This window comes from Schistocerca cancellata, chromosome 4, assembly GCF_023864275.1.
Source record: "Schistocerca cancellata isolate TAMUIC-IGC-003103 chromosome 4, iqSchCanc2.1, whole genome shotgun sequence".
Lineage (NCBI taxonomy): Eukaryota > Metazoa > Arthropoda > Insecta > Orthoptera > Acrididae > Schistocerca > Schistocerca cancellata.
The window spans coordinates 565,152,724-565,213,671 of record NC_064629.1 but is presented as its reverse complement, the minus strand read 5'-3'; the positions used below and the strand labels follow the sequence as shown (position 1 = coordinate 565,213,671).

Genomic DNA, 60,948 nt, shown 5'->3' with positions numbered 1-60,948 from the left:
CACATACGGTTCACGTCCACGCTGTCGCGGCATGCTACCAGTGTTAAAGACTGCGATGGAGCTCCGTATGCCACGGCAAACTGGCTGACACTGACGGCGGCGGTGCACAAATGCTGCGCAGCTAGCGCCATTCGACGGCCAACACCGCGTTTCCTGGTGTGTCCGCTGTGCCGTGCGTGTGATCATTGCTTGTACAGCCCTCTCGCAGTGTCCGGAGCAAGTATGGTGGGTCTGACACACCGGTGTCAATGTGTTCTTTTTTCCATTTCCAGGAGTGTATATTTTTGAATGAATACCTAAGAGACAACTTTCTCTAAGTTTCTTCAGAATAAGTCAATATTTCTTGCTGACAGAAGCAGCTGCAGAGGCAGGATTTCAGAAAGAAGTTCCAAACTTCCTAAACATTTACCGACATTGAAATCCTTATAGCCATTACAGCGTTGGCTGCACTTCTCAGATCATCTCCACTCCAGAAGCTCGATTCATTACCACATTACAGGTATCCGGCATGATGTGTTTGACCTGCAAGCACAATACAGGTGATTTAGACAACTTACACTACAATATAAGAGTGAAATTTCACACAACGAATTTATACCCCTTTAAGGTTTGCATTTCCAGTGCTTGACTAGCAGTAAACACTCCACACGCCATAATCATTAACCTAGCTATCGCTTGCATCATTCGATTTTTCGTTAATTCCTTTGCACGCCCATTGCATAACAGTACTGCACTCTGTTCGTGAAATTGTCCTCCCGGATACCTAAATGGTCAGCGTGACTGACTTCCGTCCTAAGGGGTCCGAGTTCGATTTCCGGTTGGGTCGGGGTATTCTCCGCTAAGGGATTGGGTGTTGTGTTATCTTCATCATCATTTCATCCCCATCCGGCGCGCAGGTCGTCCAATGTGGCGTCGAATGTAATAAGGCCTGCTCCGAGGCCACCGGACCTGCCCCATAAGGGGCCTCCCGGCCAATGACGCCAAACGCTCATCTTTTTTCGTGAAATTTCAGACACTTTTCTGTGCCAGTCAATGAGAAAATTCCCCACTAAAACTTGCGGATCTGCTCACGATTTCTACAGAAATTGCAGCACGCCTATCCTCTGCAACTACCAACTCGGTACGAACAAACTGGTGCCCCATTCGGGAGGACGACGGTTCAATCCCGCTTCCGGCCATCATCATTTAGGTTTCCCGTTATTTCCCTAAATTGCTCCAGGCAAATTCCGGGATGGTTCCTTTGAAACGGCACGGCCGATTTCCTTCCCCGTCCTTCCCTAATCCGATGAGATCAATGACCTCGCTGTTTGGTCTCCTTCCCAAAAAACAACCCAACCCAGCAAACTGGTGCTGTCACAACCGTCAAGTATGAAAATGGGAAGTGCGTCTTATTTCTTACCCACGTCAATTCTACTAGCTTTATCATATGGTATCGATACCAGTAACTCTCGCCAGAGAGCCGGCCGGTGTGGCCAAGCGGTTAACGGCGCTACAGACTGGGACCGCGTGACAGCTACGGTCGCAGGTTCGAATCCTGCCTCGCGCATGGATGTGTGTGATGTCCTTAGGTTAGTTAGGTTTAAGTAGTTCTAAGTTCTAGGGGACTGATGACCTTAGAAGTTAAGTCCCATAGTGCTCAGAGCCATTTGAACAATTTTTTTTTCTCGCCAGAGAAGTCTAGTAACTTGAGTGCTGCCGACTTTTCCGCAAGGGCATTTTGGGATGTCCAGCACCTCTGCCCCTCCACGTTAAATAAAGTGCTCTCTGAAGTACACCTCCTCCACTCGCCATTTTAAAATCGGATTCGGGTCCCAGACACTGCATTAGTAAGACTTGCTGTTCCTTCAGAACAGCCGTGCGGGGTAGCCGTGCGGTCTTAGGCGTCTTATCACGGTCCGTGCGGCTTCCCCCGTCGGAGTTTCGAGTTCTCCCTCGGGTGTGGGTGTGTGTGTGTGTGTCGTCATTAGCGTAAGTTAGTTTAAGTTAGATTAAGTAGTGTGTAAGCTTAGGGACCGATGACCTCAGCAGTTTGGTCCCATAAGACCCTACCACAAATTTCCAATTTTCCTTCAGAAGACAGCGTAAGGTACCTTTCTTTCGGTCAGATCGGTCAGATGTTGATTAAGTATGAGGCAATCACTTCACTCGGGTCTTAGTACATTCGGGAATGGTTTTCTTTCATTTTATTGAATTTGTTTTACTTAATTTCATGAGAAATGTGTGGTCAGGCAACTTGGCTTTCTTCATGTCAGAACTGAGCATTTGCCGTCAGCAATGGCCTCTCTTGTAATTAACTATATTCCGTGATTTTCTTGGTGATGGTGTACTACATCACATTTACCAAAGTTTTGTTGCGATCTGAATAACTTCCCACGTTACAATCAGTTTTAGGTTTTTTCATATGATGAGCTACGTGTGGAATAGTAACAATCAGCTTGCTTTATTCGTACGAGTTTATTTCCTTCTGAAATCACTTGCATACTAGTAACATTATTAAGCGAATCAGTTCACGCAGCTCTGGAGTTTATTTTCAGAGTCTGAGGCATGACATTCTGTGCAGAGTCATATCCATGTGTAACAGACTTTGAGATTACAAGTGCAAGATATTCCATTATGCAGGACATTTAATGTGATGCAAAATAAACCCGATTTTGAGTGGATTTTCTTGGAATTTATCAACTTCAGTGGGAAAGCTCTGATTCTGTCCTTGAGACCTCTTCCACTCACTCATTAACGTTGTCACAGTGATGGTGGAATGTAAAGTTTCATTCATGTATTTAATTATGTGTGGGTTTTATAAATTAATTGATGCACGATTACCTTCCTTTTCACTTAACTGCCAATCCTTATCTTGTCCCCACTTTAAAGTTCATACGCAAGTTCCTCTCCGTGGTTAGTCATTCCAAAAAAATGGTTCTGAGCAGTATGGGACTTAACATCTGAGTCATCAGTCCCCTAGACTTAGAGCTACTTAAATCTAACTAACTTAAGGACATCACACACATCCAAGCCCGAGGCAGGATTCGAACCTGCGACCGTAGCGGTCACGCGGTTCCAGACTGAAGCGCCTAGAATCGCACGGCCACACCGCCCGGCCTAGTCATTCCACATGCAGTCATTATGTTTAAGGGGTTGTAATGTCATTTATGTTTCAGAATTACCTTGTGTATTTGAATTAATAAAAAAAGTTGCTCAGATGCAATGTGTAGTCCAACTGGATCGTAGTGAACGTTACCATTGTGCCCAAAGGTGTTCTATAGGATTCAGGTCAGGACACTGTGCAGGTCAGTCCTTTACACGGATGTTAATGCCGTGTAACCACTCCGCAACAGGACGTGTATTATGAACAGGTGGTCGATTGTGTGGAAGAATGTAATCGCCATCCCCGAATTGCTCTTCAACAAAATGGGTCAAATGGCTTTGAGCACTATGGGACTTAACATCTATGGTCATCAGTCCCCTAGAACTTAGAACTATTTAAACCTAACCAACCTAAGGACATCACACAACACCCAGTCATCACGAGGCAGAGAAAATCCATGACCCCGCCGGGAATCGATCCCAGTAACCCGGGCGCGGGAAGCGAGAACGCTACCGCACGACCACGAGCTGCGGACGCTCTTCAACAGTGGGAAGCAAGATGGTGTTTGAAACATCAATGTAAGTCTCTGTTGTGATAGTGCCACGTAAAACAACAAGGTGTGAAAGCCCCTCCATGAAAAACACGACCACACCATGAGACCACCGCCTCCGAATTTTACTTTTTGCACTACACACGCTGGCAGATGTCCACCGGTCATCCGGCATATCCACGCCCTCCCATCGGATCGCCACATTGTGTACCGTGATTCGTCACTCCACTCAACGTTTTTCCACTGTTCACTCGTCCAATGTTTACGCTCCTTACACCAAGCGAGGCGTCGTTTGGCATTTACCGGTGTGATGTGTGGCTTATGAGCAGCCGCTCGATCATGAAATCCAAGTTTTCTCACCTCACGCCGAACTGTGGATCCTGATGCAGTTTGGAATTCCTATGTGATGGTCTGGATAGATGTCTGCCTATTACACATTACGACCCTCTTCAACTGTCGGCGGTTTCTGTCAGTCAACAAACGAGGTCGGCCTGTACAGTTTTGTCTTGTACGTGTCCCTTCATGTTTACACTTCCCTATCACATCGGAAACAGTGGACCTAGGGATGTTTAGGAGGGTGGAAATCTCGCGTACAGACGTATGACACTAGTGACACCCAATCACTTCACCACGTACGAAGTCCCTTAGTTCCGCGGAGCGCCCCATTCTGCGCTCTCACAATATCTAATGACTCCTCAGGTCGCTGATATGCAGTACTGGCAGTAGGTGACAGCACAATGCACCTAATATGAAAAACTTATGTTTTTGGTGGTGTTCGGATATTTTTGATCACATGATGATGAAGATGATGAGGTCCCATACCCCGCGGAGAGAAGGGAAGATGCGGAGACCCGCACCGCCGACTAGGCAAGGTCCTAGCGGAGGTGGTTTTTGATCACAGTGTAGCTATGAAATTCCCCCAGTCCACTGCACTACTATTTTCTGCTCACAGAATTAACTTTGGGGCTGAATTTAGAAAATAACGCATGCGCAAAGCAGCAATTACCATACAGGTTTAATAAAATATTTAAGAGAAAAAACCACAACTCAAACATGCATTAAAAAGATTATTAATAATCGGAAACTAATTTGTAAAGGGTGAATCACCTAAAACTGCACCGCAGATATTGAGGAGATGGAAAGAGCTACTGATTGGATTGAATGGATTGGTTGTTAGGCGCTTGTATTTTTAGCCAGTCAACAGATTGTGCTTTTCTGCAAGCACACCGTTTTTTTTTAAATGGAAAAATGCGTACTGGCATTAAAAAACTAAAAGTAGGGCAGATTAGAATATCGTTGGTGTGTGTTGCAGGATTCTCGTGCGAGTCCTTTACGACATATCGTATTTCAAAAAGTGTTCTCACCGATACTTGTCTGTGCCATTCGACCTGCATAGTTGCTCATAGGCCCATGTCTTACATAAGGAACACTAAACGCTGGCAAGTATCGCAGCCTCCGAACAGACGATCTTCCACGGATGCTAGAAGACGTTCGTCTGCAGACTAGGAGGAACCTGTGGTACCAGCACGATGGCTGTCCAGCCTATAGTGAACGGAGTACTACAGCATGTCTTCACGAATTGTTTCCAAAACGTTGGATTGAACGCAGAGGACCTGTACCTTGTACAGCCAGTTCTCCGGATTTGACGCCTGTAGACTTTACTCTGTGTGGAAATCTGAAAGACGCTGTCTACAAGGACATACCAATTGCACCCCATGATATGCAACGACGCATTACTGCAGCCTGTTAGGACATCTCCGCTCAAATGCTAGCACGTGTGCAGCAGTAGTTCCTTACCAGACTGGAAGCTCCATTTAAAAAAGTGTATGTTTGCATTAAAATGTACACTTTCTAACTTTTATTACAATCTGTTGATTGGCCAATAATACAAACCCCTGACTGCCAATTATTCCTGTGAAAGCCGTATATGAATAGCGCTTTCCATTTCCGCAGTGTTTGAGGTGCAAAATGGCTCTGAGCACTATGGGACTTAACTACTGAGGTCATCAGTCCCCTAGAACTTAGAACTACTTAAACCTAACTAACCTAAGGACATCACACACATCCATGCCCGAGGCAGGATTCGAACCTGCGACCGTAGCGGCCACGCGGTTCCAAACTGACGCGCTTAGAACCGCACGGCCACACCGGCCGGCGTTTGAGGTGCAAGTTTCAGGTAATTCACCGTATGTAACTGAAATTGAGATAATATGGAGTTCCGTACACTGGCTTCATCCTCTTTCAAATAAACCTTGTAATCACCTAATACTCTCAATCTTTGGCAGACAGCTGCGTGAGTGTTAATCATCTCTTAAGAGTAGCAGCCATTGCAGCAACAGACAGAGCACAACGGGGCACTCTTACCTTTGCTCCATTGCCCTTTTTAACAGTTCAGTAGATGTAGATGGAATAGAGTACATCATCCTCTTTCTTCACGTGGTATTGGAGACTGTAAGACCACGCCAGATGGAAGGTTGTGATGTAACTGTGTCGAATTCGGTGAATATGGGTCTCCACCAACACACAGAGTTTCATCGCTAGCCTCACCTGTTAGTTTTGTAGTTCTGTATCATTGCTGTACTCTTTTTAATCAGTTTCCGAAACTGGTGACACCCTGCGCACTTTGAATTTGCAATCTGAAAGAACAACAAATGGCTTTAAGTTTATTCACAGATCTGTACACATGCACATTTAAAGACAAGAGGAGATGAAACTTCCTGGCAGATTAAAACTGTGTGCCGGACCGAGACTCTAACTCGGGACCTTTGCCTTTCGCGGGCAAGTGCTCTACCAACTGAGCTACCCAAGCACGGTAGAGCACTTGCCCGCGAAAGGCAAAGGTCCCGAGTTCCAGTCTCGGTCCGGCACACAGTTTTAATCTGCCAGTAAGTTTCATATCAGCGCACACTCCGCTGCAGAGTGAAAATCTCATTCTGGAAACAAGAGGAAATGTTGTATAACTACAGAATGTTTCTGATTACAGATTAACAAAGATGTACTGCTTTTAGACCAGTGGTTCCTGTAAAAACGTGAAATAACAAGACGACTGATAATTTTAAATATTAGCTACAGTATTATTTGTATGCGTACAATATAAGAAAGGCTAAAATACTTTTCAAAATTACAATGTGTCACGTGACAATAAAACACATCCAAAACAATACAGGTCAGAAAACTGTTCCATTTTCAACATAGACATTGTATCTCTAAATATGTATTGCTGACGTGCAGGGAAAACAGTCAACACGACACGGTATACACGCGGGAGTACCCCAGGGAAGCATCCTAGGGCCCCTACTGTTTAACCTCTACATAAACGATCTCCCAACCACACACAACACAATGATGGCAATCTACGCGGATGACACAGCCATCCTTGCGCGAGATTGGAAACTATCAAACATTACGTCACGCCTACAGACTGCACTCAGAGTGGCCGAGCCTTGGTTGGAGAAATGGCGTGTTAGAGTAAACGTCGACAAGTGCGAAGCCGTTCTGTTCACGAGAAGACCGAAGCAATTGCGCAAACACCGCTACTGCAGACCAATAATCCTACATGCACGTCCAATACGTTTACGCGAGAAAGTCAAATACCTCGGTGTCTGGCTGGACCGGAAATTACTCTGGGGGGACCACATACAACACATGACCAACCGAGCTAGCGCGAGGCTCAAACAGCTCTATCCTATGCTCAACAGGCGTAGCACACTGAACAGAAGGGTGTCGAGGTCCATGTACATGACACTTATCCGACCCCTGATGACGTACGCAGCTCCTGTCTGGGGATACGCTGCGCCTACACGCCTGCGCCGTCTGCAGCTCATACAAAACAAAGTACTCAAAATCATAAGCAATGCTCCACGATACACACGCATCGCGGACCTTCACCGGGAATACCGACTTGAGACTCTCACGGAGGTAATCCACAAACTCACCACAAGACTATACAGAAACTCCAGACATTCGCAGAACCCGTTTATTCTGAATCTGGGGAACTACGACCACAACCATAGATGGAAACATAAAAGACCAAAAGACATACTTGTAAGGGCATAACATCTATGGCCAATCATACGCAAACATAACGGCACAGGCGAGCCCCTGTTAATCAGACGCCATTACTGGATATCCAGCTGAAACACACTGCCGAATAACTGGCACCACACAGGGAAGCCGTACCGTACACTGCATGCAAACAAGCTCCACACATCCCCCACACAGTGAGACGATCTATGGCCGATCTCCCACTATTGTATAACGATCTTGATTGTTCCAGGAATGTAGCAGCTGCAGCCACTGGGACACATCGCCATCGCTTGTCACGGTAATGATGCATGATACCCATACTAACAAATCCAACCTTGCATGAGCTATCGCAGCTAGTAAGCCACTACTGCTCTTACTACCCATCCCACTGTCGCAGAGGTTTTTTTTCCCACGGCACGAGCCATGGCACTTTTTTCCCTCTGCTCTTCAAATCGCTACCCTCACTCGCGTTTCGTCCATTATCTATCACCTGATGGACCGTGTTAATGCGTAGTCTTACCCAGACGCACGGACAACATCACAGCCCAGCATCCTGTGATCCACTTACTAGATAACTAACATGTTTTACGGAGGTGACAGTAGAACTTTTGGTTTGGTCACCACGTTGGTGCGGGCGTGGAGGGGCCCCATCTCTAACTGCAAGTCGTGACGTTTATAACACCACTTCTTGAAATTTGCTAGTGCCCTGCAACCTGTGATTGATAGCAAACTACTTACTACTTTCAGTTTCCACCTTGGTCACTACCTGCTGCGCAACTGTGAAAGAAGTTTCGGAGACTATAACTGAAGGTATGATGTCTGTTGTAACATTTTCTTTACCTCAGGACTAGACGCGAATTTCAAAAGATGATTCAATTTTATAACACACAGAATTTTCGAATGTGCTGATTCGATTGGGAGTTTCACTGCTGTGGACATTGGATACACCGCAGAAAGAGTGGCAGAGGGATCAATGCAAGCCCCAAATTAGGCCAAAGTACTGTAAGCAGATAACCTGAAAAGTGCCAAAGAGAAGAATCTATCAATCACACCACGTGTATTTATTTGGGCCGAGGCTTTCACGTTAAAAATTTATCTGCTGCGTCTGTATCCCAAATCCCAAACAACACTGTAAAACAAATTTTCATTGCTCTGCAGGACAAGAAGTGTTTCTGTATATGCCTCCGGACAAATGATAAAAAAAAATTAGATTATTACATTATTACTCTGTAGAATGCATGTTATGCAAGAAAACTTAGAATTAAAGTAAGAAAATATATTTTTCATCATTTACACAAAGGACGATGCAGTAAATAATTGAGATCAAATCAAAAGTATACAGATTTTTCCAACGCAGAATCTACGTGGGCCTGCATGGTTCATATCAACAAGTTTTTGTAAGAATTGGCATTTTAAATGCAATTTAAAATTTTGTATTTTTTTCTTGTCAGAGCATCCAGTTTCTTCTTATTTTATTACATAACGCCACTATCCTCCTTACAGTTCAATAGCTACTGTTCCTCATACCATATACCTTGTCTTAACACTTCAGTCAGCAATTAGTCGCTCATAGTTTGATATACGTGGTGAACGTTCATAAAACCGACAGCCTGCGGGGACGAACTACTGACTGGAAATGGAGGAAGAAAGGTCATATAGACATTTGTCCGAAAATGCATCGTTGCTACGGTAGATGGCACTGACGAATAAATGTACCTCTGACCACGTGTCGGGTGTTCCTTGTGTGTTGCAGGCTGTGTGATTGACGCAGCGTACTGCAAGCACCGGAATCGTTCGGTATTGGTATCGGAAATAAACCGAGATGATGATTGTGCACTGCTAAACAGATGGAAATGGTCGAGAGGCCGAACGGCTGTACCAAGACAAGTACCTCCACAGACACCTACCACATCACAACATTTCTTGCCCTTTTTGGGCGTTTGTAAGATCACGGCTCTTTTCAGATAGACGACACTGCAGGGAGGAAGCGGACTGTGCGTGCACCAGATTTATAGGACCGGGTTCTGCCTGGCGATAGTTTCCATCTGCTTGACCGTACACAAACTCCATCTCGGCCTGTACCCGACATGAATACAGGACCATTCTGCTGCTTACAGAACGCTGCGTCAATCACACAACCTGCAACACACGGCACGTGGTTTGTTGCTGTCCCAAGCTATTTATCGTTAGCGTGTCATCAGACAGCAATGAATCTCTTCGCTTACCTATCCCCGTACGTTACATTTTCTCATATTTACGATTAGAAAGAACTGTCAGCATCTGTTGTTGCCACCTTCCTATAGGTAGCAGCATCGTCCGAGAACAGCCTTAAGCTGTTGCGTCATTCTCATCCTCCTCATCCTCCAGTCCAAAGACAGTTTCGATGCAGCTCTCTTCGCTAGTTTATCCTGTGCAAGCCTCTTCATCTCTGCATAAAAACTGCAATCTCTGTCCATTCGAGCATACATCTAACTTCATACCTCACACTTCCCTTCATTAGCAATTTGTTGTCCCTCCGAATGTGTCCCATCAATCAATCCATCCCTTTTTTAGTTAAGCTGTACTATAAATTTCCTTCCTCCTCAATTCGATTTGATTCAGTGCCTCTACATTAGTTGTCAGATTCACGCACCTAATCCTCAGTATTCTTCTGCAGCACAGCATTTCAAACATTTGGAGTCTCTTGTGGCCTCTACTGCTCATCGTTCACGATTCTCTTCCTACAAGGCTACACTCCAAACAACTATCTTCAGAAAAGACTTACTAACGCCTAAATTTATATTCAATGTTAAACATTTCTTTTCAGAAACTCTTTTGGTTGTCACTGCCTGTCCGCATTCTATCTCTTCTTTACTTCTTCCATCGTAGGCTATTTTGGTGTCTAAATACAAAAATTGTCCTTTTATTTGTGTCTTTGCACTCCCTCCTGGGCTGCTCCCTCCCCACTCTCCCTCTCTCCTACCCCTTGGTGTGCTACATGCTGCCCCTTGCTGCCCTTCTAATTTCACTACAGTTACTTCGTTGTGTTTTGGTGCTCACCATGTCTGTAACATAAGTGCAGTGTGTGTTCAGTGCCATCGTCCCGTCCAACTCTCATTACTGTGAACGCCGTTTCTTATTGTGCTATTTGTGTCATCAGTATTTATGTGATACATCTTCATCGAGTGTCATTTTAATTATATGTGGATTTTATGTAAGCATGCCTTGTGTAACTACCCATTTTTTGAATCTTTTAACTCCTATTGTTTCCCCTTCTCGTCTATAAACATCTTTTATCCCCGTATATTATGTATGTACCATTTTCCCGTGTTGTTTTATTTAGTATCTTGGCTGAAGAGCGGCGAATTTTGCTGCTTCCTGCCCACATGGGGCAGGGGTGTGAAATAACAATAAAGGAAAAATAAACAGATGCAGTAGGACAGAGGGTTGCTGTTCTAAAATTATTTTCATCTAGCTTTCTGTTCCTCCCAGCAGCAGCTATTCACGTGTAGATTGACAGGAGGCTACCCCTGTACTCCAGTGATTGCTTGTTTCCTTTCATTTTCTATATAGGACTGTTAGCTCGACTGGCTAGAGCAACTCTACAGTGCTAGACTAATAGCGAAAATATCCATCAGTTATTAACGAAACTGGATTGAGCTACTGTTTAGTACTCAACTGCAGCTCAAATTTTTTAAATAAACAATGCATACAAAATAAGGACTTACGTCTGCTCTGTCTGGCAGCCCAGCACAACCGGAGTCCTTTTCCTGCCGATTTCCAGATGGGAAAGGGGATCAATGTGTACAAAATAAAAACTTTTGTCCATCCTGTCTGGCTGTCCAGCTCAGACTGAGTCTGTGTCTCGCCAGTTTCCAGATGGGGGAGGCGAGAGGAGGGTGGTCAGGTTAGTAGAGGTAGCCCAATTGACTTATTTTCCCGCCAAAATTTGAACTTCCCACGATGACATCACTGCAATGTTGCCATATCTATGGGCGCCAATTTGAATAAATTAGGCAACAATGCAGAGTAGGGCCGCACCCCTTTGTCCCATCACTGACAAGATGACGGAAATATATAAAAGATTAAGAAGAATGTACAAAAGGAAGGCACACTGCATGTTTCGCAATGTCTGTTAAAGGCTTCTAGGGGTTGTAGAAGAGATTTAATAGATATAGTTTAGGCAAGGAACTCACTACGGAAATGCATCATTTGGATGTAGAAGTAGCTTGTAGAACAAATAATTTTTAAATCTCCCACTTCACAGTACGCACATAAACTGAGAAGAGGGCACCGTAATCTCTCCTTGTGATCATTATGACATCACACAACGTTTTCGCTGAGTACAAAACTGATATGAAAAACTAGTACGTTGATAACTCGGAGAGTTGACTGGTGCTCCACGGACGCGCTGCACACATTGAGTGACAACGTCCTTCACCACGCGGGAGAGAACCCCACGACGGCTATTCATAACACTGCCCATACTGTGGGCTCCTGTAAAACACACACGTCAGAGCTTATTGTTTCCGCTGGGTGCATACCGTGAAGCTAGAGATTTCACGTCGGGTTTTCAAATTTATTTTACAAGTAAATAGTACATTTCCGAACATGGTTTCCTTATCAGAACTTTTATCTACTAAGTCCTCTCTACAACTCCTAGAAGCCTGTAATAGAAACTGTGAAAAACGCTGTGTAGGTGCGATATTATACACTCCGTACACAGGCTAGTCACTAACAAGCACAAGAATAAGGAGCACACTGATTAGAGATGAAATTTGGAAATTTGTGGTAAGTTCTATGGGACCAAACTGCTGAGGTCATCGGTCCCTAGGCTTACACAGCACTTAATCTACTTAATCTAACTTAAACTAACTTACGCTAATGACAACACACACACACACACACACACACACACACACACACACACACACACACACACACACACACACACACACACACAAGGGAGGGCTCGAACCTCCGACGAGGGAGCCACGCGAACCGTGTCAAGGCGCCTGAGACCGCACGGCTACCCCGTGAGGCGATTAGAGATGAAAACGATTGTAGAAGCAGGAAGCAAAATTAAAATATGGAAACATTACTTCCGGAAACTTTATAGTTTCCGAGAAGAAAAGAATCCAGTTGACACTGGGGACAGAGAGCAAGAATGGGAGACGGGTATTCAATCTCTATCTCTGAGTTTCAAAAAGCTCTGCACAGACTCCAAAGAAGCAAGTAATCTGCAGAATAAGAATTATACAAGCCTGTGAACGGAATTTACGTAAAAGGAAAGTTTCACTAGATTTTTACTTTATCAAAGGATGAAAAGAAAAATTGAAAGTACATTAGGAGAGGACCAGTTTGGTTTTAAGGGATGTAGGAGCACTGGAGAAGCAATCTCAGCACTGCCGTTGCTAATAACGGGAAAACTGGAGACACATAAGGAAAAGTACGTTATATTCTTAGATTTAGAGAAGGCGAGTAATAATGTGGAACTGAATAAAATAGTTTTATCCTTAGGCTATCCACTAGATACAAGCGCAATAAATTACTTTTATACCAAGCAGTATCGACAAGTCAGAATGAGTGGAGCAAAACAGGAGGCTAAAATTACGCATGAGCCACAGCTGCTCATTGTCACTATCGTTCTTTCATTTGTATTTTGATGGCCCAATAAGTGAAGTGGAAGGCTACATCGATAGGAAAGCTTTTTTCACGGACAGAGAATCTGCATGATAGCCACCGCTGATTACATAGTAGCCGTTAAAGAAAGGAAACAGGAATTCAGATGGGCTCTTCATGAAGTGGAGCACGTGCTAGCTGATGGCTGCAATGCACACAACAACAACAACAACAACAACAACAACAACGACGCAGAGGTAGTGTAGTGTGCTATAGGTGGATAAACTGGATAGCTAAAAGAGAAACTTTAAGAGATTGATGGATTTAACTATCCTCTAATTAGGGTAGTCAAAGAAGATATAGTATCAAGAACTGCACGTAGCAAAGAGGTTCTGTAAAAAGAAATAGCTGTTAACAACCAAAAGTAAAAACCTAGGAACCACAAAGAGATTCCTGAAAAGCTCAGTTTTGTACGAATGAGACCTACATACAGAGTGGAAGATAGAAATGACGATTTTTAAATGTGGTATCACAGGAGACTGTTGATGATCAGAGGAACTGATCAAGTGAGGAGGATAGATGTCTTGCAATGAGACAACGATAAAAAATGCCTGATGGGGAGCATAATGAATCAAAGAGAGAATTATTGGCAACATAGAGTAGTTGCTAAAAACCGTAGATATAGGCATAGCAGAAAAGAGTACTACGGAGCCAGACCTAAATGTGAGTACCTGAAGGTCGGGTGGTATAGGACAGGATTTCATCGACCAAGAGCTGTATCTAACCGCTAGCTACGCAATTTTGAATCAAAGCAGCAGTGAGATTCTGAGTGGCAAAAGTTATGCTTCTAGTGAGTTTCTCGGTGCACGAACGTAACTGCAGAGTAACCAATTTTGATTCCATAGGAACAGTTGTGCGCATAGACTGCAGAATATTTCAAAAAAAGTAATTCAGCAATCACTCGCAAATCCAATCTCTATTTTTATTGCAGATCTAGATTTCAGCTATTGAATAGCTATCTCCAGTGCGTCTAAATCGAGTTACATAGACTAGTTAAGCTTTTGGCCACCCACTTCAAAATACGACTAAGACGTCCATGACCAGATTCCAAGTTAGAACGATAACTGAATTCCTTTTTCGTAACTTCAGAGTTTTGTGTTTCGTTTGCAAATATTACATTTTATTCTAACCTTAAAAAATATTGATATTATTCTATACATTGTAAGCCGTGGAAATTTTTCTTTCTCTGGTAAATACGGAGACTCAGGCCTTAAATGAGATTAAAATAACACGAACAGGGTCGTAGAAAATGTACTACTTCTTGAAATGACCATCAAGGAAGTGCTTGAGAAATATTCAGTTCTAAGAACTACATTACGTAATAGACTTAAACCTTTATGGGAAACCGAAATGTACCCTTGTGTTTAGGATACGACGTTTTTAACGAGTACATTCAGTGATCAATAGGAAACAATATTGTATGATTACATTAAAAATTTAGATATCCAGCGTATGCTTTTGAGTAAAGATGATATTTGAAATGTAGTGGACAAATATAGGGGGAACGGTATTGGAAGAAGTGCGCAAAAACAAAAAAACAACTAATTAGCACGACTAATACGGTGTAGAAAACAGGTTGCAGCTTTCAGTCGTCTCGGAATGGTTTTCAAGGGAACCTTATACCAATCTTCCTGCAAAATAGTGGCAAGTTCAGACAACGATGAATGAAATGAATAGCGATCACGCACGCTCTTTATTTAATAATATTGAGATTTGGGGGACTGTAGTGGTCAGGGAGATACGATAATTCATTCTCGTGCTCAGGAAACGGGTGCTGGACGGTGCGAGCTGTGTGAACAGGGCCGGCCTTGGTGGCCGAGGGGTTCTAGGCGCTTCAGTCTGGAACCGCGCGACCGCTACGGTCGCAGGTTCGAATCCTGCCTCGGGCATGGATGTGTGTGATGTCGTTAGGTTTAACTAGTTCTAAGTTCTAGAGGACTGATGATCTCAGAAGTTAAGTCCTATAGTGCTCAGAGCCATTTTTTTGTGTGAACAGGGCCTCAGAACACAGCATCACAATTGGGAAACAAACGCTGTACCATCCAATGGACCTGATCAGCCGATATGGTCACATGATCATTGACAGTAATGCGACCTAGCAGAGTAACCATGAGTCCCATGGAATACCATGAGATGGTTGTCCAAATTACCACACCATTTTTCACCCCTGGGGTGTAAATTCGACTAGATGGCAACAGTGTGAAACAAGCATCATCCCACCAAACGACTTTCTTTCATTGCTCCATAGTGCAGGTTTTATGGCTTAGGCATGACTTTTCCTTTTATGGACATTTGCATCACTGGTCACTGGTTTTGTCTTTCTAGCTCACCCTGCAGTTCCTTCCGTATGAAGATCCCTTCGCGTTGTTTTGGTACTGACAAGTTTCTAGAGTGCGACCTTCTGTTCTGTAGTGATTTTTACTGCAATTGTCCTCTCATTTTTCGTCACAATCTTCTTCAACGACCGTCTGTCACGATCATTCAACATACATTTTCGTCCGTGTCGTGACTTAGCAGACGATGTTTTTCAGCTTTCCGAGTAAATGGTATAAATATTCGATATGGTGCCTGTTGAAACAGCAAACACTTTGGCTCCCTTCATTATGGAAGCATCCAAAACACGGGTACCAATAATCTGCCCACGTTCTAATTCACTTCGCTCCAACATAATGCACTCACAACTACACAGAATCCTGGTCTGACCTAACTAACACTTGCAACGAATTGAGGACATTGCGGAGGTGAGTATGGTGCTCAAATACAACAGAGCAACCAGCAGGCTTGACTAGCATCTGCACTTATGTTCAAGCATGCATTTCTTGCTGTGTTTCCATGTTTTTGTCCAACCCCTGCTTGCAAAGCAACTACCCCTGTATGCAAAGCAACAGAAAATGTGGCATCGGTCCTGTAAGACACAAATGAAGGCGGTTAAAGAGTTTTACTATGATTTATGAAAGGATGTTAAGACTTAAGGCTGAGGAAAGGTGACCCATGAGCAGCAAGTTCCAGTAAGGAACAGCTTGGCAGATTCCTTTATACTTTATAATCTAGAGGATCTGATGGACTATTTGAAATTTATAACCAGCGGTCGTTGCTGTGTAACAGCACAAGAGCACGTGAACACCCTAACTTTCAACACCTTGCCGATTTATTGGTTATTTTTCTTTGATGCTACAATCTGAAAGATACGGCACTTGAATCTACCACGGTACTGCTCCTCTAGACTCCGTAAAACTTGGCGTCAGAATTGCTAGCACACCTTCAGTGGTGCACGTTTTAACGGGCTTCTGCGCATGCGCAACTCGCTTGGCGTAATTGCCTTGCGTAAGGCTCCTATGAGTGGGAGATGGTGCATCCGATTTTTTGTTTCCCAGAGCTCTGAAGTGTAAACGTTCTGCGGTGCTATAGGATTTGCGTCACAGCACGTTACCACGAAATCATGGGCAGTTGTACTGCCATAAACTGTTCTAACCATTCTAGAAGTGGATTTAGAATGGTTCGTTTCCCAGAAGATTCGGAGAGAAGAAAAAAATAGACTTAACTGTCGTCGCGATAACTTTGAACCCGGACGGAGCGCACAGTTATGTATTGTAAGTAAATAATATTTGTTATGACCTGAAGCAATATTTAATAGTAAAAATCGTATGTGATATTTATACGTAGGTTTTCCTACTGAAATTAGGAAAACAATAAATTCACTCAAAAGTAAAAGCTCACATGGAATTGATGGCATTCCCAACAGAGTACTAAAAGTTTGGCCGTCCGGTGTGGCGAAACGGTTCTACGCGCTTCAGTCTGGAACCGCGCGACCGCTACGGTCGCAGGTTCGAATCCTGCCTCGGGCATGGATGTGTGTGATGTCCTTAGGTAAGTTACGTTTAAGTAGTTCTAAGTCTAGGGAACTGATGACCTTAGATGTTAAGTTCCATAGTGCTCAGAGCCATTTGAACCATTTGAACTAAAAGTTTGTTCCTAAGAGATAAGTAGGATTCTCAGCCACATATGTAGTAGATAACTCAAACAGGACATTTTTCCAGACAGACTGGAATATGCTATTGTTAAATCATTGCGTGAAAAGGGGGTATGTCTGATGCTAACAACTACCGCCCAATCTCACTTCTGACAACTTTACTCAAAATTATTGAAAAACTAATGTGTTCGAGAGTATTTGTAAAAATGAAGTGCTAACAAAATGTCAATTTGGTTCTCAAAAAGGCTTCTCAACAGAAAATGCTATATATGCTTTCACTGATCAAATATTAAATTCTCGGAATATCCGAACATCACCCTTTGGGAATTTTTGTGCCCTCTCAAAGGTTTTTAACTATGGGAATCATGAAATTCTTCTAGATAAGCTTAAGTATTGTGGTATTAGTGAGACAGTGCACAAGTAGTTTACTCCATATTTAACTGGAAGAATGCAGAAGTTTGAAGTTAACAGTACAGATAGTCGACCCTTTGTCAACTTTAACCATTTTCCATATTTACACATAACTTGTGGTTTACCTTAGAGAAGTAATTTTGTAGTGTGTAAGTTTTAAGTGTGTTCTTGTGTGTCCTGGAAATTTAACGAAGCAGGCCTTCATTCAATTAGAAGTGCCGTGTTTGGTGAGTTTCGTGTTTATACTTGGTTATGTCGCAAATATGTACTTTAGATGCATCTGCGATAACTCTTACTTATAGGAGCCTGGTACATGATTTAACAAACGCCATTATCGAATATTTAATTTGAATTTCCGGAAGAAAATAAAACAAACATAGTACGCGATTCTATCACAGAAATATACATGTTTCTTGCACCTTTATTCTCCATTCAGACATCAAAGAAAAGCGGCAATAAGCAAGTAGAATGCGCGATTTCTGTGTACTGTCGATCTAAACATGACTGGAATGAAAGCTCAAAATAGCACGACTTAAGGCTCTATGCAGGGACACCTCTAAAATACACAAACAAAAAAAAATTTTGCATCACCTCCGTTCCGAGAGTTCCGGAACCTGTACAGAAAATTGGAAACATCATTTCCGCCCTTCGCCCTTTTTGTTGCTCATGAAAACCACACATTGCATGTTATACCACCATAGAGCGAGATCTTGAGAGGTGGTGGTGGTCCAGATTGCTGTACACACCGGTACCTCTAATACCCAGCAGCACGTCCTCTTGCACTGATGCATTCCTGTATTCGTCGTGGCATACTATCCACAAGTTCAAGGCACTGTTGGTCCAGATTGTTCCACTCCTCAACGTCGATTCGGTGTTGATTCCTCAGAGTGGTTGGTGGATCATGTTGTCCATAAATAGCCCTTTTCAATCTATCACAGGCATGTTCGATAGGGTTCATGTCTGGAGAACATGCTGGCCACTCTAGTCAAGCGATGTCGTTATCCTGAAGGAAATCATTCACAAGATGAGCACGATGGGGGCGCGAATTGTCGTCCATAAAAACGAATGCCTCGCCAATATGCTGCCGATATGGTTGCACTATTGGTCGGAGGATGGCATTCACGTATCTAACAGCGGTAACGGCGCCTTCCATGACCACCAGCGACGTCGGCCCCACATAATGCTACCCTAAAACGGCATGGAACGTCCACCTATCTGCACTCGCTGGACAGTGTGTCTAAGGCGTTCACAGCCTGGCCGGACTGCCTCCAAACACGTCTCCGACGATTGTCTGCTTGAAGGCATATGCGATACTCATCGGTGAGGAGAACATGATGTCAATCCTGAGTGGTCCATTCGGCATGTTGTTCGACCCATCTATACTGCACTGAATGGCGTCGTGGTTGCAAAGATGGACCTCGCCATGGACATCGGGATTGAAGTTGCGCATCATGCAGCCTATTGTGCACAGTGAGTCGTAACACGTGCCCTCCGCCACACACCGTTGGGTGGCTTGCGGAGTATAAATGTAGATGTAGATGTAGATCAGTGGCTGCACGAAAAGCATTATTCAACATGGTGGCGTTGCCATCAGGTTTCCTCCCAGTCATAATCCATTGGTAGCGGTGATTCACTGCAGTAGTAGCCCTTGGGCGCACTGAGCGAGGCATGTCATCGACAGTTCCTGTCTCTCTGTATCTCCTACATCTCGGAACAACATCGTTTTGGTTCACTCCGAGACGCCTGGACACTTCCCTTGTTGAGAGCCCTTCCTGGCACAAAGTAACAATGCGGACGCGATCGAACCGCGGTATTGACCGTCTAGGCATGGTTGTACTACAGACAACACTAGCCGTGTACCTCCTTCCTGGTGGGATGACTCGAACTGATCGGCTGTCGGACCCCTCCGTCTAATAGGCCCTGCTCATGCATGTTTGTTTACATCTTTGGGCGGGTTTAGTGACATTTCTGAACAGTCAAAGGGACTGTGTCTGTGACACAATATCCACAGTAAACGTCTTTCTTCAGGAGTTCTGGGAACCGTGGTGATGCCAAACTTTTTCTGATGTGTATATTTAAGAAAACTTGAACAAAACAACACAGTTCGCATAAGCTACGTGCTGAGTTTAGCATTCGTTGGGAAGCAAAATGGCGGATGCGCCAGCCTGTGTTTTTAGGAGCTCTAGCCCTACAGGCCAAATACATACGGATTTGATAAACAACGTGCACGATTCACGATGTTCACAGCTAGCCCTTACTACTCAACTAGAAGTTTATGTCAATGCCACCAGGTAGTATCACACTGCAGCACACTTTTATCCCCTTTCGCTCGGCATAAATCCTGCTAGATGATAGCACACTCCTCAGATATGCTAATTTGCTCACTACAAACTGTAGTAAAATTAGATGAGGCGTCAGTATATGTTAAATTTGTACTGACAGTAAACCTATTTTGTGGATTTCTGAATGAGTTAGTATGTTAAGTTATGAGTTTTATCACACAGTGATCCATTTGAGGCGCTGAGAATCGTGAGTGCCTAACCACATCACCGTCGATTGTGAGATTGTATCATCTTGCTTCTTGACTCTGTTGATCTCATGGTGAGTCAGGTTTATCTGTACTATAGGCCAACACTGTGTATATGAAAATTCACGAAAAGCTGTATCACTGATTTCTCTGATATTCTCTCTTAAATTATGGATCGATGATGGTGTGCTTTACGCCCCTATGGACCTCAGCGCTCATTTGTATTCTAGTCAAGTGACCATGTTGGTAAACATCAACGCTTGAGTTTAATCATTTCCATAAACGGCATTTTGTATTTGGAGTTGGTTGCTTACTCTGTGGGTATCGGCTTTCGTGTGCAGTGTAACCATGAGCTATGTTGAAGCTATTTTAAATGCTAACAGGAAAGTAAAGGTGTGAGAATGGGTCGTGAGCCGTGCTTGGGTAGCTCAGTCGGTAGAGTACTTGCCCGCCAAAGGCAACGGTCCCGAGTTCGAGTATCGGTCCAACACACAGCTTTAACCTGCGAGAGAGTTTCATATCAGTGCACTCTCCACTGCAAAGTGAAAGTCTCATTCTAGGAACAGAAAAGTAAATTACCACGAAAAGTTAGCCACAAAGAATTACGGTCCCCGCGAACAGATCCTTTCATTGAGAGAGTGACAAAATCAGATAAGCGTGACTGCAAGCGAACGTTGAACAAGGAAGTGTACAGTTAGCACAAATTATTGTGTGGGTGCAGCGTAAGAATATCTTATTTTCAGCCCGGAAGTAAATTCGTGAACTAATACGTCTATAAGGGATCTTGTACATTTCTACGAAAAAATGAAAAAGAACGAAGACTCATTTACACAAAAATGCGAAGTGGAGAGTTGCCAAAGCTAACACATTACTTCATTATTGCTCTAAACTGTACTTAATTATGTAGAAAACAACAAAATTCCACAAAAACAATTCTTTCTTTTGTAAGGTAAGTTATAATTCGCATTATTATTATTACTTTATTATTATTACTGTCGTTATTATTATTGGCAGTGGCTGCTGATAAGCGTAACTGTTATGCAGCAGATGCTATTACTTTAACACTCTTAAATTTATCTGAATCTAAAAATTTGTGAACACGCTAAAGATATATTCACGAGTCACCACTGTTTACAAACATTTAAGACCCAATTAAAAACATTTTACAACAAAAATGACTTTCACATGTTACAATCTCTTGTCCGGTAAACGATCAAAATGCAAAAGGCGGAAATAATATTGAAACATCAAAGTAGGTACAGTTGTCGACAGAACGAGCGAAACCCCTCGCCTTTTCGTTATGCCGATCCGCACAGCTTTATAGTCTGCTACACAGCGTAACAGGCAAGGCGAAGAAGTGCTACCAACATACTATGCAAGATCGCTCAGCTTATGTGCTGAGATAGCTAGCACTGGAGAAGCTCGCGCTTCGAAGACGCCACAGCATCATCTGCCACCACTTCGTGGGAAACGAAATACCTCAAGTATAAGCAAATTTGTTGTATTCGCATATATGTGACTATGACTTTGATCTAAAGTGTGGTTATGGATAGTATGTGTGCTCAGATTGCGAATCTAACATCATGAATAAAGACAAGGGCAAATGAATTAGGCGTCATTCCTCTTCCGTAACATCAAATATATTTCAGTTATTCTTTCTTAAATGGACTGCGCAGAAAATCATTCACCAGAAGTGAATCCTTCCCCGGGCATGGATGTGTGTTAGATTAGGTAGGTTGAAGTAGTTCTAAGTCTAGGGGACTGATGATCTAAGTAGTTTTGTCGCGTAGTTCTTAGAGCCATTTTTTGACCTTTCGCGTAAATTTTCTTTACATAAACGGCCGTATCTTTAGATTGCGTTGACGTAGCTCACTTTTTTACACCACCAAGCGACCGTATACCGCAGGAAGTGCGACACCTATCCGCTTACTATGTCCACCCGTACTCGACGTTAACGGGTTTTAAGGGTTGGGTAAACAAATAGACGGTCAAGAAAGTGAGACTAGTAAGGTTCCATTTTTACCGATTTCCGTGACGAAATCCCAACAACGAAAATAGCTACCACAGTTACTGAAGATGAGGGCCGCATAATAATTTCCCCTACTCGTTATTCGAAATGTTCCAGTTGCAGTCGATAAATCAACATATTAATCGTAGCTACGCTTTCGATCTGAATCACGTTTACAGGAATGCAAGTAAAATCCATTTGCTTATACACGTGGTAATTCAGATCCCACTATTAATGCCACCCTGTTTTAGATGTGCGAGCATTCTCATTGCTAGCTACCTTAAGGAACACTTCGGCTAATGAACGTTTTCTGGCTGTGGCACGTCTAATGGAGAATTCTAAACATTGTAGAATACGTTTGGCAGCTACGTCGCAGTTTATTTCCTGGAGTGGTGCACAACTATCCTACTAAGTTTACTCGCTAATAACAGTATTTTGTTATTTCGATAAACATCCCGAATGATTGTCACAGAAGCGGTGACATAAAGGTAGACAATACATGCTTTTGAGTCCAGAAAGCTCTATGCAACAGAAACCGCAGATCATTTTGCCATTTTCATTGCGAAATTGCCGACTTATTCATATCTGGGGTAATAATAGAGGGCTGTTTGCCTGGGTTGTCTGCTAGCGTAGTGAAAGGTGTTTGCCACTGCAAGGGATGTCTGGTTTGTTTTCGGTTCTAATCTCGATTGAGGCAGATAGACTATCAGTAAAGCAATTTTAAGAAATTCTCGCGCCCCCAATACGTTTAATTGCTACCTTTTTTCTGTACCGGCGCCGTGTGGATGTCGATATGAAACACTTGTAGAATTTCATACTTGTTACTGCATACGTTTTTCCGCTTCTGTCAGTAATTGAATTGACTTAAGTGTGGCACTGAATGATTTTTAACTGAATTTCGTTATGAATCTTCACGCATTGCTAAATTTGCGCACTTTCATGGAAGGTCAGCAACGGTAATCCAGTATGACTGGTCTGAACGTTGACACAGACAATTTCGCGGCCGAATGCACGTAATATTTTGCTAATTCGTAACGAGCTGGGTTACTATGTCTTACTAAAACAGTTGTGTTATCTCGATAAGCTGAAATTCATTTTTATTAGTACAGTTGGTACTAATTAGCGTTTCTTCTTTCATTTATATCTTATGTTTAGGTGTTGTGGTTAACACACTAATCAGCATTAAATATAGTCTTACACATGATTGAAAACAGTCTGACAGACTTCGGATTGTTTTTCAATTTCATGTCTGTGCTTAGTAGGTTGGTAGCACTTCGTCGCCTTGCCTGTTATGCTGTGTAGCAGACTTTAAAGCTGTACGGGTCAGCATAACGAAAAGGCGAGGGGTCTCGCTCGTTTTGTCCACGACTGTACATTCTTATGACATAGTGTTTTATAATCGTGTTAAGTAACGTATATCAATGTTTAGTGTGAAGAATGTTGCAGTACAACCTTTAGAAAATATAATTACACTACATTTCCTGCTAAGGAAGCTCTTTATGTAGAATGTTTTTACAGTAATTCCTCTTATCAACTTCTCGGCTGTGGTCCGACCAGCAAAACGCTTCCAGACACATACCCTTTCCATGCTATGGAGACAAACAACTAAACAAATGTTTTGTCTTTTCCCTGCATGTCGGCGAAATAGCTGTAGTTACCTCCTCTAAGTTAGAGTTGGTACATTCTAACCAAACAGCGCTATAATTTCCAGTTCTAAGCTACTTATTAAATGCACATTCTTTATCTGTCACATATGTTATCCGTGTCTTGCTTTCCATTGTTTGTCACACATCGCCTTCCACTGCAATAACAATTGTTAGGAGTCAGGGCCCGCATCTCGTGGTCGTGCGGTAGCGTTCTCGCTTCCCACGCCCGGGTTCCCGGGTTCGATTCCCGGCGGGGTCAGGGATTTTCTCTGCCTCGTGATGGCTGGGTGTTGTGTGCTGTCCTTAGGTTAGTTAGGTTTAAGTAGTTCTAAGTTCTAGAGGACTGATGACCATAGATGTTAAGTCCCATAGTGCTCAGAGCCTTAGGAGTCAGCAATTTTAACATATTTGTGTGTGTGTGTGTGTGTGTGTGTGTGTGTGTGTGTGTGTGTGTGTGTGTTCCCGCAAAATGGAAACAACTAATCTCCTGCCACCAGTTCATAATCTAATCAAAACACAGTGTGTTTGGAAATTCCCGTTACGAGCTTCAAGAACTTGTAGAGGGGAGTGAGTACACAATATTTTGTAAAGGACAGTTTCGGTTCAGATGTTTAACCCATCCACTTCGGCTTGAGAACTGAATTAGACGCGACGCAGTACAATTATTAGATAACAATTCGAAAGGAAACATAACGCAACATCCATTTATCACTTAAGCGCATTTGTTTGTATTAGCACTTAAACATTACGTGTTTACATGATTCCAAAAGAAAACGAAACCCAGCATACTGTAGGTACAGAACAGTACTGGTGCATTACAACACCGACTCGATGTGGCAGCCACCAACATTGTTACAGACAGTCTACCTACGAAGCATGTTCTGGTGCACACTTCGCATCCCAGCTGGTATCTCTTCAATAACTAGTGCGGCGACCAGAACTCGTGCCAGCAGATCTTCCTCTGACTCTACAGAAGTCTCGTAAAGTAAACTTTGCACACGACCTCAAATGACATCAGGCGACCGTCTGACGTGGTACACGTCATTCCATCTACCCTATTGCATACCGTGACAAGCAACTCAGCAGACGTGGACGCGTTATACATCTGAAGTGAAACCCTTGTAGAAAGGAAACGATAAGTTTCCGGACACGTGTTAGTATTTAAAATATTATGTACTCACTCCCCTCTATAAGTCCGAGAAGTTTGTAACGGGAATTTCCGAACATTCTGTATTTTCATGGTCTTGCAGCTACCCTTAAGTTACTAAAGGTAATTTGAAAACACACACTACACCATTTTCGCCGGCAGCGAGATCCTAACCACGTACTTAATTTGTCCAGGTTTGTCAGACAAAATCAGAATAAGGCACAACTTTATTATTTCAACTTCCGTTAATTGGAGACATTCTGTTTGAAGCCCAGCCTTAAAATGTGCTATCGATTTGTTATAGAGACACTGCTAATGATTGGGTTCGCCGCAGCGTACCTGAGCGAGGTCACATTGCGGTGACACACAATCTAGTATAAGAAACAATGCGCACATCTGAATTTTGATTTACGATGATTTGTATGGACTACACTACTGACCATTAAAATTGCTACACCAAGAAGAAATGCAGATGATAAACGGGTATTCATTGGACAAATATATTATACTAGAACTGACATGTGATTACATTTTCACGCAATTTGCGTGCATAGATCCGGAGGAATCAGTACCCAGAACAACCACCTCTGGCCGTAATAACGGCGTGGATACGCCTGGGCATTGAGTCAAACACAGCTTGGATTGCGTGTACAGGTATAGCTGCCCATGCAGCTTCAACACGATACCACAGTTCATCAAGAGTAGTGACTGGCGTATTGTGACGAGCCAGTTGCTCGGCCACCATTGACCAGACGTTTTCAGTTGGTGAGAAATCTGGAGAATGTGCTGGCCAGGGCAGCAGTCTATTTTCTCTATCCAGAAAGGCCCGTACAGGACCTGCAACATGCGGTCGTGAATTATCCTGCTGAAATGTAGGGTTTCGCAGGGATCGAATGGAGGATAGAGCCACGGGTCGTAACACATCTGAAATGTAACGTCCACTGTTCAAAGTGCCGTCAATGCCAATAATAGGTGACCGAGACGTGTAACCAATGGCATCCCATACCATCACGCCGGGTGATAGCCAGTATGGCGATGACGAATACACGCTTCCAATGTGCATTCACCGCGATGTCGCCAAACACGGATGGGACAATCATGATGCTGTAAACAGAACCTGGATTCAACCGAAAAAATGACGTTTTGCCATTCGTGCACCCAGGTTCGTTGTTGAGTACACCATCGCAGGCGCTCCTGTCTGTGATGCAGCGTCAAGGGTAACCGCAGCCATGGTCTCCGAGCTGATAGTCCATGCTGCTGCAAACATCGTCGAACTGTTCGTGCAGATGGTTGTTGTTTTGCAAACGTCCCCATCTGTTGACTCAGGGATCGAGACGTGGCTGCACGATCCGTTACAGCCATGCGGATAAGATGCCTGTCATCTCGACTGCTGGTGATACGAGGCCATTGGGATCCAGCACGGCGGTCCGTATTACCCTCCTGAACCCACCGATTCCATATTCTACCAACAGTCATTGTATCTCGACCAACGCTAGCAGCAATGTCGCGATAGGATAAACTGCAATCGCGATAGGCTACAATCTGGCCTTTATCAAAGTCGGAAACGTGATGGTACGCATTTCTCCTCCTTACACGAGGCATCACAACAACGTTTCACCAGGCAACGCCGGTCAACTGCTGTTTCTGTATGAGAAATCCGTTGGAAACTTTCCTCGTGTCAGCGCGTTGTAGGTGTTGCCATCGGCGCCTAACCTTGTGTGAATGCTCTGAAAAGCTAATCGTTTGCCTATCACAGCATCTTGTTCCTGTCGGTTAAGTTTCGCGTCTGTAGCACATCATCTTCGTGGTGTAGCAACTTTAATGGCCAGTAGTGTAGTTCAAGAAAAATTCAGAAGCAACCCAGTAAACAGGCAACGGTCTTTACGCCCCGCACCATTTCCTAACTGAGCCTGAGCTTTATTAGTGACCGTAAAAGCTTGTTTAAATAATGTCGCAGTAGCCTGAACTCATAAATTACCCAAAAATAACCGGAGTCGTGCGAGCAGGACTCGTACTCTGGAAGCTGCATGCAAAATTATGTATATAGATAATAACAATAATTACATGTGGCTCAGTAGCCTGATAAAAGCCTTTCAATTGGACGCCACTTAGGCGACCTTCATGTCCCTAACCTACCCCAGTTATCCAATCGAGGAACATGGAATTAGAACTAACGTAGAAACCGAACCATGTGTCGCTTATGACGACTCTTCACTTCGTTGAGAGGTGAAGGCTACGTTAAACCGAAGAGTGACAAATTCATGGACCGATTGAAATTCGATCTCGCGACTTATCGGTTTCTAGGTACGCGCTTTTCGCATTGAATGAATGAATGTGTGTGAAATCTTATGGGACTTAACTGCTAAGGTCATCAGTCCCTAAGCTTACACACTACTTAACCTAAATTATCCTAAGGACACACACACACACACACACACACACACACACACACACGCCCGAGAGAGGGCCCGAACCTCCGCCGGCACCTTTTCGCATTATTTTCCTTTACTTGTACTGTGAAATCTGGCTTCTGTCCAAACTCACGATTATAGGTCAACGGAAAGCACACTATACGTTTTGATGAGGGAGTTTGCGAGTATTTAAATGTGTAACAAATGGACATTTTTTATTACATGGACATACAATTTTTAAGTTTCTTACATAGCCAAGGGACCGTCAACCTTAGTATATTACATAAATTTCAAGTTGGTATCTCTATCATTTCCTGTGAAGAGGTATCTTAACTGACGGACAACCAAGTGATACGTAAGGGTTCCCTTTCTTGCGACTGGGTTACAGAACAAAAAAAAGAATAATTCTGTAGAACATATTATTACCAATCACTGGACGATAACGTGACTGTAAGAGACATGCACATTTTGTTCTAGGACATGCTTGTTGAATGCCAACATTAGCGGTAACGGAATTAGCATCCCAGAATGCCTAATGAAGAGGTTGATGTCAATGTTACCGACCAGATCGCAATTTTAGTTCTTTTATATCACCCTCAGACCTTCTCTTCATCTTTGATGCCATCCCTTATGCAAACTATAGATCACCACGTTGGTTATTGTAAGTACAGTATTATTCATTAGTCTAAACAACTAGCTCTTTATTCACATGAAGTGTTGAGTGCTATTGACAAGGGATTTAGAAGAGATATCTGAATGGTGCGAAAAGTGGCAGTTAACCCTGAATAACGAAAAGTGTGAGGTCATCCACATGAGTGGAGGAACTCAAACTTCGGTTACACAATAAATCAGTCAAATATGAAAGCCGTAAATTCAACTAAATACCTAGGTATTACAATTACGATCAACTTAAATTGGAAGGAACACACAGAAAATGTTGTGGGGAAGGCTAACCAAAGACTGCGTTTTATTGGCAGGAAACTTAGAAAATATAACAGACCTACTAAGGAGACTGCCCACACTACGCTTGTCCGTCCTCTTTTAGAATAGCGCTGCGCCGTGTGGGATCCTTACCAGATAAGACTTTCGGAGTACATCGAAAAAGTTCAAATAAAGGCAGCACGTTTTATATTATCGCGAAATATGGGAGAGAGTGTCACAGAAATGATACAGGATTTGGGCTGGATATCGTTAAAAGAAAGGTATTTTTCGTTGCGATGGAATCTTCTCACGAAATTCCAATCACCAACTTTCTCCTCAAAATGCGAAAATATTGGCACCGACCTACATAGGGAGGAACGATCACCACGATAAAATAAGGGAAATCAGAGCTCGTACGGAAAGATATAGGTGTTCATTCTTTCCGCGCGCTATACGAGATTGGAATGATAGAGAATTGTGAAAGTGGTTCGATGAACCCTCTGCCAGGCACTTAAATGAGATTTGCAGAGTATCCATGTAGATGTAGATGTAGAAAGAGCCGCGCGGAGTAGCCGTGAGGTCTTAAGCGCGTTGCCATGGTTCGCGCGGCTCACCCCCCCCCCCCCCCCCCCCGCGTCGGGGTTTCGAGTCCTCCCTCGGGCATGGGTGTATGTGCTGTCATTAGTGTAAGTTAGTTTAAGTTATATTAAGTAGTGTGTAAGCCTAGAGACCGATGACCTCAGCAGTTTGGTCCAGGAACTCATCACCACCATTAGTCTAAAGGTCTTGACGTATGCATTTTGGAGACCATATTTACTGAACTTTTTCTTGTTCTGGTCCATACTACATACACCTCTGAAAGTTGCCTACCCCACAACTTCAGCAACAACAGTACCGGTACATGTAACCACTGTCAGAGGCATCAGAACAAGTTTTGCTCTTAACTTTCGACACGTTTGTTTCCAAGCCGGGGTCACTTACTTCAGATTGATATGTTTGTCCTTCTCCATCATCCCAGAAACTTTGAGGCATCACGGAATCACCCTATATATAATTATCCCCCCTCAAAATTATTTAGACCTTTGAGTGAATCAACAAAACTATTCTACCTAGTACGTAAAATGTACGCGAAATGCTAAATACCCTCACAGACTTCGAGAAGAATTTAAGAAACCCAATTCCAAACACGGCATGTACTACTAGATATTAATATTACCGAACCAACAGTTAAATAAATCATGGTTGTAAAATATTAACGCGGATTATTCACAGACGAATGATCTGCGGAAAGATTACCTTCATTTCTGGAAAGATGTAGGACCACCCTAGGCCATACAGAATCTACAACTTAACTTCTAAGATAAACTAAAGAAAGGAAAATCAATGTTTATATCTTTTGAAGATTTAGAGAAGGCTTTTGACAATGTTAACTACAATATACACTTTGTATTCTGAAGCAGGGAGAAGGTGTAAGGACGTGAAAGAAAGCAGTGGTTGAGAAGGGAATGAGAGTTGTAGTATACCCCGACGTTACTCAATGGATACATCAAGCAGGAAGTAAAGAAAACCAAGAAGAAATTTGCAAAGGTAATTAACGGTCAGGGAGGAGAATTAAAAACATTGCGGTTTGTGGATGACGTTGTAATACCGTCAATGACAACAGTGGACTTCGAAGATCAGTTGAATGGAATGGACAATGTCTTGGAAAAAAAAGTTGCAAGATAAACATTAACATACGTAAAACAAGAGTAATCGAATGTAGTCTATTTAAACAGTGTGATGCTGAAGGAATTACATTAGGAAATGGGACTCTGAAGGTAGTAGATGAGTTTTGCTATTTGAGCAGTAAAATAACATTTGAAATGTGGCGTCGCAGAATAATGCTGACGATTAGATAGGTATATGAAGTGAGTAATAAGGAAATACTAAATCGAATCGGAAAGAAAAAAATTGTGTCACAGCATGACTAACCAAACTATTCGGTTAACAGGAAACGTACTAAAATATCAAAGAATTGTTAACTTGGCAATGAAGGGAGGCATGAGTGGGGGAAGAAGTGAAAAGAATATAAAAGAATACAAAGACTTGACTACAATAAGGAGGCTTGCGATTGTACGTAACGCTTACTGCTAGGTGGTTGCTCTTCCACGCAGCACCTCATACGACCAAACTATTTGCGTCTTCTTATTATACGTATTTGGGCTATGCACAGCTCAGTTTAAAAAGAATAGTTCGATGTAGTCATAGGGTCGAGGGACATGGCTGCCTTTATTTTCCGCAGCTAACTCGTTGCTGTGATCCTGCAGTCAAACAGTCAATGCATTGACTAGAATTTCAAGTTGATAAAATACACGGAAATACAAATAAGAAGTTAAATGAATAATAACAAAGGTTCTATTCTAACGTCTGTAACTGATGTATACAACAGAGAATTGTGTTGAATAGTGTTTATTCAAGAAATGACATCTACAATAAACGGGAAGCGTTCCTGCGATATTCAGTTAAAATACAGACAAAGTATCCGTATCAAAAGCTGTAAAGTTACGCAAAAACGAAGTCCATTTCATCACCACAATACACGAAATATTCACCAACTCGAAACAGTTTAGAGTTTAACATGATGATTTAGAAATTATCACGCACGAGACAAATAATAGTAATTCATGCCCTGTCAATCCTCAGTTCTGTAATTCTAGTGGAAAATGTTAAGAGTCCAACTCTAGAGCACACTCAGACTTCCCGAATTACAAAACCGCTTCAGAAGTTGAAGCATGATAGCGACCGTTCACCGCCCGGTCTCAAACACCTCCACGACTGAATACCATTCGTTACCACAGGCAGGTCTGACTCCCAGTATTCGCCTAAAAGTTCCCTTGAGCTCTTCACTAAAAAAATGTGTCGTTCAACAGACATCATTTGACTCAACTCGACCATCTCCCAGACTAAACTAATATATTACAACAATATTTAAACAAAAATTTTATAAGCATTCGGTCACACTCAGACCATTCACAATAAATGTAAATTTACGCCGGCCGGTGTGGCCCAGCAGTTCTAGGCGCTTCAGTGTGGAACCGCGCGACCAATACGGTCGCAGATTCGAATCCTGCCTCGGGCATGGATGTGTGAGATGTCCTTAGGTTAATTAGGTTTAAGTGGTTCTAAGTTCTAGGGGACTGATAACCTCAGATGCTGAGGCCCAAAGTGCTCAGAGCCATTTGAACCATTTGTAAATTTAGGTTTTTCCATAAATAAATTAGTCAGTATTCTTGTGCAAGTGCGCTCACGACAAATGACAACAGATCATTGTTAAGATTATTTAAACAAATTATTTACGCCTGTTTGTTAGGAGCGTCTTTTGGCACACTTTTACAAAGGTGATGTCAGCTAACACATGCAACTGACCACTTATTAAATTGCCATAATTTTTATTATAAATTGCAATTAATATTTAAATAAAGTTGCTGGCACAAGAGTAAACAGTTCATTAAATAAATACACAAGCATGAAAAAATATGAGTAGTCATGCTGTATTCAATTTCTGTGTAATGGTGGAAGATACGATGTTCCCGACAAAAATTTGCATAATGAAACTGTATAAAAAACTTAACAAATCAAGAAATAAAATAGGTACAGATACGTAGCTTTCAGAGATCATAGTTATAGTGCAATGCGAGATATCGTACGATGAAATCGCATTAAGCGTTTAAAAGCTGTTCATTCAGAGGTTCATGGCAAAAATATTTATTCACTGCGAAATATTTACGCCTGGAGTTTTAAGATACTGAAAATATTGTTGTGGCACTGGATGCACATCACTTATCTGAGGTCGACGATGTCAGATTTGCATTATTATTTGACTGCAGATTATTATACACTGAAGCGCCAAAGAAACTGGTATAGACGTGTATTCAAATACAGACATATGTAAACAGGCAGAATACGGCGCTGCGGTCGGCAACGCCTATATAAGATAAATGTCTGATGCAGGTGTTAGATCAGTTACTGCTGCTACAGTGGCAGGTTATCAAGGTTTAACTGATTTGGAACGTGGTATTATATTCGGTGCACGAACGATGAGCTATAGCATCTCCGAGGTAGTGATGAAGTAGGGATTTTTCCATATGACCATTTCACGAGTATACCATGAATATCACGAATTCGTTAAAACATCAAATATCCGACATCGCTGAGGCCGGAAAAAGATCCTGCAAGAACGGGACCAACCACGACTGAAGAGAATTGTTCAAAGTGACGGAAGTGCAACTCTTCCGCAAATTGCTGCAGATTTCAATGCTAGGTCATCGACAAATGTCAGCGTGCGAACCATTCGGTGAAGCATTTGGCCCACTCGTATACCCTTGATGACTGCACGACACAAAGCTTTACGCCTCGCCTGGGCCCGTCAACACAGACATTGGACTATTGATAACTGGAAACATCTTGCGTGGTCGAACGAGTCTCGTTTCAAATTATATCGATCGGATGGACGTGTACAGATATGGAGACAACCCCATGAATCCATGGACCCTGCATGTCAGCAGTGGACTGTTCAAGCTGGTAGAGGCTCTCTGATGGTGTGGAGCGTGTTTAGTTGGAGTGATAGAGGCCCCTGATATGACTAAATACGACACTGACATGTGATACGTACGTAAGCATCCTGTCTGATAACGTGCATCCGTTCATGTTCATTTTGCATATCGATGGACTTGGGCAATTCCAGCAGGACAATGCGACACCCCACACGTCCAGAATTGCTACGGAGTGGCTCTAGGAACACTCTTCTCGGTTTAAACACTTCCGCTGACCGCCAGACTCCCAAGACATGAAAATTATTGAGCATATCTGGGATGCCTTGCAATGTGCTGTTCAGAAGAGATCTCCACCCCCTCGTACTCTCACGGATTTATGGACAGCCCTACAGGTTCATGGTGTCAGTTTCCTCCAGCACTACTTCAGACATTAGTCGAGTCCATGCCACGTCGTGTTGTGGCACTTTTGCGTGCTCGGGGGGCCCTATACGATATTAGGCAGGTGTATCAATTTCTATGACTCTTCAGTGTAGATTTTCAAAGAGCTGTAAGAAGCCATCTTTCAGCGTTTTTTGTGCATTCCTGCACAAAGACCATGCGAGTAACAGTCTTCCAAATTCCCAGCTTTGAGATTTACACGTTCCTGGTGAGGCTGCTCGTATTTGTACCTGGACTCGCTCGTAGCGGTCACGTAGCCGGATCGGCCGCGGCGCGCCCTGAACCCTGCGCCTGCTATCGTTCAGGCGTACAATAATTTCACCTTCCTTCCCTCATACCTACTCCAGGCGGCCAAATCACTCGCCTACATACGAGTATCGTTACAAGCTCAAGTGTATGTAAGTTGTAATAGCTCTGCACTGATGAAGAGGCTTCCACAGAGTAGAATATACGGAGAGCCGCATCCTATGAGCCTTCAGACTGAAGACGACGATGACACGTGTAATACAGATTTAAGTGCCATAATAATCAACCGTCTTCAAGTGATTATCAGAGTCATCAACGTTAGTTGCTTAGCAGTAGTCTTAGCTGATTGTAGCCTGCGTTGGTTGCTTCTGTCAGTTAATGCATAACATTATTGTTCCATATCCCCGAAGGCCATGAGAGTTACGGAACACAGTGTGTGAATGAGTGATTGGGAGATGGTGACGAAGTAAATCGCATGCGGCCCTCAAAGGATATTAGTGTGACCCGTCCCACCTATATAATGGTGACACCTTAAGCGAGCACCTGCACATAACCCAGTTAGCAGTGAATATTTTGGTAGGTGTTTTTTTTGCATGTCCCTCTTCGGCAGCACCTGTTACAATCAGTTATTATTGGTTTCTCCGACTTGAGCTTACTGCAATTTAATTAAAGAGAATTTTACACCAGGCGCGTTTTGCTTTTATTTATAAAGCATCTTCCGTGGTTGTTCTGTGACATGTACAAACATACGTGTCCAAAGTACAAACATATTATCCGATTTGCAGAAAAACCAGGGAAGCGAAACTCGTCCGGTGTAAAATGCTCTTTAATTAAATTGCAGCTAGCTCAAGACGGAAAAAACCAATAACAACTGACTTTGCTAGGCGATTACCGCACGGCGGGCCCAACGAGTGAATAAGGAGATTGAACTCTGGTGTTTGCTAGACTCCGCCCTTCAGAATGATGCAGTTGGGCCCGTGGAGCAACAGCGTTGGCTTTGAAAAACAGACGAGTGCACTGCAGCGCATTTAAAGCAATTGAGTTGTATTACTATACGGTAAATGATAACAGCCAAACAGTTGCAGGATAAAGATTTATTGAAATCCTTGACCACGGTTTCGGTATATCGAAATATACCTTCATCAGAAGCAAAAATACACCTGAACAGGATGACACCTTTATTAGCAAAAAACGTAGCAACATAACTGAGATATAAGGAAAAACAAACGCTTATGGCTTTAAGTAACCATGAAAATTACCGAAGTATTACAAGCACAAAAACATTTAGTCATTTACTAAAATCACGTCTTGCAGTGGAGATACACAAAACAATCGCACCAAAGGCGGCTCCAGTAGTTAAAATATCACCTCCATCTGTACAGCTTAATTATGAAAAGATGGTCGATGCGAACGCAGCATACTCTCTCTACTTAGCTTGTGAACTAGCGTGAAGAGGGAGTGGAAGCACTAGGGCAGACAGTTTCACCGAGAGGGCACTTGCGGTATGCACGAGACACTCGCGCACGTTAAAACCTAGGATACACACTCATGCGCTTCAAAATTTTAAGGGTTGTGCTAATTCAAACCCTCTGTCTTAATAAATAAAACATATCAGAACCATTTAAACCACCTGCATACAATGAAAAATATGAACACCGATTTGCCTGTGTCCTAGTGACACACAGGTGAAGCTTGCGCTAAGGAACATATTCAACGATAGAAGGCACTAGTGTTTTCTCTTCATAATTAAGCTGTACAGATGGAGGTGATATTTTAATCTTAACTGCTGGTGCCGCCTTTGGCACGATTGTTTTATGTATCTCTACTGCAGGATGTGATTTTAGTAAGTTACTAAAAGTTTTTGTGCTTGTAATACTTTGGCAATTTCCATGGTTACTTAAAGCTATAACCGTTTGTTTTTCTCCTATCCCAGTTGTTGCTGAGTTTTTTGCTAACGAAGGTGTCATCCTGTTCAGCTGCATTTTTGCTTCTGATGAAGGTATATTTAGATATACCAAAACCGTGTCAAGGATTTCAATAAATCTTTATCCTTCAACTGTCTGGCTGTTATTTACCGTGAAGATTTTTAACAGTTGCTGCTTCAGCCATGTTTAAAATTTTGAAATGTTGTATTACTTTTCTAAATAAATTTACGTTTCTATGAAAATCTAAGTGAGGGAGGGGGAAGGCACCTAAACGCGAATCTCGTTTATCTGGCCCTGGTCCATATCAGCTTTTAAATATGTACCCTTGGCTTAAAGCTCTGTTAAAGAAACCATACCGTCATGCGTGTGAAGAGGTTTAGAGAATCAACGCTAAATCTAATAAAAATGCGTGACACAGGTATGAAGGACACTTCTTTCGAATAGAAGTTGGCTCTTTTGCATCTTACCACCTTCCTGGACAACACAAGAAGTGTACATTGATTTGACTAACTGAAGGGGGTAGGCTTTCGGGAAATTTAAATCTCGCAGAATCAGTGAAGTCTACCTTCTGCAAATTTGCTTCTAGACTATTTGATTCCAATATTTCAGGAAGTGTGTAAGGAACAAGCGCAGACTGGTCTGCGTTCAGAAAACCGAATTAATGTAGACCAATACAAGAGAGTATGTGAACTCTACAAATAGGCCTAATAGAAATGCGTCCCGCAATTTTCATTTCACGGAGTAGCTGCATTCATCGCAACTTTTATGCCGTTAAACGGAAAGAATAACTCAGTCTATCATCATTGTACACTTAGTTACTTGTTTTGAAAAATTATATCCGAATGTTTGCTATAATTGAACATAACAATAACCTAATCATAATGTTCCGGTCTTCTTGCAGACGCCTACAAATCTATCAAATCAACGCTATACGGACATACATTTAACGTTAGATGCTTAATAAACGTCGTGCGCTAGGGAGACTCAGTTAACCTAATCGATTTTTTGACAAAAACAGTGCTCGGGGATAGTATAGATAATACAGAGTAAAACCAGAGGGCACTCAAACTGCAGCTGCCATTTGAATCAGAACCAAGGGCGCCCATACAGTGGCAAGTGAGGGGGGGGGGGGGGGGGGGCAAGTTCTCAGACAAAGGCAAAAAGTACTGTGTAGTCAGATGTTTTTGTTCCAAGAGAGTGATTTAAAAGTCGGTATTACGTAGGTTTTGAACAGGGTCGGAACTGTAACTATTTAGACTACTTACAAGTTGCCATTCGTCTTCCAGAATATTAAAAAATACTCCTTACCCCCCCCCCCCCCCCCCCCGGGTCTAGCCGCCCCCACCTCCCTACAAACTATCGCATGGGCGCCGTTGATAAGAACAGGTATTAAGAATTTGTGTAGGAAAGCCGAATTCCATGCACAATATGGACACGAGAAGAAGAATATGATAAACCAAATAAGATCTATGGGATAAGTAAGATATCAAATGAATAACACGCTGTGAAAGCACGTTCTGGAAGCATCACGAAACAGCCGTGTACTGGTTTACTTTAGGAAGCTATGCCATACGAATTTCATCCAAAGAAGTGTGGTCGAGGTTACGATAATTGTGCAAAATATGTTTTATAGAATATTGATGTCTACGAATCAAAGGAATCTTTTTGAGCAGGAGACGTATTGCGCATAGAAGCTGGCGAGAGAGGGTTAAGTATCAGAAAAACTCCTGTAATGATAAGCCCACAATGATTTATGTCGTAATAAATTTGAATGATGTTAAGGAAATGCCTCTAGTTCACTTTCCTACTCATTCTCGTTGCATTGGCAGTGTATAGTGTTCGTATAAAAGGCTAAGTAAATACGAGAAAATATAGTGCCAATTTGGAAATGCTACAAAGTGGTATTCAGGATCTTTACAGACATTTTCCAGAATTCAAATTTGCTGTGTGTCTTGATACTGAAGGCACATTTTAGCAGTATTAGTCTGTGTCATCGACGGTTGTAACACACACAGCTTAAATATGCCAACCAAGACTTAAATGGTCACATTTATCTAGAACAGCAGGATCGTATAGGAGCGGAAGGAAACTTGAGAATAAGGCATCCTTATTACTGCCAGACGGAATAAAAGGTGCTGTTATACCGGAAGACGCAATAACACCGAAGGAAAATATTAGAATAATAGTGTCTCTCCAAGTTAGACAAAATATGCAAGAGTGAATATAAAAACAAAGAGAATCGCCATTTACACAAAATAGTGGAAGAATAGCTTGTGTGAATAACTCGACACAACACAAAATAGTGGAAGAATAGCTTGTGTGAATAACTCTATACACACACACACACACACACACACACACACACACACACACACACAGAGAGAGAGAGAGAGAACTTTTTCTTTTGGTTAAAAAAAACGCAAAAGTCAGTTGTAAATGCTTTGCTGGTTCCACAGCATATCAGAAGAAGGAAGTAAATGACAAATTTACGTCTACACTCTGCAAGACACTTTATTGTGCGTGGTGCCAAATAAAACTATCTGTGCAACAGATTGCATACTGTCTACACTAAAAGAAAAAAAGAAAAACAAAAACAAGTATGCGTTCATGCGTTTAATGAGTAACATAAGACTACAAGCACAGTGTCTCGACATAAAATTACCGTCACAATACTGAGGCAAAATGTGACTGGTTGCAGTTTTATGTACTTACTTACGGCTACAAAGTCGTATGTTTTAGTTGTATCCTAAAAGCCGAAAAAGAAAACAGTTCATGGATAACACTAAATACATGTTTTAAAATGTTCAAAATGATAATCTGTCGGATTAGATGACCCACAAATTAAATGTTACATATAAAATGTCAACATGAAATTTAAAACTTATTTTGAGAATATGTACCACAGAGTACGCCGTAAGTTAAAGCCCTCACATAAAGTGTTTATCCGCGATCCGTTACAATCAAGATCACTCCACACACCGCCCAACGAATCATACAGAACAGGTACAAACAATTTACATTGTCGCTGACTGCATCAAATACTTGAAACCGCTTATTTACAACACGAAGCGTAGCAGACGATACCGGTTTCTCATGACAGCCAGACTTGCATCGGACGCAAGTAAAACATTTACGGCCTTATTAAAGATGTAACAAGCACCTCTCTGTACAAAATACTATCTGTAGCGTCTAATGCGCCAATACTTTTGAGAGTAAAGTCATTGATTAAGCTTACCTTAAGTACACCAAGCATCAACTGCTGAACCGACACTAACCGACTACTGACAGTAGCTGAGAATTAGTACCAATTCCGCCCGCTCGGAGCTATGTGTTCCGTTCCGTAACGCGGGAAATACGGCCTGTGCTTTTTTTAAATAGTCTTCAGGACGAAGATTAGGTACAATTAAATGTAGGTATAGTATAATTGCCATCAGCAGACTCGTCAACAGACTACACACGCGACAGAATTCGACAGCAGGTAATTGAAGATTCATGACAGTAGTTTCAGCATTCGATACGCACGGAAACAAAATTATACAAGCTGAGTAAAGGTACAATTTTCTCATTTTCTCTCTGTCTCCCTATCCGTCCTCTTAATACGAGTTTTCCATGGTTTCCTAATTCACTCCAGGCAAATCCAATTATGGAAGAAAGAGGACAAACAATGCTCATCATTCTTCTTCATATGTCATTGTGACAGAACTAAGAACGAAATACGCAGTCTGTCCCTCCGTGAGATATGCTTGATTAATTTTCACATTAAGTGCAACTCTCACGTTGTGACACGCAGCTTGCTTTATCACTTACTCCGCAATAAAAACTATTTTGTCAGTTGTGATGGACTCCATAGCTGTTCCCCCTTGCATAAAAGATAAGTAGATACTAGCGGATTAAGATACTCTTTTGTTTTCCTTACTTAAGCTACATTAAGTCTCCATAGCTGTACATTCAATAGAGATGTAGGTGAGATGATGTGTGCAATAAGTGCGTACTGCTACAAGTTCAAAATACTGTGCAAGTTGAGTATTTGTGATACCATCTGACTGTATGTTACCATTATAACAGTACTGCTCGCCCTATCTCGTGCGTTTTATAATTATGACCTAACAATTCAATATTTAGCCCATACTATGTTTCTCATTGCAGCATCTCGGTCTGTCCCTAGCAACTTGAGTGAATCAAGTTACCCGAGATCATGTCGTATCAGTTACATCTCAAGTATTAAAAAGGGGCGTATAAAGTGCAATAAAGTAAATAAACAGTGTGATATTATCAAGGAACACTGAAAACAAGTCAATGTACAATAAACTTCCTGCAGTGAGACTGTAACACGATTTTTGTAGTAAAAGTTGCGTATACTTCTCAGAAGTTATTAGTAAGTCATTTTTGGAACCATAGCACTGTCAGAAAAGGATACTTCCTAGACTACACATTTGGAAATTGCCCATGATATCTGAATTAGCCCTCTGGTAATCGAACATCTGCCTAATAAGTATATCTTCTCAGTTTCCGCGACTATCCATTATACTAGGCGAAAAAATGGCTCTTGTGAACGAAACAATAAAAGCGTGAATGAACGCTGCGAATGTCCCTAAACTTTTTCCTAAACTTCTAATGCATTCTTACAAAAAAGGGAGCAGCCGAAGATAGTTGAACGACGCTTACAAATATACATGCTACAACTTACAGCAGTACAGTTGTGCAAAACAGTGGTAGTAATTAACATGGGTTAAATATGCATCTGACAGAGAAGTTCTTTAGACGGTGTAATTTTTTCGTACTGTATCAATTCCAGTTAACAATTTCTATGGGTCGGAAAAGGAAAGGGGGACGATATTTGGACTAGGATGCGTCTGCTATTCGCTGGTCAGCCATGTGTAACTAAATTTAAATTTTTATGTGTATCCAATTATCTGTCCCTACCTGTATCACTCAACAAAATACGACATAGTATAAGGAGAAAAGTTATTAATTAAAAAAAAAGTTACACCGTCATATCAGACGAAGTTTTAATGAGCTGAGGTACTGCGGTGATGGTTTGCTCCCAATGCGGATAGATGTCGCCTGTGTGCAGATCCCAGCAACGTATCGCCGTTACCAGGCTGACGGCTGTTTTCCCCTGAGCAGCGTTCTTACTGTGAACCATTAGCAAGAATGTTTCTGCGGTTATTGAGACATGGCAACTGTTTCAAAAGAAATGTGCAAGGCAAGCAGTTAAAGTACCGGAAAATCATCTTGAGTCAACCCACGAAATGGGGAATACGTGACACAGCTGATGTTAGAAGATATCTAAAAGAAAACAAAGTTACATTGAAGACTGATTAACAATTCCAGCTAAAAATAACTCCTTTTCTTTTTTTGCTGTTAATTTTTAGCTTTTCTTCTGCAATTTCCGATGTAGCAACTTCAGTTGACATCATGCACGATTTTCTCCATACATTGCATATTTTTCTGGACCTCTTGTTTTGAGTGACAACATTTATTCTCCTTTAAAAATAAATTTTTCGTAATGAACACTGTCTCCAACTTATTTCCTTAGTGCAACCATACTACCAACGAACGTTTGCCATTACAAAACTTTTGTATAGTAATTTTTCCCTACAATCACTAACAAACCTTACATATATGTTACTTACGCTTCGATTACATGTAAGAGAACATGTCACTAAACACTGCTCGTCCAAGAATTTGTACCATGAGGAACCTTAGTTTACCCGAACTTCGCTCATATCTGTACTACGCTATACCTAGGGAGCAAACTGAAAAGACATGTGTGCGATGTTCAAAAACGGTTCAAATGGCTCTAAGTACTATGGAACTTAACATCTGAGATCATCAGTCCCCTAAACTTAGAACTACTTAAACCTAACTAACCTAAGGACATCACACACATCCATGCCCGAAGCAGGATTCGAACCTGCGACCGTCGCAGCGGCGTGGTTCCGGACTGAAGCGCCTAGAACCGCTCGACCACCACGGCCGGCTTGTGTGCGTTCTAATAAAATGTACAATATAAATATGCATTTACTACTTTCGGAGGAATTTGTTCATTATGTAATTGACTTGAACGACAAAATTAGTCTACATGTCTTCTTGTTAGTCTTCTTTTTTCGATGAACGTTATACTTCGACTGACTTGCTAACATTGACACCTTGTGGGTTACAAAACTATTGCTTTGTTGCCATCTGTATTCGTCAGATGAAAGGAGAATCGTCCAGGCTTTTTCGCTCATGCGCAATTGACTCACTGGCGGCCAGGCAATACTTTCCAAAATCATTTCGTCTCCGTCTAGCAGTCAGCGGTGGTTTATCTATATACCACTGGTTGCACATGCGACGGTCGTCACGCTGCCGAGTTTTTCAGGACGAAAGTAATCTTCACCACTCTTGAGCTCAAACAAATAATACTGTTTAGATTTGTGTGCATTAGTCTGTGTAGCATTTTAAACCACTGAAAATAATAGCTCACTAGTATGAAATTGCGTGCATTTAACAAACGTTTGCAGACTACTTTCGTTGTAAAAGTTAACAGTCACTGCTAAAGACGGATACTATTTGTTCGTACCTACATGATAAACGTAATTAAAGCAGCAACTGAGGAACTATGAATACGGTTAGTAGCAGTGTTATTGAACCACATTTTACTTACTACGAACTGACATGGGGGATCTAATTAGATGTTTTGTTCCTCTTTCCTTTACTATCACAAAATTGTGACGGAATTTAGTCAACAGAGCTTATTTGCCTTAAATATATAATAAAAATCACATAGAAATGGTTTGTATACATGCGCACACACACCGATCATACAAGGTGCCAAGTCCAGATTCAAATATTTAGTGGAAGGAGGAAACAGCTACATTATCTTATAGAGTTCCTCCACTGCAATCACTAACAACCCTTGCCTAAACACTTCTTACTTTATAGTAGTATTATAGGGAACTGCGTCACTAAACGCTGCCCTTTCAAAAATTTTGTAACAAGAGAAACTTAAGAAATCCCTATACCACATACGCCCGTTCACTAGTATTTAAAATAAACTATAGCAAGAAGAGAACTGAGAACACATGCGTCAACTGGAATAAAATGTAAAACATAAATATGCAATTATTATTGTCGGAGAAATTTGTTTATTACATAATTGACTGGAACGACGAACTCAGACTATATATCTTTCTTGTTGTGTTTTTTTTTTCGATAAACCTACTTTTTAACAGATTTGCTAGTATTGCCATCTGGTGGATTACAAAAGTATTGCTTTGTTGCTATCTGTATTCGTCAGATGGCAGGAGAATGCTCCAGGCTTCCGCTCATGCGCAGTTGACTCAATGGCGGCTAGCCGATACTTTTCAAAATCAGTTCGTCTCTGTCCAGCAGCCAGCGTCAGTTTATTCATACACCGCACGCCACACATTGTAAAGGCACTGCACTGCCCACTTTTTCAGCACAAAAGTTAGTTTTACCAATTTTGACTTGTAACTAATAATACTGTTCAGAATTCTGTGCGTGAGTTCGTGTAGCATTTTTAAACCATCGAAAATATGAAATTGTGTGTATTTTCGAACATTTGAAGCATACATTGGCTGTAATTCCAAACGTTCAGTTGCTAAATACGGATATCATTCGTTCGTATCTACATGATAAATATAACTAAAATAGTAACTGAGGAACAGTGATTGCAATTAGTAGCAGTATTACTATATCACATTGTACTTATTACAAATTGACGCAGGAGTTTTAGTGAAATGTTTCGTTCCGCTCTGGTCTTCTGTATATTATTAAAAAATTGCGACTCAATTTTGTCAACAGAGCTTATTTGGTTTAAATTACTAACAAAGCTCGCATAAAAATAGGTTTTTATATTCGTACGCACCAAACGATGCAGGATCCGGACCTCAAGGGACCAAGGGGGGGGGGGGGAGGGGGGGTGGTTTCTATGGATCATGACTATGACGGCCACACACCTCCCCCTTTCTCAACAACATTATATTGTGGATATAATCATTTCAAATTTCTCAGCTAACTCCCAGCATCAAAACTTTGAGTACCTTAAGTGGTAAGGAGAATTACAAGCTATGTTGCACAGAGGATACTTTTCAGTTTATAGCCCACGCGGATGTATGTTTGGCCTGCGGCTGCACTGAACATTCCAGCCAGGCAAGAACACTTATTCACCTGCTTATATAAATGCCACCAACATTAGATATGCTACATGGTTCGCTAGTCCACAAGTAGAAATGGCAAATCATATTAAATTAAATCAAGAAAGAAATCGAATGACCCGCCACCAATTAAAAAATAAATAAAATAAAAAATAAAGTAAATGGAAGATTGTCTTTCCTATGGCGAAAACGACAGAAAGAAATAACATTCCCCGTATTTACACACTCGCATGCCCATAATCTGCAAATTGTGCTCACAGCTGTAGCGGTGAGTAAGGATAACAGTGAGCACCCACTCTTATTTTTATATTTTGTAAATCATGATTCTGTCAAAGTTGTGAAAGTTTGTTTCCACTATACTTAGTAAATCTACTGCACTTTACCAATGAATGCATTTCACATAATGTCTTTCTCTGAACTGCGGTTTCTAGGGAATTATGTTAAAAGGATGTGCTGAACACTGATGTAAACAAATTATTATTATTATTATTATTATTCACGTTTTGGCCCTAGTGGTCCAGGTCATGTACAACATGGTACGTTTTCAGCGCTTTGTTTCAACTTTCTTTTGTGCCCATATCACCTTTATTCTCCTAGAACAGGCTTTTTTACGCACGTCAGATCAAGTTGTTCTGGCATTCCTGGGTTTTTATGCAAGGCAGATTGTCTAGTCGTGAATTTTGTTCCTAAGTATTTTCCTATGTTGTATATCAAGTTGTGATATTCCTGTTTCTTTCATTGTACGGGTCGATTTTATTGTTTCAGTTTTTGCTCTACTGCGAGTTTCCTAGAATTCTGCAACCAATCAAATTAATGTTGCTGGTTCCATTCTTTTCATTCTTTTAGTATGCCCACAGAATAGATGTTGGTATACTTTTGAGTCTCGTTATTTGCTCTTAGGCTGTGTGTTCCTTTTTCAGTATAATTCGAACCTAACATTTTCATGACTACGTTTGGGTCTCTCTTGAATTTTCTGTCTGTGTCTTTCTGTTTGAAATGTGTGTGTCAGGCCCATAAAGACACTCTAGTTCGGCGACTGTTCTGCAGTGTCTCAGTTCGGTGTATTTTGAGGTGAATTTTTTATTGCAGCTGTCACTTGTAAGCCTCAAAGCTGTTTCCCATTTTTGACAACGAATTTCGCAGACAGTATCTTAAATGCCAGTTTCCTTAACGATTTCGCCTAAACATTTGAAATGAGAAATACTCTCGAATTTCCAGCATTTAGTTTTTAGAATTTTGGGTGCCACATTGTTGCTGGAAAAGTATTTTTTTTCTTTTTTCAAACAAGATCTGGAGCCCCACTCTTTCTGCAGTTCCTTTAAGAACTTTTTTTTGTGGTGTCTTAATGTCCTGACATAGAATTACCACGTCGTCTACAAAAGCTAAGCAGTCTATCCTAATACAGATTATTCCTGATTTCATTTGTTTGTCAATTTTTAGCTCTGCTTTCAGTTCCCGGCATTCTTGGATTACTTTGCCTAAGACACAGAAAGTATGGAGAGTCCTTCCCTTTGTCTCACTCTCGTGTTAATTTGAAGATGTTTCGAGTTTTCTCCCCTGAATTTTACCCTAGATTTTGTACTATTTAGTGTTTCATTAATAACTGCAGTTGTTATTAACTTTCGTTCTGCCTCCCTTCAAATGTAGTGGGGGTATCAACGCAGTTTTCCAGTCATCCGGAATTTTCTCCGCTTGCCAAATGTTCTGCATGATCAATGAATTTCTTTCAAGATTTTTGGGACAGCTGATTTCAGGAGTTCTGCTGCAATACAGTCTTCATCAGCTTCTTTCTAGGTAGAAAGCTTTACGTTGGTAGAAAGCTTTACGTTGGGTTCGGAGCAGTTTAAGAGGCATTCTTTCTTTAAAAAAAATTGGAACGTTCTCTGCAGTTTTCTGGTTGATAAGTACTAATTGTCCATTTTCCATCTTGAAGCAGCAATTTTTGGAGTGGTATCAATTTTTCTGTGTTTTAAGAGTTGTATAAAACGTCCTGGTGTAATTTTGGTAGTCGCCTACAATTTCACGACTGCTGTCATATTGCCTTTTTATTTTTCTGATTAACTTTGAAACGTATTTTCTTGCTACCAGGAACATGTTATGAACATTTTCCGACTGGTTACTACTCCATGTTTTATGTCGGGATATTACTTCTTGTGCACAGTCTTCATTCCATCAATGATGTCTCTTCCACGTTTGTAAAGGAATTTGGTTTTGAACAGTTTTGATAAGCATGTGTTTGTGATGTTCACAATTTTGTGTATACATTTTGTCGACTTCATTTGCTAACAGCAGTAGCTGGATTTTGCTATTGTTAGATTTAGCAATTACTGACCTCTTCTGCTGAATTTCTGAGGTTATAAATTTAGGTTCATTTTGTTGGATAGTAGTCTGTGACAGTATTTGTTCCTTTGTGTACATGCACCCTTAACATCTCATAATGGGGATACAAAATTGAGAAATAATCTATTTTGCAGTTCATCTATTTTCTTGCTGGACGTGCGCCTCCTCAAAATTATGTCAACCCTTTTTAATAAATAACCCTCAAAACTAAAAATACAGCGATTGCCTAACAAATTACATTATTATTATTATTATACAATAATTATCCTATAAAACATTTTGTTGTTGTTATTTTCAAAATTTTAGGCATTTGTGGCACATTAAAAATGGTATTGACGACAATTGTGTTCTGGGGGTGGGGGATGAGGGGATGGCGAAGCCAGCAACAAGCCCGTCCTGCCAGCAGAAAATCAATAAGAGTATTTTAACATAACAGCTATGCGCTGTTAGTTGCAGACTTAACTGTTTCAGATTGGGGCAAGTTACAGAATTTGTTCAGAGAAGGTACGGTGCTTACAGGAAAAATCACTTTCGTTACATGCGGTTGCTATGCATTACGACTGCAATTTTTTCAGCTATCGGTCGACAAAATGTAGTTACAAATTACCTGTATCTTCACTGCTTTTGATGGCTGGTTACAAAGGAAACATAAAACGTCATTAATTTTCCACGAAATAGGTATTTGTCTCATAAATCATTACTGGCATACATTAAACGAAACAAAAATCTTTGACTTACGTTTAGACACGCAAACTGTTAACAATCAATAGAAAATCAAGACTATTCGTAGTACACGTCCGTTTTCTTTAACAGTTGTTTATTACGAAATTCAAAGCAAGCTAATGATAAACAGTAGTAATTTGGCGAATGAGTTAACAGATTTTATACTCAAAATAGAAGTTGTTATATTAGAATTTCGAAACTAGGCCATAGAACTGCCATAGGGATTATAAATAGTCGAAAATGCCCTATGAAAGTCTTCATATATCTGAGACAGAAGTAATGGACTTTTATTGTTATTCACCGGACTTCAGCACAAACTATATCAGTAAACTTAACATTGATTTTTTGCCAATATCTGATTCATAAATTAAATTTTCGTATCTGCAATTTATGTAACTGAGTTTTCTATGCAAGTGAGACCAGCTTTCTCCTTCTTCATTGTAAGTGCATCTGATCTACCGAACGAGCCTTACTTGGTTAAGCAGTTACCTATAATGATGTCGACATGTTGTTTTCAAATGTAGCTCAATCGAATCTAAGCATTCTAAAAGTACGGAACGAGGTGAACACTTTGATTTTTATAACCCATATTATTAATTCTGCTAGCTGTTCCTGGCTTAAGAATGTTATTTTAAGAGTACATTTTACATAAAAACTGCGTCTATCGGAGCAGTAACGCGATAGTAAACTAATGTTGCAGTATCGTGAGTCACATTATATTTCAACTGGAAAAGAGAAGGTTTTATTTTAATCTTCACTGACGGAAAAAAATCGCAACAGCAAAAACTAATTAATGTAGAGTAATGAAAATTCTGGAATACACTTGTCTAGGCAACGTACTTAAGTGATTAACACTGCAAGATCACAGTTATTATCAGCGCGAGATAAGCTACTGCAAATGTGAAATGCTGGTATATTGGATGGTTGGTTGATTGATTTGGGGTAACGACCAAACAGCGAGGTCATCGGTCCCATCGAATTAGGGAAGGGTGGGGAAGGAAGTGGGCCGTGCCCTTTCAAAGGAACCATCCCGGCATTTCCCTGTAGCGATTTAGGGAAATCACGGAAAACCTAAAGCAGAATGGCCGTACGCGGGTTTGAACCGTCCTCCTCCCGAATGCGTGTCCAGTGAGCTAACTACTGCGCCACCTCGCTCGGTGCTGGTACGTTAATAACCGGTGTAACCACCAGAATGTTGAATGCAGGCATGTAGAAAAAAAACGTTCAAATGTGTGTGAAATCTTATGGGACCTAACTGCTAAGGTCATCAGTCCCTAAGCTTACACACTACTTAACCTAAATTATCCTAAGGACAAACACACACACCTATGCCCGAGGGAGGACTCGAACCTCCGCCGGGACCAGCCGCACAGTCCATGACTGCAGCGCCTTAGCCCTCTCGGCTAATCCCACGCGGCTCAGGCATGTAGACGTGCATGCATTGTGTCGTACAGGTGTCGGATGTCGGTTTGTGGTGTGAGTTCCACGCTTTCTGCACTTCATCGGTCAACACAGGGACCGTTAATTCTGTTTGTGGATGAGGCTACGATTGACGTCCAATAATGCCCAATATCTGTTCGATAGGAGACAGATCTGGTGATGGAACAGGTCAAGGCAACATGTTGACTCTCTGTAGAGCATATTGGATTACAACAACGGTAACGGTAAGGGGGCGAGCGTCACCGTGTCAGAAACAACCCCGGGAATGCTGCTCATCAATGGCAGCACAGTAAGTGGAATCACCAGACTGACGTACAAGCTCTCAGTCGGCGCGCGTGGGATAGCCCCCAGAGTGCTCCTGCTGTCAAACGAAATCGCACCCCAGACGATAACTCCATTAGTAGGTCCAGTCTGTCCAGCACGCAGAGAGGTTGGGTTCAGGCTCTCAACTGGCCTCCTTCTAACCAGCAAACAGCCATCACTGGCACCGAAGCATAACCAGCTGTCGTCAGAAAATACCACAGATCTCCACCCTGCATTCCAATGAGCTCGCACTTGACACCACTAAAGTCGCAAATGGCAGTGGTTTGGGATCAGTGGAATGTACGCTGCAGGGTGTCTGGCTTGGAGCTGTCCTTGAAGTAACCAATAAGTAACAGTTCGTTGTGTCACTGTGGTGCCATCCGCTGCTCAAATTGCTGTTGCAGATGCAGTATGATGCGCCAGAACCAAACGCCAAACACGATGGTCTTTGCTCTCGGTAGTGCCAGGTTGTCGTCCGGAGCGACAGCACATTCTCGTCACCACCGCTGCCAGCAATCATGTACAGTAGTTACATTCCTGCCAAGTCTTTCTGCAATAACGCATAATGAACACCCAACTTCTCTTAGCCCTATTATACGACCTCGTTCAAACTCAATCAGCTGTTGATAATGGCGTCTTTGCCGCCTTAAAATGGCTCTGAGCACTATGGGACTCAACTGCTGTGGTCATAAGTCCCCTAGAACTTAGAGCTACTTAAACCGAACTAACCTAAGGACATCACACACATCCACGCCCGAGGCAGGATTCGAACCTGCGACCGTAGCGGTCGTGCGGCTCCAGATTTGCCGCCTTAAAGGCATTCTTAACTAACACAACTCACCACGTACAACCTCAAAGGTATCTGACACTCACAACTTTTACAGCGTGTATTTACTGCAAAACCTGATTTGCATCCTCATAGTGACGTTACTAGTGCCACTCTTATGCGACTGGCGTGAAATTTGAACAGACACCATCTTTCAAATGTAGAAGCACACCTACCAACTTTCATTTATGTCGCACGACTCCTTCTCGGTGTTGTGATTTTTTAAGGTCACTTCCTTATCTATTCGTCTTGCAGTTTCCAAGTCGAGAAAAATTCAGGACCCGGTGGAAAGAGAGGAATTGGAAAGCAAGTGTCATGAACATCAAAGGTCACTCGACGCAAGGCATATATTCATTGTTTTTTTTCTTCCTTTGTTTTTACGAAACGTTAGTTTTGATGCATTCCCAATTACATTCCAGGGTCACTGGTAGTTACTTTGTTCTAAATACGCAAGTGATTTTCACAAGCGCAGTGGTGTAACTGCAACGCAGAATATTTCTCGATCAGGGTGCATGGAGAGTTTGTTTCCGCTTGATTTTTCCGGGAGAACAGAATGTAGATTAGAGTTTAAAGTCCCGTCGAAGACAAAGTCGTTGGAGATGTAACACAAGCAGGAATTGTAGAATTGACAGCAAGTGGCCTCATTATTATAATCGTGCCAACACTCATCTAAACCGATTTAAGGAAGCCACTGAAAATTGAAAACTCTAATGGGCGGACCGCTCTTTCCGAATACCAGTCCAATGACTTAAGCAATGTACTTGCTTCTTGGTCTGTCTTCTGTGCGTGATTATCGTAGAAACAATGCCAAACGCACACGATAGTAAACTGAATGTGCCTCCCTTGTGATAAACTACCACAAATCAAATACCAGTTTGAAAGCATGCTGTAAAATGAGCTGCATTTGCTGTTCCGAGACCAAACGATACTGTGATACAGCCCAAAACTTACGAATGGGCTCGATACCCATGTATAGTCGAAAATACTGTACACACTATGTGATCAAAAGTATCCGGACATCCCCAAAAACATACGTTTTTCATATTAGGTGCATTTTGTTGCCACCTACTGTCAGGTACTTCATATCAGCGACCTCAGTAGTCATTAGACATCGTGAGACGGCAGAATGGGACGCTCCGCGGAACTCACGGACTTCGAACGTGGTCAGGTGATTGGGTGTCACTTATGCCGTACATCTGTACGCGAGATTTGCACACTCCTAAAAATCCCTAGGTCCACTATTTCCGATGTGATAGTGAAGTGGAAACGTTAAGCACAAAAGCGTAAATGCCGACTTTGTCTGTTGACTGACAGAGACCACCGACAGTTGAAGAGAGTCGTAATGTGTAATAGGCAGACATCTATCCAGACTATCACACAGGAATTACAAACTGCATCAGGATTCACTGCAAGTATTATGACAGTTAGGCAGGAGGTGAAAAAACTTGGATTTCACGGTCGAGCGGCTGCTCATAAGCCACACATCACGCCGATAAATGCCAAACGACGCCTCGCTTGGTGTAAGGAGCGTAAACATTGAACGATTGAACAGTGGCTCAAATGGCTCTGAGCACTATGGGACTCAACGGCTGAGGTCATTAGTCCCCTAGAACTTAGAACTAGTTAAACCTAACTAACCTAAGGACATCACAAACATCCATGCCCGAGGCAGGATTCGAACCTGCGACCGTAGCGGTCTTGCGGTTCCAGACTGCAGCGCCTTTAACCGCACGGCCACTTCGGCCGGCGATTGAACAGTGGAAAAACGTTGTGTGGAGTGACGAATCACGGTACACAATGTGGCGATCCGATTCAACACGATCGAGCACCTGTTCATAATGCACGGACTGTGGCGGAGTCGTTACACGACAGTAACGTCCCTGTAATGGACTGGCCTGCACAGAGTCCTGATCTGAATCCTATAGAACACCTTTGGGAAGTTTTGGAACGCCGAATTCGTGCCAGGCCTCACCGACCTATATCGATACCTCTCCTCAGTGCAGCACTCGGTGAAGAATGGGTTGCCATTCCCTAAGAAACTTTCCAGCACCTGATTGAACGTATGCCTGAGGGAGTGGAAGCTGTCATCAAGACTAAGGTTGGGCCAACACCATATTCAATTCCAGCATTACCAATGGAGGGCGCCACGAACTTGAATGTCATTTGCAGCCAGGTGTCCGGATACTTTTGATCATATAGAGTATAAACCAAAAATTAGTTCATTTGATTCGCTACCTTGAGCTTGTGGTACGCGATCGCCACTTTAATGTTGCTTACTGTTGCCGAGATTGTTAGTAATTGCCCATGCAATTTTATCGGATACACTAAAATACAGTAAAATGTTGGGAAGATGGATTCCACAACCTCTCACCGAGGCCCAAAAGACCGTGCGGAAAGACGCCTGTCAGTGACTTCTGAATCTTCAAGAAGACGTAGAGGCTTTTCTGCGTCATGTCGTGACCTACGATGAAACATGTGTCCATCACTGCACCTCAAAGAACAAGAGTACGAGTTATGTAGTGGTGTGAAGTTGGACTTGGGACACTGATCAAGGTGGAGAATTCACTGCCAGCCGAGGAAGTTCAGGTAAATGTACTTTCGGACTCTTAAGGAGTGTGGTGATAGGCAACCTGTATTGGCGAAAGATGATAAATGCAGTCTACTGCTGCAAGCTACTGGATGATGAGAAGGCACCAAATGCCTCCCGCAGCCGATTAGTGTTGTCCTCCTCCTGCAGGTATACTTGTATAAGCTGTTCTATCTCGAGCTCACTAACTATATTGGCAACGTCCTGAACCCCCCCCCCCCCTCCCCCTTCCTCCCATCCTCTCCCAGACCTTTCCCCTATGTGACTACGTCGTGTTTGGTCCACAGAAAAACGCATTAGGAACGGAACATTTCGAAGACGATTCTGAGGTCGAACAGTACGTGCACAGTTGGCTACTATTGCAACCAACTCCTTTCTTCCATAAAGGAATTCAGCCAAATGGAGAAAATGTATTTCGGTTGACAGAAACTATGCAGAAAAATAAGACACTCTCTTTGCATTGGTATTTATCATCAATAAAGTTATGTTACGATATTCTGGCTTGTATTTGAATGACTCTTGTAAAACTTCCTCGCACGAGAATATCTCCACCACCTGTCTGAACAGTGTACTATTAACAAGTGGGAGGCATCGACTGATGTGGTTCTCAACGGACATGTACCTCGCCATCGGCGCACACCAATGCCTATCCCAGTTCACCAGCACAGGCAACTTTTTCCATGCTTGGAGTGCGTAATGGTGCAATGGCAGTGATACTGCCTCTCTATTAATCTCAGTGCCCTATCGTGTAGCGAGCAAAAGTACAGCGCATGTGGAGGCGGCATCTGAACCGTACAATGAGAAGAACGTTTTGGAAGTTATGGCTCCTTGCAGGTTTGTGTAGTCCAGCGCTGAATTGGCGAATGGGTTGTCTGGTTAATGTCTGAGTCTAGAGCAGTCGACTGCGACCGCTGTCATCGACAAGTTGAGTCTGGTGGCCGCTTTCTCCAGGCATCGAGGTACTCACAGTACAGTCTTGTCACGATGGCACATGAAAGGCCAAGTGTTGGACACCCTCGCTGGGAGGATTCCTTTCAAAAAAGCTTCACCCTTTCCTAATTATAGTTTAAGCTCAAGTACCAAAACCGAAAGTTTATACACTACTGGCTATTAAAATTGCTACACCAAGAAGAAATGCAGATGATAAACGGGTACTCATTGGACTAATATATTATACTAGAACTGACATGTGATTACATTTTCACGCAATTTGGGTGGATAGATCCTGAGAAATCAGTACCCAGAACAATCACCTCTGGCCGTAATAACGGCCTTGATACGCCTGGGCATTGAATCAAACAGAGCTTGGATGGCATGTACAGGTACAGCTACCCATGCAGCTTCAATACGATACCACAGATCATCATGAGTAGTGAATGGCGTATTGTGACGAGCCAGTTGCTCGGCCACCATTGACCAAACGTTTTCAGTTGGTGAGAGATCTCGAGAATGTGCTGGCCAGGGCAGCAGTCGAACAGGACCTGCAACATGCTATCGTGCATTATCCTGCTGAAATGTAGGTTTCTGCAGGGATCGAATGAAGGGTAGAGCCACGGGTCGTAACACATCTGAAATCTAACGTCCACTGTTCAAAGTGCCATCAATGCGAACAAGAGGTGACCGAGACCTGTAACCAATGGCATCCCATACCATCACGCCGGGTGATACGCCAGTATGACGATGACGAATACACGCTTCCAATGTGCGTTCACCGCGATGTCGCCAAACATGGATGCGACCATCATGATGCTGTAAACAGAACCTGGATATCCGAAAAATGATGTTTTGCCATTCGTGCGCCCAGGTTCGTCGTTGAGTACACCATCGCAGGCGCTCTTGTCTGTGATGCAGCGTCGAGGGTAACCGCAGCCATGGTCTCCGAGCTGATAGTCCATGCTAGGCGCTACAGTCTGGAACCGCGCGACCGCTACCGTCGCAGGTTCGAATCCTGCCTCGGGCATGAATGTGAGTGATATCCTTAGGTTATTTAGGTTTAAGTAGTTCTAAGTCTAAGGGGACTGATGACCTCAGAAGTTAAGTCCCATAGCGCTCAGAGCCATTTGAACCATTTGCTGCTGCAAACGTCGTCGAACTGTTCGTGCAAATGGTTGTTGTCTTGCAAACGTCCCCATCTCTTGACTCAGGGATCGAGACGTGCCTGCACGATCCGTTACAGCCATGCGGATAAGACGCCTGTCATCTCGACTGCTAGTGATACGAGGCCGTTGGCATCCAGCATGGCGTTCCGTATTACCCTCCTGAACCCACCGATTCCATATTCTGCTAACAGTCATTGAATCTCGACCAACGCGAGCGCAATGACGCGATACGATAAACCGCAATCGCGATAGGCTACAATCCGACCTTTATCAAAGTCGGAAACATGATGGTACGCATTTCTCCTCCTTACACGAGACATCACAACGTTTCACCAGGCAACGTCCGTCAACTGCTGTTTGTGTATGAGAAATCGGTTGGAAACTTTCCTCGTGTCAGCACGTTGTAGGTGTCGCCACCGGCGCCAACCTTGTGTGAATGCTCTGAAAAGCTAATCATTTGCATATCACAGCATCTTCTTCCTGTCGATTAAATTTCGCGTCTGTAGGACGTCATCTTCGTGGTGTAGCAATTTTAATGGCCAGTAGTGTATTTAGCAGACATGTATATATTTAACATTAGGTACACAATGGACATAAGACTTTAAAGAGCGACAGGACAACAAAGGTCATACCCACCTAGAAGAAGGGTGTCAGAAGTGATCCACTTTTGACGACGTACTCAGCCGGCACAATCAGTCGCATTCGGAGGAAGACGACGTTAGCAGCGCTGCACAAGCAGGCTGTGTGGCAGCGTAGCCCCTGGCAGACCGAGCCCAATGTACACGAGCAGAAGCACAAACTTTAGACGCCCTCTGACGAAAACAGAGTTAATACAAAGTTTAAGAACAACAATTTAATTACTGATTTTAGCAGGATGTCCCATGTATGAATGTTATTTGCATTTATATAAATGGATTTTTAGTTTTAAATTAATGTTATTATATGTTTAGACAATATTTTTCTGACATTTTAATATCGCACGATGAACCATCTGTGCGAGGCAGAGTGGTATTAGTAACATGTTGGATAACACTGAATGTTGTTACAAGCTGATTACGGTGCTATTTCCCTTATTTTACAGTTTTTGACTGTTTTCGCTTTACATAACTTAAATAGATACTTAATGAAGTTTTATTTACATAATTATCCGAAGAAAATAATTAAATGATCGAAACCATGGCGAGCCAAAGACTGGGTTTTATTAGCAGAACACTAAGATGATGGAATAAATCTATTAAAGAGACTGTATAGTCTAAGTCTGCCCATCCTCTTGTGGAGTTTTGCTGCGCGGTATGGGATTCTTACCAGATAGTACCGACGGAGGACACTGATGAAGCTGAAGCCTGTATTTACTGTAATTCTAAACAAATATAAAATCAGAATTCAAAATTTTATTTAATACTTGATGAACTGTTATTGAATTACTAGCAAATTATTTTATTTCAAAACTGGTACAAAGTCAGTAAAATGCATAAAATGTTCAGAGGAGTTGCATGTCCCGACAGTATTATAGAGGAAAAGTACATTAAGATACTGAGAAGTCTCAAAAGAGTCATACAGCTAACATTTTTGCTTCTGGTGATAGTTATAACATCAGTTTTTTTCATTAACACACAAAAAATATTACTCTTTGAACACTCTGAATGGAGTCCAGATTCCACCTGTGTAGCTGAACGAAGTTCACATCTGCCTCTTGAAACGTCAAATGGTGGTCAGTATGATCCTGCCTGCAGAACACGTACGTTCCATTTAGTGAATCCATAGATGAGATGCGTATAGGCCGATTTTTCATCAGTAATCACATCAATACTGTTGTGTATCGCTGTTAACGTACAACTAACACTGTCTGAGAAACTAACTCGAGATTGGATCGAGAAGTACTGAATGTAAGCTTGAGGACCAAGAGTAAAGTAGGCCTTGCTGTTGGCAACAGCAAGTATCGTGACTGAACGGAAAAAGTTTGTTTCCAAACAAGACACACAGTGCATACTGTCAACATTTTCACTGTCTCGAACATATTTTCAATGCAATACCGAAACAAGGGGTAAGGAATCAAACAAAATTAAGTAGTATGTAACGAACCACCGGAGGTCACTAATCCCTTACACCAAATAACTCGGGAATTTTGTCGGTGGATTTCTGATTCACTCTCTGTGCTTTGTCGGGTAGAAGTTATCGATTTTCAAAATCCATCTTTGTAATTCGGTTTTAATGATCCCCATCGTATTTTCTGAAGATCTGGTCGTAGGTAACAAAAAAAAATAGACATTACAGTTCTTGTCGAGTATATCTAGTCCGCTTCATTAGTACACCCACGGCCGGCCTGTTACAGATGGCCGTTGCACACGACGTAAGGACGGGCCAGGGCGGCCAAGTCAAAATCGTGGATTTCTACCTGCCGGGCAAGTCATGGAGTTTAGCCAGGGTACGGGGGAGGGGGATAAGTGGGCCCTTCCTCGACCTTTTATGGGTGCAAATTTCACTGGATGCAGATTTCACTTGGTGCAGATTTCACTAGGTGTAGTTTACAGGGCACCCTGATTTTGCTGCAATTTTCTAATTTCCGTTGAAGTCTCTTCCACTCGTTTCCAGGAATGTTCGTGCAACTTGCAAAAATCCCGCGAAATGTATTCTCATCAAAGTGTTGAAAATCAAAACCCCAGTTGTATACATCATCCTTCTTCTTCTCTTCTTTTTCCTGGTCTTCATTTCATATCTTCACGGGGCGGCACGTTAACTTTGTATTGAGCAGATACCAAGCGTGGCCGGATTCCTCGCTATCACCGGTTGTATACCTCATCAATATATTACATTTTCCACTTCGCTGTCTGTCGTTTACATAAAATTCATTACAGCAGCCTACATTTGAAGGATAAAATATTTTTAGTTGAAACAACTTTTGCTATCACCTCTCCACCTTTGAACTGTTCCCAGAAGTAGTCCTTTTCAGATGGGCGCTAGGCAATGTTCCGTGCCACATCAAAGAAAAGGGAAACAAATAACTGAATATAATATTAATTATTGAAATTTACAGATTTTCAGTTTAATCGTTGATTCAAAGCAGTAAGTTTCAGTTTATTGTTGTATAACAAGGACATTTGGTTGAAGTTCCACCTATTCCCATTTCTCAGTCACATCATTGTAATGACTTACCCGTTATTCCAAATTTAAATATTATAACTGAAAAGTTTTAATTAAATATTTAATGATAATAAACAGATTTTTTCAATCTTGTTGTTTATAAAATAACGAAAATGGTAAGCTTTCTCTTTATAATTACTTTACAGAATATTTTTTCATTCATAAAAGAAAAAATGTTCAGGTTTTATAGCAGTGAAAGTTAATTACATGTAACTGTGTTTGGAATATAATACCAAACGTAAGTCTCTCACGTGACTCACAGTTCTACTGGCTTAAGTCTCAGGAATATGTCGTTAGAACAGCGATATCTTTAGTGACTTATATCTCGATACACTTAATAGTGTTATATTCTCAAAACGAGATACAGGATGGAGACAGTGGAACTGTTCCACAGTCTCCTGCTAATGTCAGTGTACTGCAAGGTCAGCGTCGTCTTCCATGTAACGGTTCCCATTTACGTTCCCCCAGCATCTCTCTAACTCTTCCGTATGGCCTACACTGAGGTGAAAAAAATCCTGTGATACCTCTTAATATCACGTCGGACCCCCTTTACCCAGCGTAGTGCAGTAGCTAGATGTGACATGGAGTCAACAAGTCGTTGGAAGTTCCCCTGCAGAAATACTGATCCATGCTGCCTCTATAGCCATTCATAATTGCAAAAGTGTGCCGATGAAGGATTTTGTGCATGAACTGACATCTCGATTATGTCCCATAAATGTTCGATGGGACTCATATCAGGCGATCTGGATGGCCAAGTCATTTACTCGAACTGTCCAGAATGTTCTGCAAACAAGTTGCGAACAACTGTGGCCCAGTGACAATCCCATCGTTGTTTGGGAACGTGAAGTCCAAAAAGAGCTGCAATGGCCAAACATAACGACTCCCAGTCAATAATCGGTTCAGCTCGGCCAGCGTACCCAGTCGATTCCATGTGAACACAGCCCACACCACCCAGCTTGCACAGTGTCTTGTTGACAACTTGGGTCCATGGATTCGTGGCGTTTGCGCCTCAGTCGAACTTTACTCTTAGCTCTTACCAACTGAAATCAGTACTCATTTGATCAGGCCACGATTTTCCAGTCGTCTAGGATCCAGCCGATATGGTCACAAGCCCAGGAGAGGCGCTGCAGGCGCTGTGTTGTTAGCAAAGACACTCGCGAAATAGCCCATTAACGCCAAATTTCGCAGCTCTGCCCTAACGAAAACGTTCGCCGTATGCCCCACATTGATTTCTGCAGTTATTTCACGCAGTATTGCTTGTCTGTTGGTACTGACAACTCTGGGCAAACGCCGCTGTTCTCGGTCGTTAAGAGAAGGCCGTCAGCCACGGCGTTGTCCGTGATGAGAAGAAATGTCTGAAATTTGGTATTCTCGGCACAGTCTTGACACTGTGGATCTCAGAATATTGAATCACTAACGATTTCCGAAATGAAACGTCCCATGCGTCTAGCTCCATCTGCGTTGCCGCTTTCAAAGTCTGTTAACTCCTGTCGTGCAGCCATAATCACGTCGGGAACCTTTTCACTCGAGTCACCTGAGTACAAATGATATCTGCGCGAATGCACTGTCGTGTTGTGTACACGATACAAACGCCATCTGTATGTGTGCATATCGCTAGCTCATGACCTTTGTCACCTCAGAGTATATTGACATGTTACGATCCGAGCAGCTGGTCTCCGAATTCCATCGGCGTCTTTTATCAGTTAAATGAGGCCACTCTAGAGCAATTTTCTAGAACTCGTCGTAATGGTTCAAATGGCTCTGAGCACTATGGGACTTAACATGTGTGGTCATCAGTCCCCTAGAACTTAGAACTACTTAAACCTAACTAACCTAAGGACATCACACACATCCATGCCCAAGGCAGGATTCGAACCTGCGACCGTAGCGGTCACGCGGTTCCAGACTGTAGCGCCTAGAACCGCTCGGCCATTCCGGCCGGCCGTCGTAATGGTATCTCATATACAGTTCTTGTAATAGAAGCACTACATTCCCTTAAAATCCTCCCAACGTCTCATCTTCCATTCTACTGATTTCATCTGTCATTCTCATAAATATGAATTCTTGGAATTAACTTCAGGTAGTTAATCAATGTGACAAGCTACAGAAGTTCACTCCTAATGTAATTTCATATTATCGCGGTTACAAAATTGGTCGACAGTATAACGGCAAAAATTTTAGCATTTCTCTTGCACTTCTATTTCCGAGAAAAATTTTTATACAATAAGAGACATTTCATTGCATTAAAACTAGATGATGGGCCATATGTAAAGAAGAATATACAGATAATAAAGAATTTCGTTAGAGGACCATTTTCCACAGCTACTAGATGAATATTCGTTTATAAGCGAAATGCCTTTTTATTTCCTTTCAGATGGTCACGGGTTGAAAGACAAACTTGCACTTAATTTACGGAAATGTGACACAAATTCGTATATAAATTATTTCATTTTCTTGCTTTTTCAAGTCTTTTTCTGCGTGTACTACGCTATGTAAACACTTCATTGGTGGTGTGGCAATCGATTAAGACATTTAACACAAGAACTGTACTAGTTTTGATAGCAGAACTGTTTCTTTATTTGGTACCCATTATTTTATTTGTGTATAGAAATGTTGCCGACATTTTCTCGGGTAGGTTTTGTTCTCCCTCTTTATCCCTGTGTGCATGTGTGTGTGCGCGCGCGCGCCTGTGCGTGTGTGTGTGTGTGTGTGTGTGTGTGTGTGTGTGTGTGTGTGTGCGTGTGTGTGTGCATGCACGCGTGTGTATGTGTTTTGCCGTGAACAGCGCATAGCGTGTTTATTAGAGGGGCACCAATATTATGTTAGCATAGTGGGTAAGTGGCTATGTGAGAAATGGTGCGCGAGAGGAAGGAGGAGGAGTGTGCAGAGCTACATGTAACTAGAATAAGTGACAGGGAATACGTAAGCGGGGCGTGGTAAGGAGGTAAGGCAGCGCTTACGAGGGGAAATTGTGTGGTAGGACATTGATCACCTTTTCGGAAGTTATGCTTCTGTTTTCGATATTAATGTAAACAGGTAGTTGTTTACTTTGTTCACTTTCTCATTTATAAGCATACCGAGTGAGGTGGCGTAGTGGTAAGGCAGCAAACTCGCTATCAAAGGTCGCCAATACAAATCTCCGTCCGACTAGCCAGATTTAACTTTCCCGAGGGTTTCTTAACTCGATTAAGACATGTGTAGAAATGTTTCCTTTGAAAAAGACACGGCCAAATTCATTCCCCATCTTTCTGCCAATCCGGGATGTGCCACATTGCACTTACAGTACTCGTTGGGACGTTAAACCATAATACTCTTTCCTTTAAAAATACTTTCTTCTCGGTTTTCGTGATCATAATTGTCTTGTAGTGGTTTTTGTTGTTTACTCTGATTACTTTCATATCTTCCTCTGTATGTGCAATGTGTACAATGTGCTAGAATTCAGCTGTGAAGAGAAGCTAATGTGACTCATAGTTTACACAGCACAACTACTGCTGAGTCGTTATCATTAGATTAGGTGTTAATTCCTCATTTTAATGGATATGCCTTATTAAAGGACATCTTCTATACACCATGAACTGCACTAGAAATGTTTTATTTGCCAAAACGGTTTGACGGTTTATAACCCATCATCAGCGGCATCTGATACAGGGGAACAATCCATTGTATGTACAATGTATGAATTCTGAGATATTGACTTCACTAACATTAGTAAGTTCTCTAAATCTCGATTTGAAGTTTCTCTCTGATTGCCCAACGTAACATTTACCCCATTGGCTTCAGAACAGAGAATAATGTGTGATCACGTCTTATACACAATACAGATAAG

General features: G+C 42.1%; 1 long non-coding RNA gene across 1 annotated transcript; it reads right to left on the bottom strand.

Annotated features, from left to right (window-relative positions):
• Positions 1-283: 283 nt before the first annotated feature.
• On the bottom strand, positions 284-38,793 carry LOC126185186 (uncharacterized). The gene is made up of 3 exons (XR_007536979.1): positions 38,737-38,793; positions 5,997-6,268; positions 284-522 (listed from the first exon to the last, which is right to left on the bottom strand). It is a non-coding gene; the product is annotated as an uncharacterized LOC126185186 (long non-coding RNA).
• Between the last annotated feature and the right edge of the window lie 22,155 nt (positions 38,794-60,948).